Source organism: Megalobrama amblycephala, linkage group LG4 (genome assembly GCF_018812025.1).
Source record: "Megalobrama amblycephala isolate DHTTF-2021 linkage group LG4, ASM1881202v1, whole genome shotgun sequence".
Taxonomy (NCBI): Eukaryota; Metazoa; Chordata; class Actinopteri; order Cypriniformes; family Xenocyprididae; genus Megalobrama; species Megalobrama amblycephala.
Window position 1 is genome coordinate 55,824,995 of NC_063047.1, and position 72,089 is coordinate 55,897,083.

General features: G+C 38.7%; 2 protein-coding genes across 13 annotated transcripts; one reads left to right on the forward strand and one right to left on the reverse strand.

Moving 5' to 3' along the window:
• The first annotated feature begins 16,865 nt into the window (after positions 1-16,865).
• LOC125268002 (transmembrane protein 272-like) lies at positions 16,866-33,091 on the forward strand. Of its 2 annotated transcripts, XM_048190146.1 has the most exons (5): positions 16,866-17,010; positions 29,764-29,847; positions 30,114-30,164; positions 30,252-30,458; positions 32,559-33,091. In XM_048190146.1, the coding sequence occupies exons 2-5, from the start codon at positions 29,784-29,786 to the stop codon at positions 32,750-32,752; spliced, it is 516 nt and encodes a 171-aa protein (XP_048046103.1). In that variant the 5' UTR covers positions 16,866-17,010; positions 29,764-29,783; the 3' UTR covers positions 32,753-33,091. The 2 variants fall into 2 exon arrangements, with proteins under 2 accessions (XP_048046103.1, XP_048046102.1); XM_048190145.1 differs by lacking the exon at positions 16,866-17,010 and having other exon boundaries at positions 29,589-29,847.
• Positions 33,092-36,938: 3,847 nt separating this feature from the next.
• LOC125267987 (putative nuclease HARBI1) lies at positions 36,939-53,984 on the reverse strand. 11 transcript variants are annotated; one of them, XM_048190107.1, is made up of 5 exons: positions 53,501-53,984; positions 53,332-53,402; positions 43,381-43,983; positions 37,168-41,984; positions 36,939-37,074 (listed from the first exon to the last, which is right to left on the reverse strand). In XM_048190107.1, the coding sequence occupies exons 4-5, from the start codon at positions 38,049-38,051 to the stop codon at positions 36,939-36,941; spliced, it is 1,020 nt and encodes a 339-aa protein (XP_048046064.1). In that variant the 5' UTR covers positions 38,052-41,984; positions 43,381-43,983; positions 53,332-53,402; positions 53,501-53,984. The 11 variants fall into 11 exon arrangements, 8 of the variants coding, with proteins under 8 accessions (XP_048046064.1, XP_048046066.1, XP_048046067.1 ...); XM_048190109.1 differs by lacking the exon at positions 53,332-53,402 and having other exon boundaries at positions 53,469-53,533; XM_048190110.1 differs by lacking the exons at positions 53,332-53,402; positions 53,501-53,984 and adding an exon at positions 48,099-51,901.
• Positions 53,985-72,089: the final 18,105 nt, after the last annotated feature.

Consider the following 72,089-nt stretch of genomic DNA (forward strand, 5'->3'; position numbering starts at 1 on the left):
ACAATAGCCGAATCATAATCTTCATCATTATCATTGGCAGCACAGTAATTTTCATAAGCTGCACGGAAACGTTCAACATATTCTAAGGGGTTTTCGCCAGGTTTTTGTTTAACTTGCGTTACACTTGTCCAGGGAAATGATCCCCGACCCAGGATTTCTTTTACTTGTCTTTTATAGTCACTGTAAGCCATGCAAAATTGTTGCCAAGTTACTGGGACCCTAGGGCTAAACCCAATTCCCTGAATTTTTCGTAATTTGCTAGAGGGAACCAGACTTTCTACCAGAAGCTGTACATCGGCTATCCCCAAATTTTGTTGCCTAGCAATGGATTCTATTTTATTCCATAGGAGTTTGTTTGGGTTAAACAATTTGAAAGTTTCCAACCCTGCAAGCAAACTGTTTTTCTCAGAGGCTGCAAGTCTGGTCCATTTCCCAAACTCATAAGAAGCCCCCATCTCTGTGTTTCTCACAGCATCATCAGAACATTTGATAGGAGCCACTGATGTCATTCCTCTGGGAGTGACCATGTTAATTTCCATTGGGGTCAGTTTAAGATTTCTGACCTCTGGATCTAAATTAACATAAGGATGAGGAGTGCTTGCAGCAGCAATATTCAACAATCTGTGCGCGTCACCGTAAGTGCCCTCAGTCTGGTTCTCAGTCTGTGAGGCAGTGCCTAAAGCAGCAGCTGCTTGGACAGTCTGAGAAGAGAGGGCAGGAGTGGAGGGGACAGATAAACCTAGCAATGGATCCCAATTAATGGCACTATCTGCTTTTTCAAAAACTATTTTAAGCCCTTTACTCAAACTACTCAGATCACATTCTATCTCAATCCCACTGATTTTAGCCATTTTCTCACGTTTGGCAATCAGACTGTACCATCCCTCAGTTACTTCTGGGATTTTCCTTTCAGGAGTTAAGGGTACCCCACCCATTTTACAAATCCACGAATAAGCACAAACAGTAAGAAATTTGGATTTTTCAGGATCTTTCTTTGTTTTTAGCCAGTCAAGTTGTTGAACAACATTCCAATCAAAATCAAAGCCCTGACTAACCATTTTCTTGATTAGTTCAACAAATTTCTTTGAAGTGAGAGCTTCAGAGCAGAGCTGCTTACAGCGTTTACTCTCTTCTGTCTCATTACCTGTATCTGGACTGATCAAGTTTATCAATTTGTCAGCCATATTTTAGTCAAAGTTAATACTCACCTGAAAGAGATGGAGGCGGCGATCTTTAAACAACACAGCTTTGGCTTCTGCTTGATGAAACTGCAGAGTATACTCCATAATCACAGTTACATATACTGGTCCAATCAAATTAGGGTCACAATTTTATTTTCGTTGGGATCGTTCCTGATGCATCCTTGACCAACCAACCCTATCTCTATTTCATCGTATTTAACTAAAAGCTTAGTCTGTAACCTGAATCACTAAATTCGGGGCGCCCCTGTCTGAATGGAAGAGTCAGAGAACTTTGGTTCATGAGACACTAGTAGCAAACTGGCTTACTAGTGACCTCCTACCCTTCACTAGGAAGGAGTTATTTCAACACCTTCTGCCTCTGGCTTTCAGTGTTCCTCCAACCCCTCAATGGAGTGGAGTCCTCCAACCCCTCAATGGAGTGGAGTTATCACCCACCATCTCCCTCAGATGGCGTGACACCAGTCTGTACCCAATGATCTGGTGCATCACACTCACGTCTGAGTGTGTACGTAAACTCACCGTCTCACTTCCCAGTTCTCTCAACCCTTCCAACCAGACAGCCCTAACAAAATAATAAAACAGCTTCCTACCTTGTTTTTTGTTTAGCCAGGGATGTCACCAAAGAATGATTGCTCGCAATTCCTCCACCATAAACTGTTGGGGATAAACAGTTTAGGACCCTTGAAACCAGATATGTTGAATAAAGACCCGGAGTCAAAGTTTAAAAAAATTAATAAATTGAAGAAAAATTTAATGAAGAATAGTTTGCAGTTTCATCAGCAGAAGCCAGCTTCAAGTCTCCCAAGGAGTTCGTAGGCCGCTCTGCGTACATTCACATTTCCACAACAATTATACTGGAACAGAGTCAACTAACTACGTCATTACTTCAGGTTGGATGATTCTGATTGGCTAAGAAAAATAGACAAGATTAGAAATTTTCCACACGTGGACAGATAGTAAGAAGCATATCTCCCTTCGTCACGGTGATGATGAGGGGGACCCTGGATTTAGGTACCGATGTCCTTTTGGGGTCATGATGTGGCGTCTGCTGGTCTCAAGCAGAATGCCAGTTGTCCAGGACAAAGGGACCTGCACAAAACACTTAGCGCACATACACAGATACACATGATTCACAGCTTCTTCAAGGCTGAAGTTGATCTGAGCTCTGCTCTGAGCAGGAAACTTTCCCCAAAACATACTGATAACATGTTCTTTTCTCTTAGTGAGAGGTACAGAGGAAAATAGATGCTTTAACATATATTGTTAAGTCATTCAAATAATTTAACAGAAATATAAATGTTGATTAATAACTTAAAAGATATATATTGAAGCGGCAGTGGATTCCAGAATCCACCCCTTCAACACTGAATAGTCACTGTTAATACATTAAATAGGTAAATCCATACGAATCTGATTAATTTAAAGTTACAAACGTTATTTAGTGACAGACAGCAGCATGTATTTTTGGCTACTACACATGCGATGATACTATTAAACTTTTTAAATTCACAGACAAAACCGACTGCGTTTATGTGAATACTCACTAAGACGGAATTTTTTTTTGACAATTTTGTGTGTATTTGACCGTTTAAGGTAAAACAACTCAATTTGGAATGCACAAGCTCTATACAGGCAGCTTGTGTGTGTGTGTGTGTGTGTGTGTGTGTGTGTGTGAGTGTGAGTGTGTGTGTGTTGTTTGTTGGTATAAGTGCAAAGACTACTGAATGATAAAATCGCTTGGATGTTCAAATTGGCAAGGTTTAAAAAGACGTGGGCAAGTGATTTCCGTCAGCTATCTGAAACGCGCACGAGAGTGTTGTATCGCAGTGCGCATATGTACTTAAAGTGCTCTCTTTTCACACACTAATTTTGTACTTAATATACTAAAGATTCTTCTTTAGTACTTCTTAAGATAATCTTGAGAACATGTAAGTGTATTCAACTCTGCTATTTTGAAACACCATGAAATATGAACTAAAATGTGCTTTTAATATACTATCTCTGTATTTAAAAAATGTACTTAGTTACCACTTGTTGTACACTATGGGTTCAAGTGTACTATAAGTGGTAACCAATTACTGATTTGATGAGATAATCTGTGTTGATTCATTTGCTAATAAACATTTGCGGTAATTTCCCGCTTTGTAAATGCGAAACCTGCGAGAATGAGTAAAATTATGCGCAATACTCGAGCCAAAATTTAGACCCTGTATGGTATCGATTTAATACCGATATACCGGTATTAGATTGTGGTACCGTACCGAAGCCAAAATTGTAGTATCGGCCCATCCCTAGCCCCTGCCCCCCAAAATGTCTGTGCACATCCTTGAGTACAGTCCAGGAATCATGCGTATACACTTAATGAGAGAGTATGAGGTCTCTGCGGAACAAAAGTGGGTGTTTCTGTATTTGGGGGTGTTTTCAAACTTGAGTGTTTTCTATATCATGCAATGAAAGTGATCCCTTTCACCCGCCCCCACCCCTAAACCCCACCCACACTCTGACATGGACAAATCAGGTAATGCTCTCAAAAACGCCCCTCTGTTTATGGCCTCGCCCATTGATCATTACTGTCCTGCAGAGACCTGTACTTGCACTTAGATCGCACTAAGATAGTACTTCAGCGGCGAACCATTGAACAAGTTTTTATAGTTTTTACCTGATCTCGGAACAGTTTTATAAATGTGTATTTTAATGAGACATTTGTATAATCATTTATGTATGGAGCCATGTATAGAACAAACAAAACAAGCCCTGCAAATTAATAAAAGAACACATATTATACAGACACTATTTATTAGATGATTAATTGCATTTGATAGATTATACTTTCAGTAAAACATGTTTGGCCTGATTTTTTTTTTTTTCTTCTTTTTTTTGGCATTTCACCATTCTGACCGTTCTGAAGGGTCACCAGCGTGAGTTTGGAGCACTTTGAAAGTTTTCTCCCATCAGTAGCTGAGAGTGCTGTAAGCAGTTTGTATGTTACTGGGATACGGGTGTGTCTATGAGTGATTCTGCCTGTTGATTCTTTTCGAGGTCAAGTGGAGATTTTAAATGTGGTGCCATGACATAGTACTTTGGAGTAGCATGTAAATGCCATAAAACATTAATATAAATATTACTCTTTGATAGATCACTGACACTAATTGTTTATTACTTTGATACTGTTGGTGAATCCATAATGAGTCCGCATGAAGTGAAAATTGACCCTATTAGTTAGCACACATTACTGTTCTTGTGGTGAAAATTAATCTGTGCAAGTTAACCCTCAGAAAAAAAATGTTTTCATAATCTTAAATTAAAAATCTGAAATTGATTTAAATAAAAAAAGCCTTACCCGCTGGAATATGCTTCTTCTCATTTCATGTGATAATAGAGTAGCCTACCTCAGGGATGATGTGTTTTTGTAGGCAAAACCTTCTGGGTGGACATTTGGACAGCATTTCTCATGAAAAAGTGGATAAGTATTCATACACTGTGCAGATCATAATCAGTGAGCATGTTTTTAAATAAATTTTGTTTTCTAAATAAAGTTTGAGGAAGCTTGTGGTGATGACGTTGAACCGCAACCATGGTGTGCTGTAGTCCGTTTATAGCCTACTGTTAGCTTTATACATCTGACTACTTTATTTAGGCTTCAAAATGTATAAATGTTGTGTTAACTTGTAAAGATTATCTTGATTGACAAAACGTTTAAGTGTCATAACCCTTTGTTAAACACTAGTGTTGTCAAAAATACCGGTACTTCGGTACCAAGTCGGTACTGAAATTTTGAAAATGTGACGATACCAGCATTTCTGTAGTACCGGTAGTACCGAGAATCCGGGTATATTCGGTACCCACTGATAGGATTGTGGCAGTATTTACGTGAATATGACACGAGTGAAGCACAAAGCTTTGTTTACAGAAGAAATAATAGGTTAGCAATTAAATGTGACATCGCAGCCATGGAAACATTTTGGTTAATGCCGAATAAGAGAGGTGCGTGAGTCCATACATTTAGGCTTTGTATTCTGTTTTCCGAATCGCGATCTGGTCACCTGATTAGCAGAGAATTTAACAATATTCCATTAGTTATTCCACTGAACATGGAATCTGTTTCTTTTCCCAAATCTTCACTCACGCAGGGGATGATAACGTTTCTTCCTTTCGTTCGCATTTAGGCCTATTATATTCGCATTCTTTTACAGTGGTAAAGTAGAAAAAACACCGTAGGACAGAAACCTTTTTGCTTGCACGTCAATTTTTATTTAACAGAGTTTGTGCTTGTTATTAGACTTTATAAGGCGCGTCAAGTTTATTTGTAGGCTATATAGCGCGTTTCACAGACGCCGGTGATTTTTACTTTCGTTTTCTCTGGCAACGCAAAATCAAACAGCCTGAATGGCTCTTCAGACCTTTTACAACAAGTGTCAGTTGTTTGTAACATTAGGAGATAACGAAGATATTATTAAAGAGAAATGGTCTCTTTCCTGCTCGTGTCTCACATCCCTCTCAAAGCGCAGAGGCTATATCAAAGACTAAATATAGCTGCGAGCAGCGATGGCGGGCCCAAGCCCGGTGGCACCGCCACCCCGGTGGCTTCAGGGCAACTGTGCACAGCGGGCAATAGGCACTTAAAACGGTTAAACATCAAAGGACTATTTCAAATTCACTCCACATTTACTGCACTACAAGGTGCCACTATAGAGCCCCTCCTCCCTGCCCATTTTCAAAGGATTACATGTGCCAAGTTTTAACATTATTCTGATGAATTTTGAAGCAAATCAGGTAAAAATAAGAGGGTCATCTCAATGTATGCTGAAAGTGACACATTTTCTGCTTCCAGTTGGTGGCGCTATGACTTTGAATCACAATAGTCACATCCATGTGATCAGCCTTGTACAACGAAGACTAAGCCGAAGTTTCATCAAAATCAATTAATGTATGCAGAAGTTATAACACTTTGTTTCCCTTTTCTTGCCATAAATTCGTTGCCTCGCCACGGCCAAACCGTTTGAGATATCCAAAATCCGTTTGCAATTAAACAACTTCAATGTGTTAGCAACAAGTTAAAAAAAGCTTGGTGTAAATTGGATAAACCCTGTAGGAGTAGTAGTATAAAATTCATAGCCTGTTTTTTCAAAAAATTAACATTCAAACCAAAATAGCTGACTTCCTGTTGGTCGGAGCTAATGAATGTAAATTAGAAAATTGTCCGGCTTGATGAGAACAATATGTGTACCAAGTTTGGTGACTGTAGGAAAAACAAACCCCCCCACTTTTGTCAAAAGGTGGCGCTACTGAGCCCCTCCACCACGCCCATTTCTATGGCTTTGTCCATGTCTACTGGTTGACAATATTGATGTGTGTGTCGAGTTTCATGCAATTTGAAGCATGTTAAGAGCCTCAAAAACACTCAAGAATATTATTACAGTTTGACCTGTTGCCATGGCAACAATATTTCAAATATCAAAAATCCTGTCATAGGTCTACATCTGCTGTGTATTGACATTACACTGATGAAGTTTGAAGCAAATCAGGTAAAAATAAGAGGGTGATCTCAAAACATTTCAAAAAGTGATACACTTCCTGCTGCCAGTTGGTGGCGCTATAACTTTGACTCACAATAGTCACATACATGTGATCAGACTCCTATAACGAACACACTTGTGAAGTTTCATAAAGATCAATATATGTATGCAGACGTTATAACACATTTCCTGTTTCCTTTTTCTCGCCATAAATTCGTTGCCTCGCCACGGACAAACCGTTCGAGATATCAAAAATCCCCTGGCAATTTTTAATCATCAGTGTCTTGACTTCATGCTGACCGAGTTTGGTGGCGATCGGATTAATCGTCTAGGAGGAGTATATCAAATTCCAGAGCATGCGTTTTTCAAACAACCCTTAATAGCTGACTTCCTGTTGGCGTGACGTTTAACTTAGAGCACGAAAGTTGTTCGGCCCGATGAGGTCTATATGTGTACCGAGTTTCAGACTAATACGTGCAAGCGTGTTTAATATATGGACCAAATTTTCAGACCTTTTTCAAGGGGGCGCTGTTGAGCCCCCTGCCACGCCCGGGTACCAGCTTCTGCCCGGCCCTGTTGGCCGCGGATTCCAATGTGTGTGCCAATTTTCAAGAGTTTTTGAGCATGTTAAGGCCCCCAAAAAGCCCCGGAAGACGGAAAAAAAATAAAAAAAAAATAAATAAAAAAAAAATAAAAAATAATAATAAATATAGCTGCGAGCAGCGATGGCGGGCCCAAGCCCGGTGGCACCGCCACCCCGGTGGCTTCAGGGCAACTGTGCACAGCGGGCAATAGGCACTTAAAACGGTTAAACATCAAAGGACTATGTCAAATTCACTCCACATTTACTGCACTACAAGGTGCCGCTATAGAGCCCCTCCTCCCTGCCCATTTTCAAAGGATTACATGTGCCAAGTTTTAACATTATTCTGATGAATTTTGAAGCAAATCAGGTAAAAATAAGAGGGTGATCTCAATGTATGCTGAAAGTGACACATTTTCTGCTTCCAGTTGGTGGCGCTATTGACTTTGAATCACAATAGTCACATCCATGTGATCAGCCTTGTACAACGAAGACTAAGCCGAAGTTTCATCAAAATCAATTAATGTATGCAGAAGTTATAACACTTTGTTTCCCTTTTCTTGCCATAAATTCGTTGCCTCGCCACGGCCAAACCGTTTGAGATATCCAAAATCCGTTTGCAATTAAACAACTTCAATGTGTTAGCAACAAGTTAAAAAAAGCTTGGTGTAAATTGGATAAACCCTGTAGGAGCAGTAGTATAAAATTCATAGCCTGTTTTTTCAAAAAATTAACATTCAAACCAAAATAGCTGACTTCCTGTTGGTCGGAGCTAATGAATGTAAATTAGAAAATTGTCCGGCTTGATGAGAACAATATGTGTACCGAGTTTGGTGACTGTAGGAAAAACTAACCCCCCCACTTTTGTCAAAAGGTGGCGCTACTGAGCCCCTCCACCAGACCCATTTCTATGGCTTTGTCCATGTCTACTGGTTGACAATATTGATGTGTGTGTCGAGTTTCATGCAATTTGAAGCATGTTAAGAGCCTAAAAAACACTCAAGAATATTATTACAGTTTGACCTGTTGCCATGGCAACAATATTTCAAATATCAAAAATCCTGTCATATGTCTACATCTGCTGTGTATTGACATTACACTGATGAAGTTTGAAGCAAATCAGGTAAAAATAAGAGGGTGATCTCAAAAGCAATTCAAAAAGTGATACACTTCCTGCTGCCAGTTGGTGGCGCTATAACTTTGACTCACAATAGTCACATCCATGTGATCGGACTACTACAAGCAACACACTCGTGAAGTTTCATAAAGATCAATATATGTATGCAGACGTTATAACACATTTCCTGTTTCCTTTTTCTCGCCATAAATTCGTTGCCTCGCCACGGCCAAACCGTTCGAGATATCAAAAATCCCCTGGCAATTTTTAATCATCAATGTCTTGACTTCATGCTGACCGAGTTTGGTGGCGATCGGATTAATCGTCTAGGAGGAGTATATCAAATTCCAGAGCATGCGTTTTTCAAACAACCCTTAATAGCTGACTTCCTGTTTGCGTGGCGTTTAACTTAGAGCACGAAAGTTGTTCGGCCCGATGAGGTCTATATGTGTACCGAGTTTCATACTAATACGTGCAAGTTTGTTCAATATATGGACCAAATTTTCTGACTTTTTTCAAGGGGGCGCTGTCGAGCCCCCCTGCCACGCCCGGGTACCAGCCTCTCCGGCGTCCTAATGGCCGCGGATTCCAATGTGTGTGCCAATTTTCAAGAGTTTTTGAGCATGTTAAGGCCCCCAAAAAGCCCCGGAAGACGAAAAAAAAAAAAAAAAATAAAAAATAAATATAGCTGCGAGCAGCGATGGCGGGCCAAGCCCGGTGGCACCGCCACCCCGGTGGCTTCAGGGCAACTGTGCACAGCGGGCAATAGGCACTTAAAACGGTTAAACATCAAAGGACTATGTCAAATTCACTCCACATTTACTGCACTACAAGGTGCCACTATAGAGCCCCTCCTCCCTGCCCATTTTCAAAAGGATTACATGTGCCAAGTTTTAACATTATTCTGATGAATTTTGAAGCAAATCAGGTAAAAATAAGAGGGTGATCTCAATGTATGCTGAAAGTGACACATTTTCTGCTTCCAGTTGGTGGCGCTATTACTTTGAATCACAATAGTCACATCCATGTGATCAGCCTTGTACAACGAAGACTAAGCCGAAGTTTCATCAAAATCAATTAATGTATGCAGAAGTTATAACACTTTGTTTCCCTTTTCTTGCCATAAATTCGTTGCCTCGCCACGGCCAAACCGTTTGAGATATCCAAAATCCGTTTGCAATTAAACAACTTCAATGTGTTAGCAACAAGTTAAAAAAAGTTTGGTGTAAATTGGATAAACCCTGTAGGAGCAGTAGTATAAAATTCATAGCCTGTTTTTTTCAAAAAATTAACATTCAAACCAAAATAGCTGACTTCCTGTTGGTCGGAGCTAATGAATGTAAATTAGAAAATTGTCCGGCTTGATGAGAACAATATGTGTACCGAGTTTGGTGATTGTAGGAAAAACTAACCCCCCACTTTTGTCAAAAGGTGGCGCTACTGAGCCCCTCCACCACGCCCATTTCTATGGCTTTGTCCATGTCTACTGGTTGACAATATTGATGTGTGTGTCGAGTTTCATGCAATTTGAAGCATGTTAAGAGCCTCAAAAACACTCAAGAATATTATTACAGTTTGACCTGTTGCCATGGCAACAATATTTCAAATATCAAAAATCCTGTCATAGGTCTACATCTGCTGTGTATTGACATTACACTGATGAAGTTTGAAGCAAATCAGGTAAAAATAAGAGGGTGATCTCAAAACATTTCAAAAAGTGATACACTTCCTGCTGCCAGTTGGTGGCGCTATAACTTTGACTCACAATAGTCACATCCATGTGATCAGACTCCTATAACGAACACACTCGTGAAGTTTCATAAAGATCAATATATGTATGCAGACGTTATAACACATTTCCTGTTTCCTTTTTCTCGCCATAAATTCGTTGCCTCGCCACGGCCAAACCGTTCGAGATATCAAAAATCCCCTGGCAATTTTTAATCATCAGTGTCTTGACTTCATGCTGACCGAGTTTGGTGGCGATCGGATTAATCGTCTAGGAGGAGTATATCAAATTCCAGAGCATGCGTTTTTCAAACAACCCTTAATAGCTGACTTCCTGTTGGCGTGGTGTTTAACTTAGAGCACGAAAGTTGTTCGGCCCGATGAGGTCTATATGTGTACTGAGTTTCATACTAATACGTGCAAGCGTGTTTAATATATGGACCAAATTTTCAGACTTTTTTCAAGGGGGCGCTGTCGAGCCCCCCTGCCACGCCCGGGTACCAGCCTCTCCGGCGTCCTAATGGCCGCGGATTCCAATGTGTGTGCCAATTTTCAAGAGTTTTTGAGCATGTTAAGGCCCCAAAAAGCCCCGGAAGACGGAAAAAAAATAAAAAAAAAAAAAAAAAAAAAAATAATAATAATCCTTAGAAGAACAAGAGGGCCCTGCGCGAATTTTCGCTTGGGCCCTAAATATAGCTGCGAGCAGCGATGGCGGGCCCAAGCCCGGTGGCACCGCCACCCCGGTGGCTTCAGGGCAACTGTGCACAGCGGCAATAGGCACTTAAAACGGTTAAACATCAAAGGACTATGTCAAATTCACTCCACATTTACTGCACTACAAGGTGCCACTATAGAGCCCCTCCTCCCTGCCCATTTTCAAAGGATTACATGTGCCAAGTTTTAACATTATTCTGATGAATTTTGAAGCAAATCAGGTAAAAATAAGAGGGTGATCTCAATGTATGCTGAAAGTGACACATTTTCTGCTTCCAGTTGGTGGCGCTATTACTTTGAATCACAATAGTCACATCCATGTGATCAGCCTTGTACAACGAAGACTAAGCCGAAGTTTCATCAAAATCAATTAATGTATGCAGAAGTTATAACACTTTGTTTCCCTTTTCTTGCCATAAATTCGTTGCCTCGCCACGGCCAAACCGTTTGAGATATCCAAAATCCGTTTGCAATTAAACAACTTCAATGTGTTAGCAACAAGTTAAAAAAAGTTTGGTGTAAATTGGATAAACCCTGTAGGAGCAGTAGTATAAAATTCATAGCCTGTTTTTTCAAAAAATTAACATTCAAACCAAAATAGCTGACTTCCTGTTGGTCGGAGCTAATGAATGTAAATTAGAAAATTGTCCGGCTTGATGAGAACAATATGTGTACCGAGTTTGGTGATTGTAGGAAAAACTAACCCCCCCACTTTTGTCAAAAGGTGGCGCTACTGAGCCCCTCCACCACGCCCATTTCTATGGCTTTGTCCATGTCTACTGGTTGACAATATTGATGTGTGTGTCGAGTTTCATGCAATTTGAAGCATGTTAAGAGCCTCAAAAACACTCAAGAATATTATTACAGTTTGACCTGTTGCCATGGCAACAATATTTCAAATATCAAAAATCCTGTCATAGGTCTACATCTGCTGTGTATTGACATTACACTGATGAAGTTTGAAGCAAATCAGGTAAAAATAAGAGGGTGATCTCAAAACATTTCAAAAAGTGATACACTTCCTGCTGCCAGTTGGTGGCGCTATAACTTTGACTCACAATAGTCACATCCATGTGATCAGACTCCTATAACGAACACACTCGTGAAGTTTCATAAAGATCAATATATGTATGCAGACGTTATAACACATTTCCTGTTTCCTTTTTCTCGCCATAAATTCGTTGCCTCGCCACGGCCAAACCGTTCGAGATATCAAAAATCCCCTGGCAATTTTTAATCATCAGTGTCTTGACTTCATGCTGACCGAGTTTGGTGGCGATCGGATTAATCGTCTAGGAGGAGTATATCAAATTCCAGAGCATGCGTTTTTCAAACAACCCTTAATAGCTGACTTCCTGTTGGCGTGGTGTTTAACTTAGAGCACGAAAGTTGTTCGGCCCGATGAGGTCTATATGTGTACTGAGTTTCATACTAATACGTGCAAGCGTGTTTAATATATGGACCAAATTTTCAGACTTTTTTCAAGGGGGCGCTGTCGAGCCCCCTGCCACGCCCGGGTACCAGCCTCTCCGGCGTCCTAATGGCCGCGGATTCCAATGTGTGTGCCAATTTTCAAGAGTTTTTGAGCATGTTAAGGCCCCCAAAAAGCCCCGGAAGACGGAAAAAAAAAAAAAAAAAAAAAAAAAAAAAAATAATAATAAATATAGCTGCGAGCAGCGATGGCGGGCCCAAGCCCGGTGGCACCGCCACCCCGGTGGCTTCAGGGCAACTGTGCACAGCGGGCAATAGGCACTTAAAACGGTTAAACATCAAAGGACTATGTCAAATTCACTCCACATTTACTGCACTACAAGGTGCCACTATAGAGCCCCTCCTCCCTGCCCATTTTCAAAGGATTACATGTGCCAAGTTTTAACATTATTCTGATGAATTTTGAAGCAAATCAGGTAAAAATAAGAGGGTGATCTCAATGTATGCTGAAAGTGACACATTTTCTGCTTCCAGTTGGTGGCGCTATTACTTTGAATCACAATAGTCACATCCATGTGATCAGCCTTGTACAACGAAGACTAAGCCGAAGTTTCATCAAAATCAATTAATGTATGCAGAAGTTATAACACTTTGTTTCCCTTTTCTTGCCATAAATTCGTTGCCTCGCCACGGCCAAACCGTTTGAGATATCCAAAATCCGTTTGCAATTAAACAACTTCAATGTGTTAGCAACAAGTTAAAAAAAGTTTGGTGTAAATTGGATAAACCCTGTAGGAGCAGTAGTATAAAATTCATAGCCTGTTTTTTCAAAAAATTAACATTCAAACCAAAATAGCTGACTTCCTGTTGGTCGGAGCTAATGAATGTAAATTAGAAAATTGTCCGGCTTGATGAGAACAATATGTGTACCGAGTTTGGTGATTGTAGGAAAAACTAACCCCCCCACTTTTGTCAAAAGGTGGCGCTACTGAGCCCCTCCACCACGCCCATTTCTATGGCTTTGTCCATGTCTACTGGTTGACAATATTGATGTGTGTGTCGAGTTTCATGCAATTTGAAGCATGTTAAGAGCCTCAAAAACACTCAAGAATATTATTACAGTTTGACCTGTTGCCATGGCAACAATATTTCAAATATCAAAAATCCTGTCATAGGTCTACATCTGCTGTGTATTGACATTACACTGATGAAGTTTGAAGCAAATCAGGTAAAAATAAGAGGGTGATCTCAAAACATTTCAAAAAGTGATACACTTCCTGCTGCCAGTTGGTGGCGCTATAACTTTGACTCACAATAGTCACATCCATGTGATCAGACTCCTATAACGAACACACTCGTGAAGTTTCATAAAGATCAATATATGTATGCAGACGTTATAACACATTTCCTGTTTCCTTTTTCTCGCCATAAATTCGTTGCCTCGCCACGGCCAAACCGTTCGAGATATCAAAAATCCCCTGGCAATTTTTAATCATCAGTGTCTTGACTTCATGCTGACCGAGTTTGGTGGCGATCGGATTAATCGTCTAGGAGGAGTATATCAAATTCCAGAGCATGCGTTTTTCAAACAACCCTTAATAGCTGACTTCCTGTTGGCGTGGTGTTTAACTTAGAGCACGAAAGTTGTTCGGCCCGATGAGGTCTATATGTGTACTGAGTTTCATACTAATACGTGCAAGCGTGTTTAATATATGGACCAAATTTTCAGACTTTTTTCAAGGGGGCGCTGTCGAGCCCCCCTGCCACGCCCGGGTACCAGCCTCTCCGGCGTCCTAATGGCCGCGGATTCCAATGTGTGTGCCAATTTTCAAGAGTTTTTGAGCATGTTAAGGCCCCCAAAAAGCCCCGGAAGACGGAAAAAAAATAAAAAAAAAAAAAAAAAAAAAAAATAATAATAATCCTTAGAAGAACAAGAGGGCCCTGCGCGAATTTTCGCTTGGGCCCTAATAATCCTTAGAAGAACAAGAGGGCCCTGCGCGAATTTTCGCTTGGGCCCTAATAATCCTTAGAAAAACAAGAGGGCCCTGCGCGAATTTTCGCTTGGGCCCTAATAACGGGACTTTGGATATATGACGCGTCTTTGTGTGGAAATAAAAAAAATGAATGCTTTTTGAAATAATATTTAACTTTTCTTATTATTTAGGTTACTATTATTTACCGATATTTATTTCATAGTATTACAGGCTGTAGTGTGTCGTTTCACTGACGGAATAGCTAAAATAAACACGCACATCCGTTACCTCTGTTGAAAAGGCCAGCATATGCTGGTAAAGTAGGTTTTGATGCTGGTATGCTGGTTTGAGCTGGTTTATGCTGGTCCAGGACCAGCTTAGGACTAGCATGGACCAGCAGGACCAGTTTAGGACCAGCATTTGACCAGCAGGACCAGTTTAGGACCAGCATTTGACCAGCATACAGCTTCAAAACCTACCTTACCAGCATATGCTGGTTTTTTCAACAGTACACAATGGATGTTTGAGCATTTATTTATTATTATTTTTTTATATTTCAAAATGTATTTAATTGAGGTAGCCTATATATACACACACAAACACACACAATGCAAATCATATTTAATGTTTTTAAAATAGGCTATATAAAATAGTAAAATAGTTCCAATAGATTTTGCTGTGGTACCGAAATTGGTACCGAGAACCGTAAAATTTTCATGGTATCGTTACCGACTACTGGAATTTTGGTACTGTGACAACACTATTAAACACAGAGCTTATTTTTGTGATTTTCCAAAAGTCTGTGGGAAAAATGCATTGGCTTTCGATCGAGGGAATCCGTGCACCACTAACTTCCGGGTTGGCCTACAAAAACACGTCATCCCTGAGGTACTCTCTACGAGAGTCATTTATGAGCATTTTTTATTCATGTCACTGAGCAGTGTATTTACAATATGTATTTAAAGGTGCAGTGTGTAAATTTTAGCGGAATCTAGCGGTGAGATTGCGAATTGCAATACAGAGAAGCTAAAGCCGAGTTCAGACTGCACGATTTTCAAAGCAGTCGGGTCACTGTTCTTTTCACACTGCATGACTATCTTGGCCAGCATTCAGTCGCTGCTGTGTTCAAACTGCACGATGGATCGGTGACAGAAGGTTTCACACTGCATGATAGGAAGAATCGCCGACAACTCTGTCTGGCACGCAAACTACGTTTCACAACCAAAAACACGCGAGATATGTGACAAGGAAACAACGCGATATCACGCGTATTTTCCAGTCAGAACCTCAGAACACTTTTCACACTGCAGGATTTTGAATCGCCAAATATCTCACGGGTGTCGGCGACTCGTCGGCGATTCTCTCAGATCGCGTCTTTGCTCATTCACACTGCGTGATTGTCACTCACGTGAACGAGCACCGATTTGCCTGTGATTTCGGGCATTTGTCGGCGATTTCTCAAAACCTGTCGGCGAGCCAAAATCGGGGCTAAAATCGTGCAGTCTGAACTCGGCTTAAGGTGGCAAACATAGAACAAAGATGTTGTCGTCTGAGATTAGCCAGTCAAGCAAACAAGCTCTGTAGAGCAGTTTGTCCATTTAGGGCTTGTCTGATTTATTTAATCATTTTAATTTATGCCACATAATAACATCGATATAGTGCATTTATGTCAAAAGAATCACTAGTTTCGACATACTTCAGACAGGAAAGAGACGCATTTTTGCACATGTACAGAACAAATTGTGTTTCTGGTGTTGTGTAATATTCAGTTTCTGTGAAAAACTGTTCCAATGGGTGGAGCATAAGTGCATATTCATGAATATTCGCTCCGCTGTGGGAATACGAACAAACGAATGGAAAGGAATGGAAGTTGTTGTTTTATCTTCGGATCACAACATGGTTGATAGATTGTTTCGATAAGGTAATACAGCCGTATGGACATGCGCCCCATTTACATGTTCAACTGTTTATAATCTTTACATAATAGGCTAAAATGATCAGCTTTGCACATGCTTTTATTAGAAAGCTTTTATCATGGTTTTATGTCATTGTTTTTGTTGTCTAGTAATTGTTTATTTTGCAGCATCGTGATTTTTCACAAGAATGACTGAAATAAAATTCAGTTTTAATAAAGATTTTTAAATGTTCTCTGATGTTGTTTTTGTCTTCACTCTTCTCAGTTTTCAACCACTTGGGTCATGCTGACACAACACATTTAGGCTACTTTGGCTGTTAGGCTATCTAAGTGACATATTTACTTATTGTTAATATTGTTGTTGTTTTTGTTTTTCATAATTACTTAAGACAGGATTCATTCTATGAATGTAGTGCTGTAAAAGTAAGAAACATATTTAATTTGTGTATTTACACAAATACAAGAACTACAAAAGTTGAATACATTGTTCTGAGCAGTTGAGTGATTTTCTTTACAGGTATTTTCCTATGTGTTAAAATGCAAATCAAGAGAGACCAGAAAAGAGTACCACTGCCTTAAACAGACATTTAATTTTTTTTTTTTTTTTTTTTTTCAGATCCCTCATTTTATTCATTGGATAATCCAAAACAATAATGCATTTCACACTATAAGCTTTATCAGAGTGTGTGTTCTCTGAAGATGGACATGCAAGACATAAATCAACAACAAGTACCTTGGCATCCATGACAAACAAAATATTCTTTTATATTGGTCTGTTAACACATTCAGAGTGATACCATCAATTGCAGCAGTCACATGTTTTAAAGCAAGGTGAAAATTCAAAGAACAATTTGCTGATTAACAGACCCAAGAGTCCTCTGTCTCTTCTGTGTGGGGATATTTGTCCCCACATCAGAGAGGTCCTCTGTGGAAATAAATATATCAACACACACACACACACACACACACACACATACATTCAGCAAGTATGTGTTATATAAGCACTTGTTGCTTGTAGCAGGCACAGGCCTCTGTCTTGGCGAATCAGATCTATGTCGTCAAACATAAAACTACCCCCTGTTAGAACAGCTTCTGCAAACTACAAAATGAAGTCATGAAAAAATGGCATAAATTCACATTTTAAATATTAGTGAATGTGCATAATGACATAAATAACTAAAAAAAAATTACATTTAAAAAAAAAAAAAAACTTTCAGTAGTTTATTTCAGTACATTTATTTTTGAATGCTTGAATATACACATATAATTTGAATATAATACAGATAGTTTCAAATCAGCTTTACAATGATCAGGAAAATAATGATTGAATGATACAAAAAGAGAACAATTCTGCTTTACGCAGCCCTAAAAAGACAATAGTGCTGTTCAACTGAAGTCAGTTCAGTGATGATGCAGTTCCATTGTTAAATTAGTTGACTATAAAGCAGCTCTGCAGAAAACAGTTTTTCATTGTCCAGCTTAGTTCAGTTCGGAAAAAAATATAATTTTTGTGTGGTGTAAATATAAATTTATTTTGAAGCAATATTCTTCCTTTCATTCATATTGCAGCTTTGGCATATTTAAATCTGCATTTTTGTGATATTTATCCAAAAAAATGTTTTACCTTTTATAAGTGGCAATCCCCCCCCCCCACCCCCCCCCCAATCTTATTAAATGAGAAGCACAGCATTCATTTTAAATTCTTAAATTTGATCAATACATTTAATTAGAATAATGACACACTATAGGGCTGTTACCAATCAAATTAAATCATTTACAATAAAAAAACACAATATATACATAATACAACTGCATTAAATAATGATATGAGATTGTTTTAAATATTTTTTTGAAAATACAAATAAACCACCAATAGGTGGCGTAAAGTAACCGTCTTAATAAGTGAGTCATTCATTCAAATGATTTGTTCAAATGGCTGAATTCATTCAAGAATGAGGCAGCTGTTTATGGGTGCTTCTCATTTCTTATTTGTGCATCCTCGTTTCCTTTCCTCGCGTCTCAGCTCCACCCCCGTAGGATGTGAGGGGAGGATGCAAGGAAAGAAAATGTGGACGGAGGAATCAAAGGAAATGTTATTTATATTTTGGAATGTTCTTGTTCACCCGAGCATCACTTCAAAGCATCATCAGCTGCGCTCAAGGGATCTGCCCTCATGTTGTTAACCCTTAAATGCATGACTGTTTCGCCAATCATTCTTACATATTCGGGTCTTTATCGACCCGGATCTATATCTATTTCTCTTATTATTTCGTTTTCTGTCTAAATGAGTCGTCACTTCAGCATTGTGTATCAGACATTGCCACCTTCATTGCAAACTCTCTAATTCTGGTTTGGAGGACTCATACAATTTGTCTCATGTAGCCAAACCTTCATTCTGACGGCAGTAGGTCTGGACTCCATAGGAGCTTTCATCAGCCAAGGACTGTCTGATTGACATGTAAAGCAACCAATCAGCGTCAGTCTATGCTTTGGACTTCGCATACTTCACATACTTTTGAAAATACAGCATTTAGTTCATCCAAGTGCTCGTTAGTGTATTTTTTTAAGTGAGTGTATTTGTTTTAGCTACGTTTCCATCCAGTTGCAAATGTAACTTTGCAAAATTGGAATATCGCATAAATCATTTGTGAATAAAGTGTATAAGAGAACAAAATTCTCAAAAATATGTAGATGGAAGCTAGTGTCACAGTTGTAAACATGACAGCTTTCTTCTTCCATGAGGGGGTTTGGGGTCACAGCAGGTTTGTTTTTCAGGTGGTTTGTTAAAGAAAGCAACACGCACCATATATACCATATATGTACCGTATGCATAAGACGTTCAGTCAGCAGTCCGTGGGCATGACGTCTGAGCCTGAGACAACCTACAATACGATTACATGCATCCAAGGTCAAAAAATACTTAAAACTTTCTCATAATATACATTGCACATCACCACCTCTTTTCTCACAGTGTCTAAAACGACTCGATAAAGAATTCAATCTCTCTAAACCCCTCCTTTCCGAGAGCCTGCTCTGCTCTGATTGGCCAGTTAGCCCAGTTTGTTGTGATTGGTTTACCGCTTACAGCGTGTGTCGGAAACAAAAAGGCCATTACCATATCTGAATTTCAGCTCAGGCTGACGACTTGTTTCAGCTGTTCAGAATCTATTCTTTCTTTTAGGAGACAATAACTTTATTTGTTATTCTCTTTGATATGTAAAACTTTGCAGACCTTGTATATTCACAAACAGCTGTATTACACACTGCATGAACATTAGGGCTAGGACAATAAATCATTGAATCGCGAATCAAGAAATGATTCTGGATCGATTTTGAGATTTTCCGAATCCATCGCTATTCTCTCTCAAATCGATTCTGAGCTTAGTTTTCAACAGCAGATGCACACACACAGACATAGATTCTCTCTCTCTGTCCAACCCCCCCACCACCTCCCTCCTCCTCTCCCCCTCACTCCTTCAGTCTGTGTGTGTGTGTGTGTGTGTGTGTGTGTGTGTGTGTGTGTGTGTGTGTGTGTGTGTGTGTGTAAGTGAGTGAGAGAGAGAGAGTTTTACACCCTTGATCAGTTCTTTAACCCTTTTCTTGCAGACTCACTGTGCTTCAGAGTTAGTGCCAACCCTAATCTTCACACCTGAAGCAGCTAATCATGCCAGTGTATTTGTAGGCACTGACAACATAGTATTACATTATTATGCTGTGTTCACGCCAGCTCGTATTTACCGAAATCTTGAGATGACAACACGTGACGTTATATTCGGAGCTGTTCACGTCCGAGGACGTGAACGCTTTTTACAAGCTAGATTCTCATAACTACAGGAATTATGAGGCCATGTGAACGCACCTTTAGTTTGATAATTAGGTTAATTAAAATATAAAAACACACTGCAAATGATAACTTCACACTCATTTGAAATTGAATTATATCACTATTAGTACAGGACTAGTTTTCTAAATGTCGTTTGAGTTACAATTATTATTTTTACAATTAAAATTATTTTTAAATATTGATATAATTCAAATTTATATAAAAAAAACACTCTTTAAGTAAATTTCACATGATCATAAAAGTGGCTGTTTAAAATAAACTTGCATAAGTGCGCAGAAAAATCTAGACATGTACCTTACTGTTACCTGACACTGATATTAAAATTGTCTTTGCAGGATCTGTGATTTGGCTCTATTTTTTTTTAATTTTATCATTTTATTTTTTATACCACACATATTGAAATTAAATGAAAGCATGCTTTTGGTGCATGAGATTGGTGCACAAATGATAGCTCAGGGAGGTCAAAACACATGAAGAGAAGTGTTAGGATAATACAGCATCAGCAATCACAGACATTTGCATTAAGACTGGATTACATTTCTCAGAGTACTGTTGAATTTGTGCAAATAACAGTATGTAATTTGCTCTGGAATTTTATAGAGGTTGTCTGAGAAAAACACGGACATGGAAGATTAGGATGATATTCTGCACTCATTTGAAAATGACCTATGATATTCTATGACAAAATTCTAAATTTAAATTTAAACAGTCTCATGGATGTGGCTGTTGTGGTTTGTGATCATAGAGGCACCAGCTGCTGCAGTAAATGTGGTGTGAATTTGACATAGACATTTTATGTTTAACCGTTTTAAATGCCCATTACCTGCCGTGCACAGTTGCTCTGAAGCCACCGAGGTTGCGGTGCCATCGGGCTTTGGCCCATCATCGCTGCTTGCAGCTATATTTAAAAGTTGTTAATTCTTTGGGTTTAGTTGCCGTGCTTCAGCAACAGTTGAGTTGATTAACCTAGCAAAGCACCACGCAGCTCAAACAGCAATGATGTTATTTAAAAAAATTAAGGATGTTTAATATTACTGTAATATTAAAAATGTTCAAAAACATTGATGTGTTATTATTAATAACTAGCACTTTTATTGTTCTCGTATTATTTTCAGCAACAACATGGTTTGATTATTAAAATAATTTTGTTGTCTGTGCAGAGGCTATTTCATTTTATTTATCCATGGCACATGTTTTTTTTTTTTTTTTTTTTTAGGCAATTTTTTTTTTGCATCACTTTACAACAAGGTCTTACTTGCTAATGCATGAACTAACAGAGAGCAATAACCTTTGTGAATGTTAATAAAATATTTGTGTTCATGTTAATTTACAGTTCATTTAACAAATGTTAACAGATACAACTCTGGATCTTAAAAATGTTTTTGAAAATGTTTAATTAACTAAGATTAATAAAACCTCTAGAAGTATTGTTCATTCATTGTTCATGTTAACTAATGCTAATGAAATGAAACCTTATTGTAAAGTGTTACCATTTTTAAAGAAATTTTACCATTTTACCATTTTTTTTACCATAGGAGTGTAAAATTAAAAGTTAAGAAATCTTAAACTGGTTCAAACTAGGCAACTGTATTGTATGTTTGATTGATGTTGAAGTGTTTGGGACATGGTTTTTAATGGTGAGCCCTTTGTTTTTGTAATCAGGCTCTCAAAATATATCAAAATTTGGATTTAGATTTATCTGCCAATATATCAGTTAGGCTTTAAAATATAAAGAATTATCAGTTATAGGTATAGGCCAAAATTTCCATATCAGTGCATCCCTACTTCTGTGCTTAAGATGCCATGTTTATACTGCCTCTCCTCTAGATGCAACCGGGAGTTCCTCCTCCCAGTGTTTCCCAACTTTTTCTTGCCACGGCAGTTTTGATAAGTGAAAAATCCCATGGCAAACCAGCACTAAAAGAACAAAATTACACAAACATGCATTCCTTCAAATAGCATAGCCTATAGACCAATTTGGTGTCTGCAAACAGCGATGACGTTTTTTTTATGGGCGGAGCCTACCTGGTTGCAGAAAATGACAATAGGGGTTATGCGCAATCTAACTTCCATATTCTGTAAAACATATCAGATCGCTTCCGGTATAGGTCTTTTGTATGTGCTTCATGAAAATATTAGCTGTTTTATTCAAGATAACTTAAAAGGAGCGAGCAAAGATGAGCATAACTGATGTCCCTCATATGCAGATTGATATTTAAAAACTTTTTTCATTTTTCTTCTTCACACTAACGTTTAGATATTTAATAGAATAAAACACTTATAACAATGTGAACTAGGTATTTTTGCTGATTACCTTAAAAATCCATAGATATGCCGTCAGTTCATACTGCTGATAAACATCAATTTGATGTTTATCTGCTTACCCCCAGGGCATCCAAGATGTAGGTGACTTTGTTTCTTCAGTAGAACACAAATGATGATTTTTAACTGCAACCGCTGCCGGCAGTCAGTCAAATAATGGGAGGAAATGGTCACACAATCTTTAAGAGTCAATTGTCACAGAAAAATACAAATTAAACCCTGCAGCTCGTGATGGCACATTGATGTCCTAAGACACGAAACGATCGCTTTGTACGAGAAAACGAACAGTATTTATATCATTTTTTACCTCTAAAACACTATGTCCAACTGCGTTCAGCATTCGCTTGGTGATGTCTGATCACGCTCTGACAACGGCAGTGATGTCTCGCACTCATTGAAGTATATGCGCGAGACATCACTGCTGCTGTCAGAGCGCGATCAGACATCACCAAGCGAATGCTGAACGCAGTTGGACATAGTGTTTTAGAGGTAAAAAATGATATAAATACTGTTCGTTTTCTCGTACAAAGCGATCGTTTCGTGTCTTAGGACATCAATGTGCCATCACGAGCTGCAGGGTTTAATTTGGATTTGTCTGTGCATGTTTATTGACTCTTATAAATTGTGTGACCATTGACTCGCATTATTTGACTGACAGACATCAACGGTTGGAGTTAAAAATCATCATTTGTGTTCTACTGAAGAAACAAAGTCACCTACTGGGGGTAAGCAGATAAACATCAAATTTTCATTTTTGGGTGAACTATCCCTTTAACACTTTACCTGACAAGCAAATGCAATAGACCAGGGGCACGTTCAAGCTCAAACCGGTGCGCAACGTTTTGCTACGGTTTCCAGGTTGAACGACATGTTTCCTGGAAACGGTGTGCAACGGTGTGCAACAGGTTTGAGATATGTTTTCTCTTGTTTGGTGGGTGTGTCAGAAATGTCAGCCCAATCAGCGGCAACATGTATATAAACCACGCGGTATTAAAGAGACAGCTCACACAAGGATATTAATGTAACATAAAAATACTATACTTATATAGTTTGATATTGTATTGTGAAGTGACACTTTAATCAACTTTTCTATACTCCTCTGATTATATAATGGTAAATATTACAATACCATAGCACAACAATAGTGACCAGCAATAATGATAAGCCTAATACTCACAATAAAATAATATAGATCATAACACAGTGATAAAGAATATATAGATAAAGAAGTGGATTATCCTTGACCTGAAATGTTTGTCTTTTCATCCTGAAATGCGAGGCAAATGTTGTATCACAATAATTAGAAGTTTCCATAAATCCCTTCACTCGATTGGGATGTTCTCTTTTATTCTGGACGGCAAGGGCAGTGACTGTAATATTGAGCGTATTTTGCAGTATTAAGCACGTATTTATACCGACTTCATCAGGCTCCGAAAATTCTTCAAAAAGAACACAAAGAATGGCCTTCTCAGCTGCCATAGTGTCAACACTTGCGTCATCAGAACGGGGTGTTCAACGCACCACCATTTCCATTTAAAAAAACGTTTTGCAACGTTTTGTCGGGGCTGAACACAGCCCAGTTTTCCGGTTTGGTCATGTGACGTTCAACACATACCCTATTCTATGAAAGCCACGGAATATAAGAGAATAAAAAGTTAATTTTAAGTTTATATCTCACCATTCTGACTTTTATTTCTCGCAAATCTGAGTTTATATCTCACATTTCTTAGAAGGAAAAACAGAATTGTGAGATATGTCTTTTTCCCTCAGAATTGCATGTTTATATCCCACAATTCTGTCTTTTTTCCCCTTTAGAATTGTGAAATAAACTCAAAATTGCAAGTTATACAGTCCGAACTGGGAGATAACACGCAAATGCAAGAAAATTCTGAATTGTGAAATAAAAATGTTATAGGCTATGTTTAAAAGTTATCTATGTAAAATGTTATAGGTTTAAATATTAATTCTTGCTGTAACTGCGATGTATGTTCTCTATGAACTGCAAATGTGAATATTATGTAGACTTACTGTTTACATCAAATTCCTGCTTTAATAGTAGACTAATCATTGCAGGTTTCATCAGTCCAATCTTGCAACATAAACTTCTCAGTTTAGCATCAAAGGGCGTTTTCAACGACGGTATTCAATAAAAAAAAATGTAGACTATATTTTTTGCATTCCGATTCCGACATCTAGAGGCACAACAAAACATTTTTCTCTTATTCTCTGGATTTTGCATTTTCCTCCACTTGCTACCGCTATTTTTTCTGCAACCATATGCGCTCGCAGCTGCAAGTGACGTAACTGTGATGTCTGCTCCAAACGGGTCAAACTGGACGTTATATTAAAATAATTACTCCCATTTAACGTGAAACTTGAGCTTAAGTCGGGTATGGTGATGATAAAACAACAAATTTACCCATAGTCTCTGTCGGGCGGAAACTTAATATTTTTTTTAATAATTAAACATTGTGTCATATAAAAACATTGTGTGATATAAAAGATAAAGTGCTATGCACAGGATACCTATATAAAACAGTATTGGCTAAGACGGCAAATACCAGACTAAGACTCTTCTACGCTCTTTAATTACAAAAAACATTAGCCTTTATAAACATAGTGTTTCTTGAGTAAAGAAAACGCTCTACTTATTCAAACATCAGTTCTTTATTGCATTGCAAATGAGCAGAGATCTCTAAACTGTGTGCAACACATCTTTCACTATAGAGGAGGGGTGGAGACGTGGAGTTATGAGCTTTGACTGATCGTTTGAGGATCCAATGGAGTTACAAGGTTTATTCACAAGTTCTTTTAAATCCTTTTCATTGGTTAAATATTTGTAAAAACCCAAATACAGGCGTGATGGATGACCAATAGCATTGTTTTTTTTTTTTTAATAAAATAAAAATAGCCTAATAATAATAAAACAAAAATGAAGAACTATAGAGACACGTTGTTTCCACCTGACAGCGACGATATTCTTATTAATAGGATTTATTTTATTTGTTTAATTTTTCAGGGGGTATTTTATAATTTCCCATGGCACACCTGACAACCTGTCACGGCACACGCTGGTTGGAAAACACTGTCCAAGACCGCACATAAATGCATCACCAGCAGCTCCTGCATTTGCGTGTATCCGTCAGCTCCGGTGTGCATGTGCTTCTGCGAGTATGCTGTTATTAGAAAAATTTTGCAGTCGTTCAGATTATTTAACAGAGTACACAAAGTGTATGATACCTTGTTTTTAAATCTAATATGATTTTTTTTTTCAGTCATGTAGTGTAATCCAGTTTTAAGTCACTTATTGTGAATCGCTCATCTTATATCAATAATCAATAATCCCGACCGGTAAAGATCCCACAATGCATCTGTAAAATTGTTTTATATATGTGATCCAAAGGTTCAATAAACCAAGGAGTGTCCCCAGAATATATTGCTGTCACGCAAGTAATGTAATTTATTATTGATATGCAGCCATCTTACTGTAAAACCATGCTGTACTTTTTACAGCACTTAATTACAGTGTACCCATTAGGGCTTTTCACACTTGAACAAGTTAACCCTGGGATATTCTAAACCGTGTATAAATGGAATCCAGAGTTATCTTGCTTCATGTTTCACACTGGTCATAATCTACCTGGGGTTAACAATTACTTCTAGGTATTCATAAACTGTTGCTTCAAACTATGTTCCTAAACCCTGCTAACATCGTTATTTGTTTACTTGCTGTGTCGTTGTCATTGATTGGACAAGTGCAGCTTGCAGCCATGTTTAAATAAAAGCTTTAGTGTTGCGTCCTCATATTACAGTATACAGTGGGTACAGAAAGTATTCATGCCCCCTTACATTTTTCACTCTTTGTTATATTGCAGCCATTTTCTAAAATCATTTAAGTTATTTTTTTTCCTCATTAATGTACACACAGCACTCCATATTGACAGAAAAACACATAATTGTTGACATTTTTGCAGATTTATTAAAAAAGAAAAACTGAAATATCACATGGTCCTAAGTATTCAGACCCTTTGCTGTGACACTCATATATTTAACTCAGGTGCTGTCCATTTCTTCTGATCATCCTTGAGATGGTTCTACACCTTCATTTGAGTCCAGCTGTGTTTGATTATACTGACTGGACTTGATTAGGAAAGCCACACACCTGTCTAGGGCTGGGCGATATATCGCATGCGATTCTCACGCGCATTTCGTCAGTAAAGCCGGTTCCCTGATTACCGCTAAATCGCCATCACCTGCTTTCAAATGAAGCGCCATTTAACAGACAGAGCCGTAGTTCACTGATAAGCCACGCAAATATCGCGTTCATTATCGAAGGCGATTCATCTGCGATATGAACGTGATATTGCGTGGCTTATCAGTGAACTACGGCTCTGTCAGTTAAATGGCGCTCCATTTGAAAGCAGGTGATGGAGATTTACCGGTAATCAGGGAACCGGCTTTACTGACGAAATGCGCTTGAGAATCGCATGCGATATATCGCCCAGCCCTACACCTGTCTATATAAGACCTTACAGCTCACAGTGCATGTCAGAGCAAATGAGAATTATTGAGGTCAAAGGAACTGCCTGAAGAGTTCAGAGACAGAATTGTGGCAAGGCACAGATCTGGCCAAGGTTATAAAAAAATTTCTAATGTACTTAAGGTTCCTAAGAGCACAGTGGCCTCCATAATCCTTAAATGGAAGACGTTTGGGACGACCAGAACCCTTCCTAGAGCTGGCCGTCCGGCCAAACTGAGCTATCGGGGGAGAAGAGCCTTGGTGAGAGAGGTAAAGAAGAACCCAAAGATCACTGTGGCTGAGCTCCAGAGATGCAATCGGGAGATGGGAGAAAGTTGTAGAAAGTCAACCATCACTGCAGCCCTCCACCAGTCGGGGCTTTATTGCAGAGTGGCCTGACGGAAGCCTCTCCTCAGTGCAAGACACATGAAAGCCCGCATGGAGTTTGCTAAAAAAACACCTGAAGGACTCCAAGATGGTGAGAAATAAGATTCTCTTTTCTGATGAGACCAAGATAGAACTTTAATTCTAAAGCGGTATGTGTGGAGAAAACCAGGCACTGCTCATCACCTGTCCAATACAGTCCCAACAGTGAAGCATGGTGGTGGCAGCATCATGCTGTGGGGGTGTTTTTCAGCTGCAGGGACAGGACGACTGGTTGCAATCGAGGGAAAGATGAATGCGGCCAAGTACAGGGATATCCTGGACGAAAACCTTCTCCAGAGTGCTCAGGACCTCAGACTGGGCCAAAGGTTTACCTTCCAACAAGACAATGACCCTAAGCACACAGCTAAAATAACGAAGGAGTGGCTTCACAACAACTCCGTGACTGTTCTTGAATGGCCCAGCCAGAGCCCTGACTTAAACCCAATTGAGCATCTCTGGAAAGACCTAAAAATGGCTGTCCACCAACGTTTACCATCCAACCTGACAGAACTGGAGAGGATCTGCAAGGAGGAATGGCAGAGGATCCCCAAATCCAGGTGTGAAAAACTTGTTGCATCTTTCCCAAAAAGACTCATGGCTATATTAGATCAAAAGGGTGCTTCTACTAAATACTGAGCAAAGGGTCTAAATACTTAGGACCATGTGATATTTCAGTTTTTCTTTTTTAATAAATCTGCAAAATGTTAACAATTCTGTGTTTTTCTGTCAATATGAGGTGCTGTGTGTACATTAATGAGGAAAAAAAATTAACTTAAATGATTTTAGCAAATGGCTGCAATATAACAAAGAGTGAAAAATTTAAGGGGGTCTGAATACTTTCCGTACCCACTGTATATAGGCCTATTGCTGACTGTCCTATCAAGTTTATCCTGAGCGGATTTTTCGGACTATAAAGGTAAGAATGAAATGGTTTCTTCACTCCAATTGACATGTTTTCATTACCATTTGACATTTTTCCCCTCAAACACTGAAACTACTGTTTATACAACACGCAGTGTTTCTGTGACTGTCCAAAGCGTGTTAACATGAAGCTTGAGATTGGTTGTCGGTTGCTAAGCATCTAGTCGTAACATTCTGACTAACACCGCATCAATTCACACTTTACAACTTTGGCACCACTGCAAAAGTGCTGCTAACCCTACTCCTGATCAGGGTTTCTAAATTGCTAATGTGATTTTTTTTTATTTTTTTTTTTACCCGGGGTTAGAATGTGTGTGTGTGTGTGTGTGTGTGTGTGTGTGTGTGTGTGTGTGTGTGTTCAAAACTTGCTGCTCCTAATGTTTGTGCACTAACTTGGATGAGTTAAATGCAGAGGACAAATTCAGAGTATGGGTTACCATACTTGGCCTTCACGTCACGTCACTTTCTGTCACTTTTACTTTCAATAATAAGTGTGAAAATTTGGCAGAGCCAGGCCAGCAGGCATTTTTGTTTTTGACTAGACGGTTTTGACTAATTCGTTTTGACTACTTATTTCATGAAAAAGATTAAATATTTTGCTGCACAACATTAAAAATGATTTAGGATAAATATAGTAAGACATTGAAATAGATACAAACATTTGGGGAGAACATTCATTTTGATAAAATTCACCTCCTTAAAGAGGAAGAAAGACATTTCCAGGACAGGAAAAGAGAATATGGGAATATATATATATATATATATATATATATATATATATATATATATATATATATATATATATATATATATATATATATATTCCCATATTCTCTTGCAGTATATATATATATTCACATATATATTCATATTCATATATATATTCACATCCCAGCATATGGAGTGTCATGAAAGACCTCTTACAATACTTAACATTTTAATCCTCCTATTGCATTTGCATCCATTTTAACCCAGAAGAGGTACAGAATCATTTGTACATTAATTTTGGAAATATATTAAAACTGTTTGCAGCTTTCTTATCCCTAATGTTAACAATTATTCCATACTAGTTTTGGTTTTCATTTTTTATGAATCATTACTTGAGTAAAAACATTATAATATACAGAGAATATTATAAAAATACATTTTGCAGTTGAGTGAAAAAAAAAAAAGGATTATATTGATCATAATTGTGGTCTAAAATCAGAATATATACAATATATTATAGATAATAAGCTTGCAATTCTGAGAAAAGAAAGTCAGAATTGAGAGATAAATTGCAATTCTGATTTTTTTTTTTTTTTTTTCTCAGAAGTGCTCATTTATATCACAATTCTGACTTTTTAAAGGGGTAGTTTTTTTCTCTGAATAGTCGCAATTTTTACATCAAACATGCAAAAGTTCTCATATGATTTATCCTTGTTCCATTTTTTACATCACAAAAACCAGAGTAGTGCATAGACTTTTTACATCCACTGTCACTTGCGTCAATCTACCCACAGTTTCCTCCACAAAATATTAATATTTCTGTTTTTTTTTTTTTTCCTGTCAGGCCAGAGTGAAGTAAAGACGATGGAAGACAGAAGCTTATTGCAGAATATTCGCAGGCCACCCAAACTCAGCACACCCGTTCTAAGTATTCACAATTACTTTGTTCTCTGTGTGTGAAATGTTAATGTGATGCTTCATTAAATTATGTTATTAATGGTGATTGTCCTTTGAAAATGCTTTGAAATTTATAGAGAGCCACATAGCTAGAGTGTTAGAGCATTCATGGTAGGATATACAAACACATATTATGCGTAAACCTTGTCCAAGTATAAGATAAAACTAGAGCATCTATTACAAAACTGAGAAAAGCGTGAAAAAACTGCTTAATTGTCTCTAACAAATGCTTCACAGTAATCTCCAAACTCATTGTGACTGCCCTGCCCATCGCTCAGGTCTCAATTGGTACGTCTTTATTATTTCAGGTCTTTATAAACATTAGTTCATTTTTGGGCATATAAACAAGCCTATCATCTCCCTTCTTTTTCACAGGTGCAATATATCTGCATGACTGTCCAAAGCAGCCCTATATTCCCATCTATCTGCTGGTGTCAGGTGTGTTTGCATTGGTGCTCGGTCTGTTGTCCTGCCTTCCATGCACTCAGGAGCCAGAAGATGGCACTCAAACTCCTCTGAGTAGTCTCTGCACTGCCTGGAATTCACTTGTGTCCCTTTTTCTCTTCTGCTGGTTCATTGCTGGTAAGATATAATGTGTTATATTAACTTGATGTGAAATTCAGATTATGTAGCTATTACGATGCTAGTTTTTTCTTATTCTTATTCTTATTCTTATTATTATTATTATTATTATTATTATTATTATATTCTAATGTGAACAAATTAATTCAAAGCATAAAACCTGAAAATTGCACATATATTTACAATTAAATTTAACTGCTCACACATATAAAAAAAATCTTAATCTTATGGTGCATTATGTATTGTTTTGTTTGATTTTGTGGACGAAATGACACAATGTTTTTAACATTATACTAAATGCTTATATTACATTTAGTATGAAACTTAAAAATACATATTATGCAGTACCTGTCAAAAGTTTGGAAACATTATAATTTTTTAATGTTTTTGATAGAAGTCTCTTATGTTCACCAAGGCTGCATTTTTATCATCAAAATACAGTAAAAACAGTAATATTGAGAAATAATATTACAGTTTAAAATAATTGTTTTCTATTTGAATATATTTGAAAGTGCTGTTTATTCCTGTGATGATAAATCTGAATCAGCAGTCATTACTCCAAGTCTTGGGTGTCACTTGATCCTTCAGAAATCTTTCTAATATGCTGATGTGCTCCTCAAGAAACAATTATTATTATCAATGTTGAAAACAGTTTTTGCTGCTTAACATTTTTGTGAAAACAATGATACTATTCAAACATTTGTGGTAATATTTTTAAAAAAGAGAGAGAAATTTAAACTTTGGTAACACTATACAATAAGAAATGTTATCTGAGCACCAAATCAGCATATTAGAATGATTTCTAAAGGATCATGTGACACTGAAGACTGGAGTAATGACTGCTGAAAATTCAGCTTTACCATCACAGGAATAGATGGGAAATGGAGTCCAGGACAGGAGGGAACTGTGACATACTGTTGTTACTGTATTTTTGATGAAATAAATGCAGCATTGGTGAGCATAAGAGACTTCTTTCAGAAACATTAACAATCTGTAATGTTTCCAAACTTTTGACAGGTACTGTAATAAAAGAAATAATAATAATAATAATAGAATATATTAATAATAATTAGAGAGAAAATGTATGTAGGGTGAATTCAGGGTGATTGGGGCACTTTTTGCCTTTGAGGTGACTTGGAAAAAGTGTCCCAATCAACCTGAAATCCCCCTACTGAATGCAATATGGAATCTATATTTAGAGGCAAACGTTAAAAATATGAATCACTTTCACTCCAGATAACTGTGAGATTTGTTTAACATTTGCCTTTTATTTTTGTCTCCTATTTGCTTGTTTAGAGACTGTTAATCACATTGAATCTTTTAAGGATATACAAGAATTTGTTTGTGGCACTAAATAAACAAACTAAAAATAAATAAATTAAATATTTAAGAATTAGTCATCCCATCCATATTTAAGAATCAGCTTCATCCCAACTTTGAGCATTGGCATTTTAGAAATATCCTATTCACAGGCATATCCTATTCATAGCCACCTATAATTAATTTGTTCTGGAATTAGAAGTGTTGGGTATAGTAATATTCTGCTGGTCATGCAATCTCAACAAGCCGACCACCACTGGAGGAACCACCCTTATGTATAATAAAGCTGCTTTCTTGGCCACAAGGGTATTTCAACATGGAATGTGTAGAAAAGCGCAGACTAAAGGTGATGATACACGGGACTTTTTGAGCAATGTTGCCGGGCAATTTTGCCAAGCGATGTTGCTTGGGTACTTTCCCATTGAGAATGGGCAACAAATTTCTGCCGAGCGATGTTGCTTGGGTACTTTCCCATTGAGAATGGGCAACAAATTTCTATCTGGATACATTAGATTGAAATTTGTTGCCCATTCTCAATGGGAAAGTGCAAAATCAACATTGCCCTGCAAAATTGCCTGTCAACATTGCTCAAAAAGTTGCCCTGTGTATCATCAACTCAAGGATGCATAGGTCAAAGACCATGTATATCTTTATACATCACATGATGGTCTTAATTAAAAAGATTTGTCAAAAGTACTATATGCAGATCCAGTTTTTCAATAAATTATTTACCCTGTGAAGTGCTTCATAATGACCTCTTCACCCTTGTCTCCCCTACAGGTAATGTATGGATCTACTCTATTTACCAGCCTAATTACAATGGCAACGATTATTGCAATAAGACACTTTACCTGTTTGCTTTCTGGACCACCACATTGGTCTATATATTGCTAGGTATTGTCTTCTTAGGAGGTTGCTGTATGTTATTCTGCCTGTGTTTGTGTGGAAGGAGTGGAAATGTGGAAGACGTATGATGGACAGGGCCAGCAGTCAGCAGTAATATTACTAATAATAAAAACACTCTTGTGGACTTTTTTTTTTTGGCCTTTATTTGATGTTGTGCCACTTGCTGGGTCAGTTATGAGCTTTTGCACAATTGAAAACCTTATTATGTTATGTAACTCTCTATAATTCATGTGTATAAATGCATTTGTATTGTTGGGCACCAGAACTTTTTGACGAGAGAAGATGCAAGTTAATTAACTGGACTGGTATACTGTCTTTATAATGGGATGTGCCAGATTTTGCATTTGAGAATATTGTGGAATGCTGCATAAAAACAAAAAAGATTAATAAATTGATACAAAAGATTATATTACCTATTATCACTTTTTTTATTTATGTATTGTTAATTATTACACTGTTCTCTGGAATACTTTATTTTGATTGGTCAATTGTGGCATTTTGCACAAATTTTTGTATACTGACACTAAACTGTATAATTGACATTGTCCCTGGCACCTTATTTTTTCTTCCTAACTGTTCTGGTTTCGTCTTTTTTCACTTAATGCATCTAGAAATGATGATAATGCAGCCCTGTCAATTAAACTATCCCCTGCGAAGGCCTCCTTCCCTTTCCTTTGTATAGATAAAACGTTATCAAAATTATTCCAGTTCACATAGATCCGCGGACACAACTAATTTTTCTGTATTATGCGGACCAGACAGGTAATTTGGTAAATATCACTTTTTTTAAAAAGACCAAGCTTATGTGGACATACACACTCAAACACGTAAACCTATAGACTAAACATGTAATGAATGGCAAGAATGCATTAAAGGTATTCGGTTTTCAGTAGGAAAGTTGTCATTTAAGTGGCCCCTAAAGAAATAATGAACAATTTTTACAACAGAAGTGATTCAATCAAACTCCAACTTTAGCTTGATGATAATTTTCCTATTGTCACTGTCAGTGTTGGGCACGTTACTTTAAAAAAGTAATTAGTTATAGCTAGCCTACTAGTTACTTCTCACAAATAACGGAGTTAGTAACTGAGTTACATCATTATAAAAGTAACTAATTACCAGGGAAAGTAACTTATTGCGTTACTTTAAAAAAATTTTTAAAATATGTCAAATAACTTAAATGCCCCCAATATTAAATATAAGTCTAAGAAAAAACAATTCTTGATCCGACTCGTGACTCTTGCTTATGAAATTTCTCTGTACTGTCATTAAAGAAAATGTAGTTGCATATATATGTTTAAATAGTCCTATGTTATGTTTTAAATTCATTTACTTGATATATATCGGGAGTCATGGAGTGGGTCAGACATGATTTTGACCACTTCTTTAAGTTTTGTTTTATAGAAAGTCTCTCTTTAAAGTGAATTTCGTTTTGTAAAAATTGTATCTTAATTTCAATCAATGTTTCATCAACCAATTGCCTGGATTTAATAAATAAGAAGCAAATATAGCAGACAATATAATCATGGATGCTCGGGCGCGATCACTGGCGCGTGAACTGGAGCGCAACTTATAGGCTAAATGAGCCGAAACTCAGCGGCTGCTTGCCTCGCAGACATGAGAAATGTATCTATAGAAAGCTTGAAATATCTACTTTAAAACGAAATAATTAAAAACGAAAAGAGTCTACTCTGATTATGTAATCCGAATGAAATGTGCATTTTCTCTCTAGGCGCGTCCAGTATGCGGAGATGATAAGAGTCAGCAATGTCAGCTTCATCTTTGCAGCCGACACTGATTCAGAAAACATTACTTTATTAATAAACAATTAAAATGTCTCCTTGCTGTTTTTTGTCATATTCATAATCATTACTTTTGCCGGTTCTTTATGAAAAGCGTTATGCGTGCGCTTCAGTGCATATCCTATATTACATAAACGCTCATTATTAGTTTATTCTCTCCAGTATTTAAGAAATTAAATTAATATAAATGTGATTAGTCAACTAATGGCTTAAATGAACAACTACCAGTCGACTAGAAAAACGTATTTCACATATTTTCGATCCAGCATGTCACGTTTATCGCAGTATATGGACCTTTAAACCAGAAAGACACAGCTTACATTTTACTAAAAGGTTTTTGTCTTTATGCTCAACTAAAGTGAAATAATGAGGATATTTCCACTTTGAGAAACTTGTCTTGCTCTCGCCTTGACTCGCCATGACTGCCGCACATACTTGAATAAACGGAAACACGCCCACAGTGCGTCTTCATGTTTACAGTGGTTGGCATCCACCAATCCTACAATGCGTCGTTGCTGTAAAGCCGGTTGCATAAACATAGACACAGTCTTAAGATAATGGCTTAGAAATAGTCTGACTAACTAAAGTCACTGACGAAAGATCGTTGCATAAAATAAGCACACAGCAGTCTTAAGTAAGACTGTCTATATTGCATTGCTTTGTGGGAAAAATAAGACGCTGAACAACTTAAACAAAATGGCCGACAGTGGGCGCTCGTCACAATTTTCCTTCGCTGAAAATATTTGTATTTTGGAGGAATACAATGCTTCCAAATCCACTTTAATGAATAAATTTAGCGACTACAATGCCAATAGCAAAAAAAACAAGGCGTGGACAACAATAACTGAAAAAGTTAACAGCGTAAACCCGTCTGTCTCGCGATCCGTCAAAGACGTTCAGAAACGTTTTAAAAATATGGTCCAAGAGGCAAAAAAAAGGAAATATTCAAGCGAAAAAACCCTGCAACAGGTGGGGGACCAAATCCTAAATTGAAAAGGACAACGGAAATGATAATTTAAATATATGGAGAGGAATCTCCGATGTTTTGGGGAATCCCCGGGGGGAGGGAGAGCGGAGTATCCGGGCGGACGTTACCTGCAGCGGGGGAGGATACCGCTGTCGCATCAGTCCCGCTTCAACAGTCTCGTGAGTAACAATGTTTCGATAGTTATTGTTTTTGCTTGATTTAAAAAAAAACAACAAAAAAAACCAGTACTGTTGTTTTGGGTTGAGTACCAATTTTTACCGTCTAGTAGACTGCGAGGTGATTTTAACATTGGTCCCTGAAAACAATGAAGCGCCTGTGACGAGCCAGGACCAAACAACACAAAGCGAAGGTAAAGTTATGCTTACAGTCTTTAAACCGCGAGTTATAAGTTACCAAGTTAGTTCATCCTCTATTATTCCTTACAATGATGTAGTTTTTAAGTTAAAAACAGATTAACAGTGTTTAAAATAATAAGTGGACACAGATCAGGGAAAGTAGCTTGTAATGCCATTGTAACGTTAGTGCTTATGCAATCACTATTTGCTGAGGACAGTGTTTTCAGATTATAGGTTATATAATCAAAAACTACTTTTGTCAATATATTATTTTTTTGTCAATATAGGCTATAAAAAAATGTAATTTGTAAAAATGCAGAACATTTTCTGTGATGGGTAGATTTAGGGTGTGGGTTATATAGTTATAACATGTTTAACTATCTATTTCTAAAAACAAAAGAAGTTTATGCAGTGTCTCCATTTAGATAGCTAAGTAAACGTGTGTGTAAAAAGTTTTTTTCTAAAATTAGTGAACTACAAGTAAACTTTAGTATGTAGTAAGTAGTATGCAGTATGTAGTGCATTTTTGCAGAAGAAAAAAAGTACAACAAAACTTTCTAATTTTGCTAATGCTGTTGTTTTTGTTTGTTTGTTTGTTTTTTTGTAAAGAAGATGATTTGGACAGCACCCAAATGGCACCTGTGGGACATGGCTCAGACACAGACACACAGAAAGACACTACAAGCAAGATAACCATGAACAATATACTTGAAAAGCAATATGAAATATTAACACTGGAAGAGACTAAACTAAAATTAGAAATAGAAAAACTAGAATTAGAAAAAACTAAGCTAAAGTTGGAGCTACAAAAACTTGGACATGAACTATAGATCTCAACGACCATTGTCCAAGAACTAGTCAAATAATTGTATTTAATAATTCCAGTTATTTAATTTTGAATTTACTTCTTATGTAATGTTTACATACAGAATCTTTAGATATATTTAAGAGATTTTAAGTATTTTAGTGAAAGTTAATGTAGTTGTAATTTAAAGATTATATAGTATTTTTACTGATTTACTGAGTTTTTACTGATACTATGCATCAAATATTGTGTATTGATTCTCGATGAATAAATTATAATATGTCCAATTCATTTAAAAGTTATCAATTCTTCCATTTTTCTCAGTCAAACTGAGAAAATGTTTTCTGCAATCATTTGTCGAATGTAACGCCCAGTTCCATCTTCATCTCCTGCCTCTGCGATCTCCAAAGTGGGTTCTTCAAAAATTTGGTCATCCTCCATGTCTGGGAGTGCAAGATTTCTATTAAAAGGAAAGTGATCTTTTACTCATGTAATTTATAATCATTGGGGAATATGTAGCTAGGTGTTTTAATTACAGTTAAAAACTTATTACCTTGCTATGTTGTGCAAAACAACACATGCACAGATAATGTTGCAGACTCTTTCTGGTTTCATTTTGAGCTCTGCATGCAGACAATGAAATCTTCGTTTCAGGACTCCAAAACACCTTTCAATAACATTTCTTGTTTTGGCATGGGCTGTGTTGTACCGAGTTTGAGGCACACTGACTGGGTTCAAGAAGGGTGTTAGAAGCCAGGGTTTTAGTGGATAACCAGAGTCACCCAAGAGCACACCCTGCAATTCTCCTCTCTCAAATGCATCATGAATTTGGGAATTCACTAAAATTCTTGAGTCATGGGTTGATCCTGGCCAACGAGCGACACAGTTGAGCACTCTCAGTTTGGCATCACAAATTGCCTGCACATTAATACTGTGGTAGCCTTTCCTATTAACAAACAATGGCTCATGAGTTGAAGGTGCTTGAATCCTAATGTGTGTTCCATCAATGGCTCCTACAACATTTGGAAATCCAGCAATGTTGAAAAAATCTGCCTTCACCTTGTTCAAGGTAGAGACATCAGTTGGATAAAGTGGAAGTCTGCCTGACAGTGCATGAGCAACCCGATGAATAATTCTTGATGCTGTAGACTTATGTACCCCAATTAAGTCTGCAGCTGCATTTATAAAACATCCTGTGGCAAATAAACGTAGAGCTAGACATACTTGTAGCAGTGGAGGGATGCTAAAATTTCTTGAAGTTTCAGGCCTCAGATGCTCTGCCAAGTCAATTGCTAGTTCTTGTATTGTATGTCTTGGAAATCTTAGCTTCTCCAGCAGTTCCTTTTCACAAAGTACTTCCAATGGGTTTGAACGGTCTTTGAAAACTCTTTCTCTTCTTATTGCCCTTTCATAAAACCAAAGATTAAAATTTGCCATATCGCAAGACAAAGTTGGGCCACTTTTGTGAATCTAGAGCATATTTTTCTTTTGACAGTTTGTTTCTATGGCAACATAGATTGTAAGAGAAAGTTAGCCAAGGGGGAACCAGTCTTACTTTTTTGTCTCAAATTAGACCAATCTAAAATTTTATGCAACCGACTTAAAAAGTAAATACCAGTCTTAAAGAAAAAAAAATAGACGACTAACTTGTAAGACTAGTCTTAAATAGATTTATGCAACCAGCCCCAGGTTAGGCTGTAGGCTACACTTCAGCCAAAATTAATTCATTTAAAAAAGTAACGTACAACGCACCATATGGTAACGGTAACGGAGTTAATTTATTTAAAAAGTAATGCGTTACAGTTACTGTCAAAAGTAACTGCTTTACAGTAATGTGTTACTGCCCAACACTGGTCACTGTAAAGCCGCTTTGAAACAATATGTATTGTGAAAAGCGTTATATAAATGAAGATGACTTGACTTAATAATAATAATAATAAATCAATTTAAATCGATATTTCGCGTCCTTTCTGTGGTAAATACTTGTAAAAAGTCAGCTGGTTAATCTCAGAATAACCCTCAACAGGGTGACCTGGGCCCTAACAATAAGGGAATGTACATACCTACTCATAAAATGAATTGTGGTTTCTATAGAGCAGCAGGCACAATTATTATTATTTATATAAAATATTATTTATTGAACAATAATATTTAATAAACAACGATAGCCATCATAAAAGTTGCTCAACAATTTCGTCAAAAGTACATAGGCAGCGCTCTGATACAGCATTAAAGTTATATAAAAAATATAGTTATAGTTTGCCCTTAGCCAAAACTATTTGCTCTGGAACAAACTGAGATCAAAGATTGATCTCAGATACTATACAGCACCCACCTATCTTTTATATTTCAGATATTCCTTATCATGGTGAACTCAGGTTATAACAAATTGTAATTTTAAAAACTCATAATTGTGAGCTGTATCTTCATTATTGACACATAGACTCAAGCATTTTTACTTGTTCTTTTAGAAAGAAATTTTTCGATGTGTTCCACCTGGTGATTGGAATACTTTACAAAATGATTTGAAGATGCAAATCTAGTGTCAAATCTCTTATTTGTGAGTTGGTAAAGGAAAAATTGATCTGCAAATGTTAAGTATATTTGTATTTGTGTTGATGTTTTGTTAAGCAACATTGTGTGAACATCTGTGGCTGCTTGTCTTGGCCAGAAGTCTAAAAGAGATTCTTAATCTCATTTTCCTGGTTAAATAAATGACAAATAAAAAAAAAAAAGTTTAAATCAGTTAGTAACAGGTTAGTGCTAAGCATTTTACCTTGAATGTCCAATAGAATAACAATTGTCAGTAATATGTCACTGAGAGTCAGATGGGATACCAGCAGTGCAAACAGTTCCAACAACTACCCTTCATTAAACCCTAGAAGCTAACTGAAACCTATCTTGGCAACAACTAATGGATGTTGATGGAAATCATCTTTGTTTTAACCATCTTCAAAGATGCTGTATGTCATTTTTTGATCGTACTAAAGGTACCATTAAGTACCTTAAAGTACCATAATATGTTTGCAGAAATTTAGGACAAAGTTCAAATACAAAATCAATGCCGCAGTCAGTTATTCTACTTTGAAAATGAAATGTGCGTTCCACGTAGGAATGTCTGTTTCTGTTTTGGCCTGTGTGATCCTGCCACTGCCAATTTACCCAATAGTATTTCAACAAAATGACTTAGAATAGTGGTATGAATTTATTTGCAATAAATACTAAAGTTATTAGTGGACATTTGGAAATTATATATATATGTGCGTCATGTGGGAATACGCTGATACCATGTGCGCAAACACATCTAAATATATAAACTATATATAACAGTTAGGTCCGGTCAAACGACTTATTAATTAAATTCTGATTGTATTATGATGTAATATGCACATTAGTTTTGTGCCTCTGACAATTGCTTCGATCTTCTTTTTGCTCCGAATGGTATGGAAAATACTTGAGGATTGCCACAGACTTGTCCCACCACCTAGAACACAAATGAATGTTTCTTCAAGTGCTTCCATTCTTGAAAAATGCGCAGAAAACTACTTTTAAACAGGAAATGACGGAATTTTACCGTAAATATTTACAGCGGGTCTATTCGAACGGGATTAGTATTACCTGAGGTAATTTTTCCGGACCTTTTTACAGAAGGTAAAAGTCGCCGTAATCTTTACTGACATTGTCCGTAATGATTACTGATTTGGCACATTCGGGCGGGACTAAGATCACTGAGAAGCTCTGGTAATAATTACTTTATCCCCACCTCCCCATGTAAAACTAATCCCATCCGAATAGGGCTTAAGACAACCACACCCAAAGTTATAAGCGTCTGAATATTTGATATTACCACTAGATGGCGCTGGCTTGAAACTTCTCAGGCTCCTTCAGGGCATTGTTCTGGTGACCCATAGGCTATACATAGTTTTGTGAAGATATGCTAATGCATTCATAAAATAGAGCATTTTATGACCAAATTCAAAATGGCTGATGCCCAAAATGGCCGATATGGAAAAATTTGATATTATTCAGCTCAGCATGATGCCCCGAATCTGCCGAGACCACTTTCATGATTTTTGGACAAACCCTTCAGAAGTTATGAGCAAAAACAGCCATTTTTCTTATCTCCTGACCAGTAGGAGGCATGGTGCCGAAACGCAGCATGTAGCCTCTGGTCATGCTTGGGATGACATGTACCAAGTTTGGTCTGAATATGAAAAAGCATTGTGGAGATATAGCCTTGAGTCCAATTTGGGGTGATCTACGTTAAATTAATTTGCTTGTTATTCAAGAACGGTTGGGTTGATCAAAAAGCTTTTAATAACTTTGGCAGCATGGTCTGAAGATGATCTGATTTGATTTTCATGAAAATCGAATGAAGCAGCTAGGACAAGTTCGATAAAGTTGGTTTTTTGCAAAATTCAACATGACAGACAAATTATCATGATGCAAAATTAATTTACAGGGTGCAACCGGCAATCGGCATGAGCCAAGGAATCAGAGGAGAAAAGAATTTTGTTTCTAGCCATTACAGTTCAAAAGTTATTAGCACAAATGTAAGTGAAACTTTGAACAGGTGGTGGTGCTAGAGGGATTGAGTTAGAGACTCCAAATTTGCTATGGACGCATTTCAGACTGTCTTCGGTCAGTTAGCCAAATTTCACAACTTTCCTGCAAGCGGTTCTATGAGCTGCCATAGACTTCCAGAGCGGAAGAAACGGAACAATAATAATAAGAACATCAACGTATACAATAGGTGCCTACGCACCTTTGGTGCTTGGCCCCTAATTATTATTCAAGGTGGCTCTACTATTATTCAAGGTGGCTCTTATAAGTACAATGCTTATACAGACCCCAGTGAACCTGGTTTAATTTTAAGAAAAGTAGTCAATTACAAGCATAAAGGTGAATAATTCTTTTTTTTTTTTTTAAATGTGTAAAAATTTTCTGTGTGCTAGATCCTGGAGGACCCCCAACACTGCAGGTTTTGTCTTTCTCCCCAATTAAACACACCTGATTCAACTCATTAGCTAATTAGAAGAAACTCCACTACCTGAAATGAGTGTGTCAGACAGAGGAGACTTTAGGTCCTCCAGTACAGGGTTGAGAAACACTGTGCTAGAAGACCTAGTACAAAAATATTTTCAGCAAATATATTTTAACTAGAAACTGCATGGTCTATTGGGCAACAAGAGTAAAGCTGGCTTTATTTGAAAGCTCATGTTGCAATGTTTGCCACTTTCCTAATGCAACTGATTTTAGGTACAAGAAACCTCCTGACTGCATTTAATAACTTGTAATACTCCCATATAACACGGTCTCATATGTCAGTCACTGATACTGGCTCTCCTCATCAAATCCTCTGCCACTGCCCTACAATCAAAGACAACAAAAATCACACAACTTCATGTAAAAGCACGTCAATAAATTGTCACATAAGCAGCAAATTTTATGACAAGCATCTTGCTAGTGTTCAGAGGTCTAGAGATGAAACCTTCACTGGGGGCAAACGGAATTCATTTGTACAGTTTTAGTCAGTTTACATATTTTGACAAAAATATCCTTTAAATTTAGTTAATATTTTGTCATATCTAGTCATTTTCATCAATATTACTGACTAAAATGGAACCTAATTGTAGTAAGAAAAAAAAACATTTTCGTTGACAAAGTGCAAATTTAAACATTTTACATATTAATATAAATGTGTGTAAATGTGAAAATGCCTTTGTTGTTGTTAATATTTTCTCGCCATATTTTCATCAACAGAATGTTTAAATTAAAATTGCTTTATTATTATTATAATGAAGCACATTTTTTTCATCTCATCTTTATAGTTATCGCTGATAACAAAAAAAAAAAAATTGTTAATGAGCCTTTTCATCAGTAATTCCATTGAGATTAAAATGTGACTCCACCAATTTTCAACCCGCTACAGAAGATTATGCTTTCACATTTTTGTATCCCCACTCACAGACAGTAAACAGGTCTGAAAACTAAGATGAAAACCTTTGTTTTGTTTGCTCTTTCGGAATACAAACACATAAAAATGCAGTATTTTGCACAGATAATGCCGAACTATCATAATATAGAGGCTGGATAGTACTGTGCGCAGTTTTGCACCACTGAGTTTATTGAGAGAAACAAAGAGAAGTTCTAATAAACAATATATAAACTATTTCACTATGGTTGATGCGCTGAGCAGATATATTAGATTGTGAAGTCAGAGTTTCCCAGTCGCAACTCCGACTTGAGGGGGTACTCCAGTTAAAAGTTCCTACTGGGAACTAGAAATTTCCACTTCCGAAGACAAATGGAACACACCATAACTCATTCATGGTAAAACGTATACTCTTTAAAATATAGCACCCAGGAAAAATACAGGTGACGCCATTATGACTAAAGCAAGGCGGTATTTGACTCTGGCCAAGTGTATTCATAGCAGACTGGGAGTGGCACTGAGGGCATTGAGGTTTTCCTACTTATTTGACGAAAGGGAAGACAATAGCCCCTTTTCTCTAGTCAGGTAGCACTGATTTTTTTTTTTTTTTACCCCTTTCTACTGCAAAGGCATCAAAGTTTTATTGAAAGTCCATTTTGCCAGCAGTGAAGTACTCATTTAATACCAAGGGTAAATTCAACTGCATTTTTAGCGAACTGCCCAGAGTGTAAAAGTTTTACAAATACATGTAAAACTTTATCTACACAACAAATTATTTAAGTGTGCAAGTTCCACATTCCTAGAATCAACATCACAGCATCACTCCCTCACCTTTTCTCAAGTCTGCTGTTAGTGTGGAGTTCTTGCTATGTCCCATTGCTGCAATTGGCTTTCCATCCTTCTCACGATCTTCTCCTTTAGTGTGACTGGTCTCCTCTTGCAATTCGTTCAGAGCCTTCTGAAAAGATCTAGCTAAGCATGCGGTCATATCTTTTGCCCGGTCAGGTCTGTTACACCAGAACATTCTGCACTGCAGCTGCTGGCCTCGCTGCTTAAAGATATAGAGGAAAAGATTGGGCCTACTTGCATCAGCTGCACAATATGCAATGTCTTTTAGATAGGTCTTAGTGAGCTGTCTGCCCGTGCTGATCTCCTTCACCTCTATGTAGCGAGGTCGGACAACGAGAGCGTGCTCCTTGCCAAGTTTGCCTAGGGTGGCCATGTCTGGCGATTTCTCAAGTAAACGACCTATGGCCTCCTCAGCTTGCTCTACATCCAGGGAATAGATCTTTTCTGTACCAAGGTAGTGCACTTTGAAAAGCGGGTCACCATGTGAGAGGGTCTGGGTGCGGTCCTGCCGGAAACAGCGGCGGAAAACAGATGGAGATTTCCTTAAAGTCTGCATGAGCTGGAATGAGCTGCCCCGAGACATAACTGAGGTAGAAAGATCAGAAAGAATGGATAGAAGTAGTTATTGTGGCATTTTCACATTAAATACACTGTGAAATGGAACTGGAGCTATTGGCTAATTACATTAAGTAATATTGTGCAAATATTGTTTCATTGGTCCCTTCTGTTATTGTTGTTCACTTCACATGAGAACCTTCAGTTCAATAAGCATGTCTATTCTGCCCTCGCATGTACGACGTCTGCTTTGTACAGCTAGACAGATAGTTAACAGCAATGAAGAAGAGAAACTCCAGATGTCTTGTTGAGGATTGATGTTTTATCTTTCGTTCTCTTTTCTTCCTCAGTTTTATTTCTTAATCTTTTCTCCATTTAAGTCTGTAAGACTGGAAAAATAAACATAAAAGAACAAATAAACATTACAAAAGTGTAACGTGTGTTGTGTCTATTTCACAATAAAATGTAAAGTTACCCAGTAACTCTGTAAAATTAAACAATATTCTCTAGGTCCTATAACTAAACGGTAGAGGGCAGCACACTCCTCGCCTGGTATATTATTATACCACTACCAACATCTTTTAATTACTCAAAGACTAATCAACCAAATGAATATGCAATCTATCAGTAGTTACATTTATGAACATCATCGTAATTTATCAGAATGCCCTTCACCCTTAGACATAAGAAAAACAAGTTCCGAGATGGGTCTGATGTAAGTTTTTGTTGATCCTTGCCTCACAACTTTAACTTCAACCTTGCGGACTTTGTTGTCTTTGCTAGGCAACGTCTTTACCACAAGTCCAATTGGCCAGTCGTTACGTTTAGCCTGACTGTCTTTCATCAGAACTACATCATCCACTTGCAAGGTAGGCTTGTCATCAGTCCACTTGTGACGTTCTGCAGAGTCACCAGATACTCCTGTCTCCAACGTTTCCAGAATCTCTCAGCCAGACACTGCACTTGTTTCCACTGATTTTTGTGAAGATCCTTATGATCGAAGTCACCTGGAGGCGTTGTCACTGGAATCATCTTTTGCGTGAGAATCATCGCAGGCGTCAATATAGACGGATTGTCAGGGTCAGTTGATACTGGAATCAATGGCCTGGCATTTAGAATGGTGTTTCCCCCACAAACCTCTGTGCATTTTGATGTTATTGCAGGGAGAGTTTCAGGAGGAGTCTCATGAGTCTCCTCCTCCTCGCCTTGATCTGCTGGAACTTCTGAGAACCAGGGTGCTGGACCAGAATGTAAAGCTGATGTGTGAGTCTTGCTGCCACATTCTCTACATACTATTTCTTTATCACAGTCTTTCGCCCTATGTTTGGTCGAACTACAGCACCTGAAGCAGATGTTCTTCTCCCTGAGGTAGGTCTTACGTTCCTCTATCGGCTTGCTACGGAAGGTACGGCATTTTCTGAGAGCGTGGGGTTTGTTATGCAAAGGGCATATGCGGTCTGGATCTATAGCACCTTTTTCGACACAGCCTGTAGGAGCTGCTTTAGCCTCAGAAAACACGCCAGTCTTCCTTACAGACACTGATGATTTGTTGTTGTATTTTGTGGGTCTCTCGGACTTGGTTGGACCTGAGTGTTGAGCTTGAGATATCATAAAACTAGGGTCGTTTCTGATTTTGGCTTCAGAACGAATAAATTGTGAAAAGAAGGTGAAAGGTGGATAGGAAACATGGTTGTGTTCCTTGTACTTAGACCCTTGTGAAATCCACTTTTCTTGGAGACTAAATGGGAGCTTTTCTAATATAGGGTTCACTCCACGTGACGTATCAAGATATGCTAGACCAGGGAGGTATCCTCCTTCTTTTGCATATTCGAGTTCAAGCAAAAGGTCTCCAAGCTCTCTTAATCTCACATTGTCTCTGTTTGAGATTCTGGGGAATTCCTCTATCCTTTTCAGAAGTGAATGCTCAACTGCCTCTGGGGTTCCATAGGTCTCTTCTAGTCTTTGCCAAACCATGTTTAGCCCTGCAGCTGAGTTGTGGCTGTGTATGGCTCGTATTCTTTTTGCTTGTTCCTTAGACGCTGGCCCGAGCCATTTAATCAAGAGGTCTAACTCTTCTCTTGGAGTTAAGGTGAGTTCCTCAATGACACTTTGAAAGGAACTTTTCCATGCCCAAAAGCTTTCCGGGTGGTCATCGAACTCCGTTAAACCAGATGTAACCACTTCTCTTCGCATTAGGTATTTTGCAACATCTGGCGTAGCTGCTGTATGCTTCACAGAGCTGACAGGGTCCCACCTCTGCTGTGCAGGCTGTCTCAGGTCCGTTGCATCTACATGTGGATCTAAATATCTCTTTTTCTGTGTCTGCACAGAAGGAACGTTTCCAGAAATATGTTGAGTTGTGCCCACTGCTAGTTGAGGTTTCATATTTTTAGGCGCTATTTGTTGATGAGAATCTTCATTGTCGATTCTGAGGTTACTCATTTCTTGTTTGACTGATTCCACGGCAGGTTGTGAAGATGTGTGCATAGATATGGGTTCTGATGCACTACAGCTGTGTTGCCAAACATACTCACTTGTCCGTTGTGCAGCGTTGGATGGCGAGAGTGGTAAGTCAATGTCATGGCGAAACACTGCTTCTTCTGCAGTGGCTGTAGCTGCCTCCTTTTCTTTCTTTAGAATGTGCATTTTTGCCTTTAATGTTGCTTCTTCGACCATCATCTCTGCTTCTTTCTGAGCGAATGAAACCTGCATGCGGGCAGCTTCGGCTCTGGCTCGAGCTCTGAGTGCAGCAGAGCTTGTTGTTGATGATTTAACTTCAGTAAAGTTGGTTTTATATTCGCACATTCGGACTTCTGATAAATTCAGGCTTTCCAATAAATGTGCAATAAATTAATGTTTGCGAATTTTAAGCAGCGACGTGATATTGACAACCAACGATTGTCAACTTACAACATTTTTCACAGTCGATCAAAATAGGCAAGTATTGTTTTAATGGCATATTTACTTGTGAATGTCCACTGAATGTCCAATGTAGTGTGATTAACAAGACTATTGAATACGGATGGCCGAATGTGCGAATATAAAACCAACTTTACCGAAGTGATGATTTACTACTTGCTTGGGCGATGGATCTAGTCACCAAGGACTGATGCATCTCTTCTGTGTTACTCCGTTCATCCATCCTGGTTGCTTGGATGACAATGGGTCTGCAACGCTGAAACTTCGGTAAAGTTGGTTTTATATTCGCACATTCGGACTTCTGATAAATTCAGGCTTTCCAATAAACGTGCGATAAATTAATGTTTGCGAATTTTAAGCAGCGACGTGATATTGACAACCAACGATTGTCAACTTACAACATTTTTCACAGTCGATCAAAATAGGCAAGTATTGTTTTAATGGCATATTTACTTGTGAATGTCCACTGAATGTAGTGTGATTAACAAGACTATTGAATACGGATGGCCGAATGTGCGAATATAAAACCAACTTTACCGAAGTAACGCTGAATCAGTGTAGAGAGTTGAACTGCTTTGTGATGAACTTAGTGCATTCGTGTCTTCTTACTATTCTGCCCTTGCATGTACGACGTCTGCTTTGTACAGCTAGACAGATAGTTAACAGCAATGAAGAAGAGAAACTCCAGATGTCTTGTTGAGGATTGATGTTTTATCTTTCGTTCTCTTTTCTTCCTCAGTTTTATTTCTTAATCTTTTCTCCATTTAAGTCTGTAAGACTGGAAAAATAAACATAAAAGAACAAATAAACATTACAAAAGTGTAACGTCTGTTGTGTCTATTTCACAATAAAATGTAAAGTTACCCAGTAACTCTGTAAAATTAAACAATATTCTCTATATCACACTTTTACATAATGAACTACAGATGTTCTTAATGTATAGAAATCAAACAAACATCCTCAGTTTCACCAAACTAACTGCTACACTGTTACGTGCATAATCTATGCAAATCAGCAGATGAAAATAAACCAACTAAGTTAAATAATCTGAGGCGAAGTGTCGATGCTCGTTGCTGAACAGATAAATCAGAGCGTCAAAAAAACAAAGGCTTAGATCTAGAGCATACGCGAGAAAACGAAAACAGCCACGAGCGTAGTAAAATACATTATAGAATGTAAACATATACATCATACAAGAACTACAATTCTGACGTATAATTACTTACAGAAACATATTTGACCAAGCTGTGTAATGAAGCAGACTCGTGAATGATTTCTGCGTTGTTGCTCTAACAGGTCCGTAACTGAAACGAGTCCGACTAGGTACGTCACTGAAACGAGTACGACTAGGTCCTATAACTAAACGCAGCACAATGTCCAAACAGAATCTGCAGAACTCTGCCATACTTTTATTGGTAGTTGAAAAAGCATTATTAAATTAGCCCAAATTTTATAAAAATGTACGGATTTGCAGGATGTTGTAAATGACAGAGGTTTGAATTCTGTGGAATTCTGCATATGGGCACACATTCTGTGTGGACATGTCAATGAGCGATATGACTTGCTATTAATAAATGTCCAGTATGATGTATCCTTTCTCTTTTCTTAGCCCATTTATCAGCTCTCTGGTGGTGCTTTAGATAGTAAGCTGAGGACTCTGTCTCAGGAAGTACCTGCCATGTTCCACCCCAAATATTTCTGCTCTAAACAATGGATGTGTACATATGTGTGTCTGAAGGACAGAGTGAGCGGCAACAGATGCACATAATTAGGTCATATTTCAACTCAAATTTAAATAAATAAAGTATGAACATGTAAGAAAATTAACCATACTGGACATGCTCTTAAGAGGTCTCATGAGATTCTCCTATGTATACATCTCTATACATGTCTATATTAAAGTGCCCCTATTATGGATTTTTGCAAATTACCTTTCATGTAGTGTGTAACATAGCTTTCAAGTGAATGAAAACATCCTGCAAAGTTTTAAATCTGAAAGTGTACCTTATATAAAGTTATTGTCTCTCAAAAGTAAGAGTGGTCTTTGTGAAAACGAATCCCAAGCCATTTCGTTGTGCATATTGCCTGCCCACTTATTGTGCACAAGGACACAAAGGAAAATGTGAAACCCCTCAAACACTGCCAATATGTGAAGAATCAGTGGTTAAATTTCATCTTTACAATGATACCACAGCAATATAGCCTGAACCTGCTGCGTTTCCGTCATTTTACTGACGACTGCTTCTTCAACCTAAATGCGTTCAACAAGTGATTCGCAAGCCGGTTGTTACTGAAGGATGGGTCAGTACCCAGTTTATTTGGACCAGCTTGTTCCTCCCCTGAATCAATACGTTTCTGCTTTGGGCTAACGCATATACCATGACTGTTTGGGTGTTTGCCACCGAGCTGTGGGCTAGGTTCACTAACATAAACACAAAACAACTTATTTCCTCTCTGAGTCTTTATTTTTTAGAACAGAGCGGAGCACCATCATTATTATAATACAATGTAAGTTTTGCAAGCACTGTATACAACTGACTGGGTCATCTGACTAATCACCGCAGATTAGCATCAAGCAAACGAGGGGTCTGGAAAAATGAATCGTTGAGCAAATCATTTGGGAGTCCTTGAGCAAATAAGGTAAAAATAAATGCATAGTATAAGACCATAAAAATGTGAAAGTTTTTTGACCTTGCATGCTTGTAAACCTGTTGCTGGGGACTCCCAAAACAAAAATAGGAAACTTTCAAATGCCATAATAGGGGCACTTTAAGTAATCATGCAGAGTTTAACAGAATTTCACACAAGATCATTTACTCCGTATGTAAACATACTGTATCCTTGTTTGTGAATGTTCTTTTTTTTTTGCAGAACACAAAAGAAGATACTTTGAAAAACAATTGGAAATATAGCTGCAAGCAGTGATGATGGGCCCAAGCCCAGTGGCACCGCCACCACGGTGGCTTCAGTGCAACTGTGTACGGCGGACAATGGGCATTTAAAACGATTAAACATAAAAGGTCTATGTCAAATTCAGACCACATTTACTGCAGCAACTGGTGCCCATATGATCACAAACCACAACAGCCACATCCACGAGACTGTTTAAATTTAGTTGAATTTCATGTCATAGAATGTCATAGGTCAATTTCAAATGATTGTAGAATATCATCCTAATCTGCCATGTGTTTTTCTCAGACAACCTCTATAAAAATTCCAGAGTAAATTACATACTGTTATTTGCGCAAATTCAACAGTGCTCTTAGAAGTCTAATCCAATCTAATGCGCATGTCTGTGATTGCTGGTGTTGTATTATCCAAACACTTCTCTTCATGTGTTTTTTTACCTCCCTAAGCTATCGTTTGTGCACCAATCTTATGCACCAAAAATATGCTTTCATTTAATTTCAATATGTGTGGTATACAATGAAAAAATAAAATTATAAAATGTATTAATAGAGCTAAATCACAGAACCTGCAAAGACGATTTTAATATCAGTCTCAGGTAATAGTAAGGTACATGTCTAGATTTTTTCCTTCGCCTTCAGCTTGGGCCCTAATCAGAAGAGCAATATCACATTCAGATCTGCGATGGCACTGCTGCTGACACAGGGAAAGCAGTTGGCCTGTATGAAACAGCTTCACAAACAGTCTTTTCAACCACACAGTATCGTTATTTCTGTATAATAATTAAAAAAGAATAAATAAGAAGTTTATAGTTCGGATATAAGCACTGATGTCTACAGTATAAAACAAAATAGAGTAAATTACCTTTTAAAACTGCAATAACTACGTTATTTTTTTATTTTTTTTAAATTGATTTTCAATTTATCCAGAATCGTGCAGCTCTACAATATGTCTTTTTCCCTGGTCTGTTGTATAAATATTGAAAAACCTATAGCTAGAGGTACCTTTTGGCCCATACTGGGAGTAAAACGCTCCAAGGGGGGCAATGGTGGTTCATGATCATATAGTGGTTTGTTGCTATTTTGTGTTTGGGCCTTTTACACCAGTGGGAATTTTTAAAATGACATACTGTACATAAACAAATATGCTGACACAAATCCACATTACAAACAGTAAGAAATAAACAGTATACAAAATCATATAAACAAAAAGCAACAAAAAAGGTTTGTACCCTTAACTGAAATAAGAGCAGTTTTCTATCATTGCAGCTAATAGTGTTTCATCATAATCCCGCAGAGATATGGGAGGAGCTGAGTTAATCAATGTTATATTTGCCCACATACAATATATGTGGAACTAGGGCTGCACGATTAATCGTATTTTAATCACGATATCGATATCTGCTTCTCTCAATTGATTACAAATAATTGTCACGATATTGGGCCGCTCATTATTTATCCTTAAAACATGTTTTTTTCTTTGGGATTTACGTTATCTTGCATTGGTAACAAGCCTCCAATGTCATAGCAGTCATGCTTGTGGTTGCCAGATGCAAAATCCCCAAAATAGAGCTTTTCCCTTAAAAGGATATACTTTCTTCTGTGTGTTTTACTTAATCTGTGCACACGCTCCCTCTAAATGAGGAAGAAGTGCTGATGATCTGATGTGCGCTGGAGTTTAGCGATCTCCTCAGCGAAATTCTGCTTCAATGAAAGTGTCATACAGCCAGTCTTTGTTTCTTCACAAGCCACTTGTACTATTTGTGTGACTAAATCTGCCATGATCAAACCTTCAGTGATGAATTTCAACAAATGCAACATGGATCTCCACCTTACTGTTGCAGAATGCACTTTTGCAACCTATGTGACAATTAATTTGGGAAAATGAACATAATTTGGAATTATTGGAAATAATATTAGGAGTTTCGCCATTTTATCTTTTGAAGTTCCTAAAGGTTTTACCAGTTTTAATAATGTTAATCAGTTGAAAATGATATAGCCACTGGGACGTTCTAAACCCTTAACATGAAAATGTGAAAAAGCTTAAAGGAACACTCCACTTTTTTTGAAAATAGGCTCATTTTCCAACTCCCCTAGAGATAAACAGTTGAGTTTTACCATTTTCAAATCCATTCAGCCAATCTCCGGGTCTGGCGGTACCACTTTTAGCACAGCTTAGCATAGTTCATTGAATCTGATTAGACCATTAGCATCTCGCTTAAAAATGACCAAAGATTTTCGATATTTTTCCTATTTAAAACTTGACTCTTCTGCAGTTACATTGTGTACTAAGACCGCCGGAAAATGAAAAGTTGCGATTTTCTAGGCCGATATGGCAAGGAACTATACTCTCATTCCGGCATAATAATAACCATACCATGGGTGCAGCAGGCGCAATGATATTCCGCAGCAGCTGTGAGCCCATTTGCACAGGGAGCGTGGCTTGCAACCATGGAGACATTTGTGAGAGGCACTGCATAATATCATTGCGCATGCTGCACCCATGGTACAGCAGCAAAGTTCCTTGATTATTACGCCGGAATGAGAGTATAGTTCCTAGCCATATCGGCCTAGAAAATCGCAACTTCACTAATTAACTAAGACAGTGTTATTAACAAACCAAACTTAGTGAACACCATACTAATAAAGCATTCTATGTACAGAAAAGCAGATGAGCCCAGAATATGAATGCAATGGGGTAAATGAAAGCTCCATGTAGACCAATGTATTCTCAATAACATTAGAGTAAGCCTGACTTTCTCTGATGGCAAAATGTTCCACATTCTCAAAGGCAAATACATGGGAAAGGGAAGAGGAAATAAAGATTTGGGAAGTTTGTATTATATTGACACAGGAAACACTATATATAATTTTTTTTTTTTCCAAAACCTGAGTCATATGCGATTTTGTCATTACATGCACAAACCCAGTGCACAAGAACTGCTGTAGGCCTACTGCCCCTATAGGACAGATTAAACTGATAACCAACGAGGACCCAAAAGACTGGGCACACTGAAAATCTTTGCTGTTGTTCGCCTGTAAATAATGTTTAAAAAGAAACACGATGACGTTTTTTTTGTTTTTTGTTTTTTTTTTTAAGATTCTGCACTACAACATATATATTTGTCATATTTATTTCTTCGTTTATGAAACTCTAACGTTAATTTATTCGGTTTGCAAAATATTTTGATGTTAAACAGCCTGTTTGGAAACAGCCCTATTAATCACATAAAGGTTTATTTTACGGGCGTCCTGTGGAGAGAGGAATGTAGACAAACTCAGTTTAAAAAATGCACTTCACTGCAGCGTCGCGTTTATTAATACGTTTAAGATTCGCATCTGTGCTTGTGCGATTGTACAGACAGACCTGGATCTATTCTGAAACCAATATGACGAATTAATACTGTAGAAAAACTAAATTGAGCCACGAGCTCTCCGATTAAACCATGCTCTTGGTTTTATGTATTACAGATGTTGAATATTTGATATTAACGATATGTCAAATTGATGAGGAAACAAAACGCTATAAAGTGAGCAATTATTAAACACTTACCGCCGACCGTGCGTGTTCAACCTATTTCTTCTCCAGCGCAGGATTTGAACCAAGGATGAAAAACGATTAATCTGAATAAAGCGTTACATATAATCAATTATACTCAAAACAACACTAATGAAAAGTTAACTAGACACCTGTTTTATTAAATGTATTAATCAAAGCATACCATCCCGTCACTTCAGAACTTAGTCATCTCTGGATTCAGTTGCCCAGGGTCAGCACATGTGTAGTACGAGGGTATGCTTTGTACTGAATGGGGCGGGTCTGTCTATGAACTGAGAGGTGGGCGTGATGCTAAGTTAAGCACACAATAACCTAGCCTAAAAGCCTAAATTAAGGAAGGAAATATGATAAACCTTGTCATGAAAAAGTCTTGTTCTTTGAATTGTCAGGTCAAGTCATCTTTATTTAGATAGTGCTACAGATTGTTTCAAAACAGCCTTACAGTGATAAACAAGAAAATAATGATCATTGCAAACAGAATTCAGTCCTGATGTAAAGAACTAAACAAGACATATAGTGTCATTATTCAGCTGACATCAGCTGAATTACATTCTCTGAATTGCCTACTAAGTTAGATTAAAAAGTTGTAGTCTGTGACAGGAAATATCAAAGTAATAGTTCACCCATCAGTGAAGTTTCTGTCATATTTAATGTTCCTTCAAACTCTAAATGATTTTATCTCTTTCATGGAAAGCAAAATATGTTATTAAAAAGCTATTAGTAGCTATACAAATTGTGCGCTATATACATTTTTTTCCAAATCCGTAAGATAGTGGGAAGCAGACTTAAATGTAGTCATTACAAAAACATAATATTTCACTTTAGCGTAAAAGCAGAAGTAAATAGATTGTGTGCCTACACTGACACACAGGTCCTTTACAGATGACTTCACTGTCATATGACACAGTTATGCCACAAATCAAATGGCTAAATAAGGTAAAAGTAAATAAACAGTTCCTTTAATGAGTCAACATACATCCCCTGGGAAGGATTCAGAAAAGAGGCTAAAAATCAGAAGTTATGTCATATTAAATTATGTCATTGCCATGATGACAATATGTCTGACTTCCTCTGTTGCTACTTAAACTTAAAGCTTAACCCTTTCACACATAGAGGTCACCAGTGGACAGCTATTCAAAAAGCATTTTCTTTTGATGGCATGGTTCAAAAACCATGTATTTTGATGGCATGGTTGCACATCAACCTCTGTGGACCCTTGTGCATCAACCTTATACATTGCCACCAAGTGGCAAGCTGTTGTTTATTTTTTTTCCTCTTAAAGGGATAGTTCACCCAAAAATGAAAATTTGATATTTATCTGCTTACCCCCAGCGCATCCAAGATGTAGGTGACTTTGTTTCTTCAGTAGAACACAAATGATGATTTTTAACTCCAACCGTTGACAACGGCAGTGATGTCTGGCACTCATTGAAGTATATGCGCGAGACATCACTGCCATTGTCAGAGCTCGATCAGACCTCACTAAGCGAGTGCTGAATGCAGCTGGACATAGTGGTGTTTTAGAGGTAAAAAATTATATAAATACTGTTCGGTTTCTCGCACAAACCGATCGTTTCGTGTCTTAGGACATCAATGTGTCGTCACGAGCTGCAGGGTTTAATTTGGATTTGTCTATGCAAGGTTTTTCGACTCTTATTGATCCAAGTTCCCATTCACTCCCATTATTTGACTGACAGACGGCAACGGTTGGAGTTAAAAATCATCATTTGTGTTCTACTGAAGAAACAAAGTCACCTACATCTTGGATGCGCTGGGGGTAAGCAGATAAACATCAAATTTTCATTTTTGGGTGAACTATCCCTTTAAAGGATTAGTCCACTTTCAGATAAAAATTTCCTGATAATTTACTCACCCCCATGTCATCCAAGATGTCTGTTTCCTTCTTTCTTCAGTCGAAAAGAAATTAAGGTTTTTGATGAAAACATTTCAGGATTATTCTCCTTATAGACCTTATTTTCCAGAGAAACAAGAGCGCCGCCATCTTTAGAATATTGTCTTTGAACTTCCGTTTTTCGGTAGCCCTGTATATTTCTATGGCAACGCTGTCAAAGATTAATTAGCTGGTGAAGTGGATTTACCTGTTGTAGTGTTAATGAAAGTTATCATGAGCATTGTTATGTTTAAAGCAGATGTCTTAACAAATGTCAATAGACCGGGAAGATTTTAAAATGAGCAGTTCATTCATAAATACATAAGATCGCTGTGGAAATACAAACCGGAAGTCAAAAGACAACAAGCGCAGTGCTGAAAAGGGGCGGAGCTACATAAGGTCTATAGTGGACTTCAATAGAGTGCCTCAGGGATGACGCATTTTTGTAGGCAAAACCCGGAAGCAAGTTAGCATTTTAGGACTTCTGGTTCCAACGCCGTAAAGTCTGTTATATTTGGTAAGGATCACACCAACACAAGCAGTTGCGTTAACTTATCTCTTTTTACTTTTTCTCTCTATTCTCAGACCCCACTAAACAAACCCATACATAGTCAGGCATAACAGAATGCTTCCTGCACAATCAAACTATATGCGTCACTGAACACTAACTCCATGCATTACCAAAACAACACTTGTGAGAGAACATAACATTCCCCCCCCCCCCCTTCCTACAGGTTTTCAAACATGAAATGTTGACACAAAGTCCTGTAAGTGCCCCGGGCGTGAACGAGTACGAACAGGCCGTGGAGAAACATGGGAATGGGGCAGGGCAGCCTGTGGTGGGCAAGCACAAATTTCAGCCGGTAGGTTGATAGGCATGTCTGGAGCCCGTGCAGGAGCTATCTGAGGTGTCAGCTGAAGAGCTGGGGTGTCCTGCCAAGCTGGGGGTGTGTCTGGAGGTGTCACACCTGTTGTATGTGCCGGAGGTGGCACTTTGCGGAGACGACTTGCATGCCACCGTGTGCTGTCACTGAGCAAAAAGGTAACTGGTCCCAGCTGGTGAGTAACTTGGAGAGGGGAGGACCAATACGAAGCAAGTTTGTGGTCTCTGTGGGGCCTGCGAACCCTGACCCAATCTGCAGCCTGTATGTCAGGGACCTTAGCGCGTGCTGAGAGATCGAAGTTCTACTTCATCCGCCTCTGCTGGCGAGCAACAGAGGCCCTGACCCCCGGTAGTGGTCCCTGAGGCAGTGTGGGGCTGAGCCTGTCAAGGGGAAGGTGGAGCTCACGGCCAAGCATGAGGAAAGCTGGAGAGACCCCCGTCGTAGAGTGTTGGGTGGCCCTGTAGTGCAGCAGTGTGTGACGAATGGCCTGTGAGAAGGTCCATCCCTGAAACAAGTGCGCCCTGAGACTGTTTTTCAGTGACTGGTGAAAGCGTTCAACGCCACCGTTAGCTTGGGGGTGATAGTATGCCGTGCGAATGTGGCGAATACCCTTGTTTTTGAGGTATGTGGTGAACTCAGCTGAGATCAACTGCGGGCCATTGTCAGTAGTGATAGTGTTTGGAAGACCCCAGCGGGAAAACAGAGAGTCCAGAAAGTCAATTATGACCTTAGAGGTCACAGAACCGGTGGCAATGAGCTCAGGCCATTTCGAGTGTAGGTCATAGACAACCACTAGGAAGCGTTGGTGATGAGGAACTCCCTGTATCTCACCACATATGTCCAGCTGCAGGTGGTCCCAGGGCTGCGATGGCCAAGCGAGAGGTTGTAAGGGTGGGGGGGCCTGGTGACCAGTCTTACCGCTTAAGAGACAGGCGGCACAGTCTTTCACCAGGGCCTCAATGTCTTTATCTATCCCTGGCCACCACACTCTGTCTCTGCAGCGCTGCTTCAATTTCACAATTCCCAGGTGGCCTTCGTGAGCCATTGCCAAGACACGTGCACGTAGGTTGCTGGGGATGACTGTGCAGAGGCCACGTGCCACACAGGTGTCGTTCCAGCAGGACAGCTCCTGCCTTATTCTTGAAAATGCTGTCAGCCCTTCTGGTACCTCCCGAGGCCAGCCGTTCAGAATATAGACACAGAGCTGAGAAAGGACTGGGTCCTGTTCTGACGCCTCCCTCAGTTCTTGTAGTGATACGGCGGCCTGGAGGGGTGTGTGTAACATCTGGACAATGTCCTGTTCCACACGGTCCGTGTCGGTGTGGGTATGTGTGGCAGGGGGGGTTGGAGCAGAGCGGGACAGTAAATCTGCCACAACATTGTCTCTGCCAGGGGTGAACTTTAGATCAAAGTTATATTGGCGAAGACGGTCAGACCAGCGATGTAGCCTCAGTGGTCTGTGGCCTGTCCCCGATGTGGAAAGCAGTGCAGTCAGGGCCTGGTGATCCGTCCTTAGGGTGAAGGCACGGCCATAGAGATACAAGTGCCACCTCTCGCAGGCCCAGATGCAGGCTAGTGCTTCGCGTTCCCCCACCGAGTACCGCTGCTCCGTCTGATTGAGGGCCCGTGACGCAAAGGCAACAGGCTTCTCCACGCCCCGCTGAGTCTGTGACAACACTGCTCCTATGGCTGTAGCCGACGCATCGCAGGTCACCAAGGTGGAGCTGGAGATATCAAAGTGAGCCAACACTGGAGCTGTGGTGAGCTGCACCTTGAGCGCATGCACGGCATCAGAGCACGCCTGTGACCACACCCATGGCTCATCCTTACGTAGAAGACGCCGTAGTGGAGCAGTGGTAGAAGAATAATGTGGGAGGAACTTCAGATAGTAGGCTGTCATGCCCAAGAATGATGCCACCTGTGCAGCTGAGCCAGGTTCGGGAATTGCCAGTATGGCATCTACATTTGACTGAAGTGGTGTGACGCCATCCGCCGACAGCTGGAAACCCACGTACTCAATGGTCGGTGCAGAGAAAACACATTTTCCAGCATTGACGGTTAGTTTGTGTTCAGCCAGGGCTGTAAAGACTCTGCTGAGGCGTTCATCGTGGCTCTCTGTGGTGGGCCCATGGATAACCACATCATCCAGGTAAATGGCCACCCCAGGTATACCAGCCAACACCGACACCATGATTTTTTGGAAACAGCTGGGGGCGGAGCTAAGTCCAAATGGCATACGTGTGTAACGAAACACACCTGCATGGGTCACGAAGGCCGTGAGGTTTCTGCTGCTGGGGTGCAGAGGCACTTGTAGGTAGCCCTGTCTGAGATCCAGTTTAGAGAACACGGTCGAGCCATGGAACTGAGCAATAAGCTCCTCTGAGGTAGGCAATGGGAACCTGTCCGGGATCACTGCCTTATTCACTGCTCGCAGGTCAACACACACCCGCAAGCCCCCTGATTTCTTCTGAGCCACCACCAGGTTCGAGACCCAGGGTGATGCATCCACTGGTTCGATAATGCCAGTGTCCAGCAGCTGCTTAAGTTCAGCTGAGACACCATCACGGAAAGCCAGGGGGATGCGGCGAAGTGGTTGGATGACTGGCTTAACGGCGGGGTCCAGGAGAGGTTGGTGGGCAAAAGCAGTAAGGCAACCCAAGCCTTCAAACAGGGATGGCCACTTTTGCTGCCAAGGTGTGGAGATTGTTAGTATTGCAGCTCCCTTCGTGTCCACTAGGGAGAATCCCAGAGCTGAGAACAAATCCAGACCCATCAGGTTGGCCCCACGACGGGCAACATGGAAGGTGAAGCTGGGTACCATCTTGTTGCCATACCCAACAGTCACTTGTAGGGAACCCACTAAGTCAATCTTTGAGTCGCCGTAGCCACAGAGTGAAGCAGAGGGTGCAGAGAGTGGCAACGCTTTAAAAAAAGTACTGTATGTGTGCATGTTCAACAGAGACACACTGGCACCAGTGTCCAAAAGCAGAGGGATACAAATGTCATTTAGGCGCACTGAACAGGTTTTAAATGAGACTGGTCCAGAGGAAACATTGTGAATGATAGTGGGTGCTTGGGCTGACTCAGCTGGAGCAGAGCGGCAGACTGAAGCAAAATGATTGCGTTTACCACAGTTGTGGCACGTTTGTCCACGGGCTGGGCAGTTCTGTGCTCTAGACGGATGAGCTGAGGATCCACAGTAATCACAGGGGCGTGATGCTTGTGTTTGTGGGCGTGGCCGAGACCGCTGCTGGCGCCTCAGTAGCATAACTGCAGAGGAGTCTGCTGCCGCCGATGTGTCGTTCTGGCTGGGCTGTAAAATCGACGGGGGCATCGGAGAGGGGGCTCGGGCAGTCCGTGAATGTTTGCTGTTTAGTCAGAGCCGACGCACATGCAGCTGCGCTCTCTATTTGTAATGCAATCGTGATTGCTCGAGACAGTGATAAATCATCCGGTTCTAATAGCAGAGTTTCACGCACTTTAGCGTTGTTTGTATGTTCAATTAACTGGTCGCGAATCATTTCTTCCTGCAACGCACCAAACTTGCATGTGCTGGCCAATCCCCGCAAGTTTGCTACGTATTGTTGCACAGACTCACCGGGCAGCTGGCGTCTTTGGCGGAACAGAAAGCTGGCGCAAAAGCGCACTCTGTGGGGCCGCAAAGTGTGCGGACAGTAGTTCTATGGCTGTGTCATAATTGCTTGTGGTGCCCGACTCGAGCGTACCCAGCACACGCTGACCCTCGGCTCCCAAACAATGCAGTAACAGCGCCTTTTTGCGGGCTGCAGACACGTCAGTCAGCCCCACTGCCAAGATGAAAGTTTCGAAGGACTGTAACCAGTGAGTCCAGGGAATTGGAGGCTCGCCAGGCAGAGCAAGGAAAGGAGCAGGAGGTGGTAGTACTATATCAGCCATCCTCGTCGTCAAATGTTATATTTGGTAAGGATCACACCAACACAAGCAGTTGCGTTAACTTATCTCTTTTTACTTTTTCTCTCTATTCTCAGACCCCACTAAACAAACCCATACATAGTCAGGCATAACAGAATGCTTCCAGCACAATCAAACTATTTGCGTCACTGAACACTAACTCCATGCATTACCAAAACAACACTTGTGAGAGAACATAACAAAGTCTATGGGTTTTTTGAATGGGTTTTTGCTAAATCGCCTGAAATAAGGTCTGTGGTTAACAAAGCTTCTAAATACTTTCACGTTTTGATCTATGACATACAACACACCATTTATAACCCACTTGTGATTTTTTAAACTTTTACTGTGTCTTAAAATCGGCGGTTGCTAACAAATTGCTAAAAGGGACTATTTCCTTTGGTGGGGACTTTAGACGTCATCATTAAAAACGGGACATTTGGACAGCATTTCTCATGAAAAAGTGGATAAGTATTCATAACAGCATAGATCATAATCAGCGAGCATGTTTATAAATAAAGTTGTTTTTAAATACAGTTTGAGGAAGCTTGGTGGTGACGGCGTTGATCCGCGACCATGGTGTGCTGTAGTCCGTTTATAGCCTACTGTTAGCCTTTTATATCTGACGACTTTATTTAGGCTTCAAAATCTATAAATGTTGTGTTAACTTGTAAAGATTATCTTGATAGACAAAACGTGTAAGTGTCATAACCCTTTGTTAAACACAGAGCTTATTTTCTGCGATTTTCCAAAAGTCTATGGGAAAAATGCATAGGCTTTCAACCGAGGGAACCCATGCGCCGCTAACTTCCAGGTTGGCCTACAAAAACGCGTCATCCCTGGGGCACTCTTTTTTTTATTTTTTTTTATTTTTATTGCAATATTAACAAACAGAGCAAGTTGGTACATGCAATAAATAAACAATATTTCAAAAATTAGAGAAGAGAAAAAGATAAGAAGAAAAAAAAAAAGAGGGCAAATAGATAAATATATTAAGGAAGAATATTAAACATGGCACAAATTCTGGATGTTTTCATTGCTTTCTTGTTAACAGAGGTTGAAATTGTATTTAAATACATCTTCAATTCTTGTTTGAAAAAGTTAAAGTGGGGTTTACTTTTCATGTATTTACACTTATGGATATAAAACGTTCCAATAAATAAAAGAAGGTTTATACAAAAACTTGCATTAAGTAGATTCTTGTCTACTAACATAAAACCCAAAAAGAATGTGTCTATATGATAAAGAAAAGTTACAAAAAACATTTTGGACAATCAGAGCATCAATATTATTCCAGAAAGACAAAGTAAAGGGACATTCCTAAAACAAATGATCAACAGTTTCAGTGGAGGCTTCACAAAAAGAGCAGGATGTATCAATGTCACTTCTAAATTTCTGTAAAAAGTACTTAACTGGATAAAATCTTTGAATAATTTTATAGGATATTTCTTTAACTTTATCTGTTAGAAAGAATTTCTGAGGGAGTGACCAAACATAAGACCACTTAATATCATCAAAAAGGTTATTCCAATAAGAAATGGAGGAAGGAATAGAAGTGACGATGTCCAAAAATAATGACCTGATTTTGTAATTAGATTTATGCCCTGAAAAACAAATAGACCCAACCACAGTGGATTCAGGGCTAGGGGGACAAACAGAAATCACTGTGGCACTATTGTTGTTTCTAAACAGCATACAGATTTCTAAAGAGATGGCTTTGAAAACTATATTAAATTCTTTACTAGATACTGGGAATTGATATCTTGAAATAAAATCAGAATAACTAAATAAATTACCATCACTATCAAACAGCTGGTTTACTAACATCACTCCATTAGTGAACCAATTTTCAAGAAACAAAGATTTCCTCTTATGTAGAATATTACAGTTGTTCCAAATAAAAAAAATTGTGTGGCGAGAAGTTATGCTTGTAAATAAGTCTCCAAGCCAGAAGCATTTGCTGATGATAATTGGAAAGTTTGATAGGAAGTTTACTAACAGAATAATTGCACATTAAAAGGAAATGTATACCTCCTAATTGATAAAAGACATATCTTGGGATTATACTCCAAATAGAAGACTGATTGTGAAGGAAACGTTTAAGCCAATTAATCTTTAAGGTATTGTTAAGAGAATCAAAATCAATGAAATTTAAGCCGCCTTTATTATAAGAGTTCAAAATGACTGATTTTCTAATATAATGAGTTTTATTTTTCCAAAGAAATTTTAGTAACATTACATCAATCAACTTGCAAGTAGATTTATCCACAAATAAAGACTGAGCAGCGTAGGATAACCGGGAGATCCCTTCTGCTTTAGTAAGCAGAGTTCTGCCTTTCAAAGATAGATCTCTTAACAACCAAACGTTAATTTTTTTTTTGCGTTTTCTCCACAACTGGACTAAAATTCATCTGACATCTTAGTTTAGTATCTTTTATTATTTTGATTCCTAAATATGTGACACTATCTTTGATGGGAATGTTACAGATAGAGGATGCAGCACATTTTTTAATCGGGAGTAACTCACATTTATTAATATTAAGCAAAAGGCCAGATGCATTAGAAAAAGACTGAAGAGAGGTTAAAGCAATGGGGATCTGAGAGATATCTCTTAGAAACAACGCTGTATCATCTGCCAGTTGGCTAATAATCAATTCCGTACCAGCAATAGAAATTCCCTTCACAGGACTCTCTTTAATATGTAAATTTAAAAATTGTGTAGCTATTAGAAAAAGATATGGGGAGATGGGGCAACCTTGCCTTACACCACGCTTTAAAGAAAATCTAGTAGAGGTGCCATTATTGAGTCGGATAGAGCTATTCCCATTACAGTAGAGCATTTTAATACATTTGCAAAAAAATTACCGAAACCCATTCTGTGTAGGGATTGTAACATAAATTCATGTTCTAAACAATCAAATGCTTTGTAATAGTCAAGAAAAAGGATGAAGCTATCAGTGGAAATAAGATCTGAATAATCCAATAAGTCAAAAATCAAGCGTATATTATTAGAAATATGTCTCTGATGTATAAAACCTGATTGGCACTCATCTATTATATTATTAAGAATAAATTTTAGTCTTTTTGCTAAGACTAAGGCAATAATTTTATAATCAGTATTCAATAAGGAAATTGGGCGCCAATTTTCTATTAAAAGTGGATCTCTATTGGGTTTGGGAATCAATGTTATTAGCCCCTGACATAAAGAGGGAGGAAGCGTTGTTTTCTCAATACTCTCTAAAAACATTTTATGTAAAAATGGTGCTATTTTTTTACTAAATTCTTTATACAGTTCTGCAGATAGCCCATCAGTACCTGGGGATTTGTTATTTTTTAAATTATTTATTGAATCAAGAATTTCTGAAAGACTAATTGGTGCATCACACAGACTACAATCTTCAGTATTAATTTGTTTTATGTGAGATAAGGAATAAAAAAAAACTGTGGCAGACTGCTGGCAAAATTTAGAAGAATATAAGTCATTATAAAATTTAGCACAAAAGTCTGCAATTATCTTAAAATCATCAGTTACATTCCCATCAATACATAGTTGCTGAATAGAATTTTTTACTCGCTGCCTTTCTAATCTAAAAAAATAGGCAGAATTCTGCTCACCCTCCTCTAGCCAATTCCGTCGAGATCTGATGAAGGCACCTTTGGCCTTCCGTTTATATATATCCTCTAAATTATGTTTCTGATCAACAAGCTCAATTTTTTCTGACTCTGTAAGATCATCTACATTTTACATAATAATGCCGAAATTCTGGCCATAATCTGGTTTTCATTATTATTTCTTAATTTTGCTAACGAACTACTATATTTCCAACAATACTTCCCAATTTCGTATTTAAGAAGTTCCCAATTATTGCAAAAAATATTCTCTTTATTAGCTTTATGCCAATAAAAGGAAATTAAGTTATCAATTTTTGTGAGAACCTCATTGTGTTGAAGAATTGAGGAGTTAAGTTTCCAATATGAGGATCTTTTTCTCAGTGAGGCAGAGGATACAAAAGGAACACAGATAGAAATGGCCTTATGATCAGAAAAAGGTGAGGGAAGTATATCAGTCTTTATATTTGATAACTCTGCTGAAGTCAACCAAAAATCAAGTCGGGATTGTCTAGAAAGGGAATTACTGCTCCATGTGAATACTTTTTGCAAGGGATGGGTTTCTCGCCACACATCAAAAACAGAAAAAGTTTGCATAAAGAATAATAAATAATCAGAATTAGTGTTAGTAGATTGGGGGGGGCCATCTGTCCAAGGTACAATTCAAAACAACATTAAAATCACCACCGAATATTAAGGAAGAATTTGGAAATTTAGATAACATATGACGTATACGTGTTTCTAATTTATTTAAAAGAACCTTATTATCCTTTGGTGAATTATATCCATAGACATTAGCAATAATACAAGTCATATTTGCAAACTGAAAAACAAGTATAATGTAGTGACCATTGATGTCACAATCAGTAGTCAGAATCTTTCCACTAAAATTATTTTTTAAAATACAAACTCCGGCAGAATATTCATTTCCATGAGACATCCACATTTCCCCCATTGTGACCTCCATAAATTGACATCTTGTAAAGTTGAATGAGATTCTTGTAAAAAGCAAAGATCTGTGTTGAAACTTTTAAGATACAGAAAGACTGCTTTACGCTTAAGAATATTTCGTAGCCCTCTACAATTTAAAGAAACAATAGACAAGGACATAGAAGAATAAAGAGAGAAAGAGAGAAAACAGAACAATAATAGAAGAACTAGTTCTAAGAACAAATATAAAGAATTAAGACACCGTGACAGAGAACCTAACCGGTCAGAACAAGCTTAATAGTAGGGCTGCACGATTAATCGCATGCTATTCTCACGCGCATTTCGTCAGTAAAGCCGGTTCCCTGATTACCGCTAAATCGCCATCACCTGCTTTCAAATGAAGCGGCATTTAATAGACAGAGCCGTAGGTCACTGAAAAGCCACGCAATATCGCGTTCATATCGCAGATGAATCGCCTGCGATAATGAACGCGATATTGCGTGGCTTGTCCGTGAACTACGGCTCCGTCTATTAAAAGGCGCTCCGTTTAAAAACAGGTGATGGCGATTTTGCGGTAATCAGGGTCAACCGGCTTTACTGACGAAATGCGCGTGAGAATAGCATGCGATTAATCGTGCAGCCCTACTATTAAGCTTGTTTAATAGTAATTTCCGTACCATCTACAAATGTTCGTTCGCCGACGAAAAAAGCCCTTTTGTTCTCTTTTCGGGCTTTTTCAACTATGGGCCAAAGTTTAATCCTCCTTGCTCTATCGGCCAGTGACAGGTCTTCCGTGATTTTCAGTCGGTTCTCAATCAGAAACTCAGCGTCCTTGGCGGCACGCCAGACTGCATCCCGGTAAAAACGCGAGGTGAATTGGAAGATGATTCCACGGGCTTTATTATTTGAATTAACACGGCCAAGCCGGTGTGCCACATCAACCACAGGGAATTTATCTTTAAACTGAGGTAGAAGGCGTTGGCACACGTTGATAACCTCCTGGCGAACGTTTTCTCTCTCTTTCTCTGGAATACCGTGGATTCTCAGGTTCCATCTGCGTGTGTAGGCTTCTAAATGAGCCAGGCGATTTTCTCGCTCAGCGGAGTTAACTTCTTCTTTCTTTGCGCGCGAGTCAATAGAATCAACTCTTTTTTTCAAACTTTTAACCTCGCTGCAGACAAACTCAATGGTTTCCATCATTCCAGAGATACTTCGGTAAAGTTGGTTTTATATTCGCACATTCGGCCATCCGTATTCAATAGTCTTGTTAATCACACTACATTGGACATTCAGTGGACATTCACAAGTAAATATGCCATTAAAACAATACTTGCCTATTTTGATCGACTGTGAAAAATGTTGTAAGTTGACAATCGTTGGTTGTCAATATCACGTCGCTGCTTAAAATTCGCAAACATTAATTTATTGCACATTTATTGGAAAGCCTGAATTTATCAGAAGTCCGAATGTGCGAATATAAAACCAACTTTACCGAAGTTCCAGAGATTCGTTCCGTATTCCTGCTAATCTCCTCTTTCATATCTTTAATCACCCGCGAGTTTTCGCCAATCAACTTTTCCAAACCGTCTGATCTGTTTTTCACCAGCTGCAAGAGCTCGGAGAGTTGTGTGGAAATAATCGCTGTATTTACGTTATCAGATCTCCGAAGTTTAAGGCCGGGGAATTGCACGGAGTGTCAGAAAGCGGCGGAATCACCTCCTCCACGAACATAATCTCAGTATCATCATTTTGCTCACAATAGTCATGCAGACTGTCCTTCAATACCCCGGTTGCAGGACTACTGTTATGTAGTTCGGCTGTTTGTTTGCCGTCACCTATGCTAGCAGAGCTAGCAAGAGCATCCGACACTGTTTTTCCTGACTTCTTCGCACCTGCCTCTTTTCAGATCCTCCCATTGTTGTTGTTCAAAGAAATTCAAGACATTAATAAACAGAAATTTTCAAAAATTCCTCTAAAGTTTCGTTATAACTACTATAAAACAGTTTGGGATTACCGAGCTCACAAATGTACGTGATCAGAGCGCCATCTTGCACGCCTCCCATCCCTGGGGCACTCTATTGGCCCCAAACGGTTGAAGGTCAAAATTTCAGTTTTAGTGCAGCTTCAAAGGGCTCTACGTGATCCCAGACAAGGAATAAGGGTCTTATCTAGTGAAACTATGGGTCATTCAAAATAATAATAATAATAATAATTATATACATTTTAACTTATATACGTCTTGAACTAAGGCTGCGTTCCAGCTCGTTTTTTTATGACCTTCCCTCCCTTCCCTCAGTCTCGTTGACTCAGATGTATGTCATTGCTTATGTTGCACGAGTGCCCACTTCTGGCGAAACCTTTGCAATGGGCTGAACTTGAAGGTCCTAAGCCCTTGATCACTTGGAATCCACAATGGAGCTAATTTATTATTTATTTTTTCCCCTTACAAAATTGTTTAATACAGCATTCTATATGTATATATGTGTGTTTTAAATGTTTAAAAAAATGATATATCATAGAAATGTTTGTGGTGGGGTAAATTAAACGCGATATGCGATGACGTCATAATCGTGTTGCATTGTGGGTTATGGAGCTGCCTGAAGTGTACATATGAAGCATAGACAGTAAAAGAAATGGACACAGCGACCCCATTGGAACTCAATTGAGACAAGTGAAGCCCATTTTTAGCGATTTTTAGCACTTCCGTTTCTGACGCGCAGACTCAAACTAAGCTTGATGACGTCAGCAACCTGTCTGACAGATGTAAATCTTCTAGTAGCTGTGCGTGCAAACTGCCATCATTAATCTTGCAGAGACGGCGAGCTTGAGCGGGGAGTTCTTTGGCGTGAGTGAGCAGGAGTAAGTATTCTGATTAATTATTTTGTATAGTATTTTAAAATGTAACGCCAGTACGCCATATTAAGTTAATGCATACTATTGCCTGCAAGCTTCTCCTCCTGTCTGTACGGTAATTTCTCTACTGTGCGACAGAGAGTCGAGTGGTTATGACGCAATCGTTTGCCTATTTTTACAAAAACTGTTTCTACGGGGCCATAATGTAACATAAAAGGTAATGGAGCCCTTTATACATTGTCGTGTATCTTTAGAAATAAATAATGGACAAATGGAGTCTTTAAACGCCTCAGATGTAAAGTTATTAGCTGTCAAAGTGACGCCAAAATGAATGGGAGTCAATGGGATGCTAACGCAAATGAAGTTCTGCTACAAGATGGCGGCACGCGGCCGACTTCAACTTCCGGTCGACTTCCTTGGGCACTGATATGAAGTAGAAATCGAATCGGTCAAAATCGAGGGAGCGAGGGTCTGTCCATATCGGGTGTGTCTCATACGTCCTGAAAAGTGAAGCTGCGGGCTCTTTGATCGCCCCCTGGAGGCTGGATGCAGTACAGGTCATAAACCCCGCCCTCTCAATGCAGTCGAATGAGACTTCAGTGAAAACTTAAAAATAAATTCTGCTTCAAATAAAACTTTCTGAAAGATGGTTTTGGTCATTTAGGTGGTTATCACGCTGATATATATTCAATTGTTCGTTTTTGTGATGATTTAGATTTTAGCTAGCAATTTGATGCTATAAAAACGGGGCGTGTCGTCATGATTCGAAGTTGATTGACAGCTTGTCTGAGGACTGTCGGAGCTTCGAGGGGAGACTGAAGATGTATTAACTAACTGTTAATTTTCGATTTCTTTGTTATTTAACACCAATAAAATTAGTTGTTCAGCAGTAAACTGTACTAACCGACCTACAGGATCTGATGGATCACTGAACTTTCTGAACTTTTTTTCTGTACCATTAAATGTGGGCGTTATAGAGAATACGAATCTGACGTCACGCCGCATTGAGTTCTGGGTAACTTCTTATTCGCCATCTTGACAGGATCGCGCAGCCTTTCCATTATTGAGTTTAGTGCAGTAATTTGTTTTCTGTCATGATTGTGAAAAATGTCACCATTGTATGTCATTAATGCTGCATCGATAATTGTGATAGTAACTCAGATCATCGTTCTGAGAGAAAACAAGACAGTGAAAAACTTTTTTTCGCCTTTTCTACGTGTAAAAACACCAAGGGAACACCAAGTCGAGGAGATGACGAGAAGACGCCGGATGGCAAATCTATTCATAATTGCACTGATTAAACCCACTGCTTATCACTCAATAAAAGAATCACATTGCTAAGTGTTTTTGAACGTTTTGATTTCGTTTGGTTTAATAATTAACATTACCTTTGCAAGTCTAACTCTCACTGCGCTCGTGAATTAGCAGAACTTGACGGGGACATTTAAATGCTTAACAAGAAAAACGCTTCATGTGACAAACAAACAATTCTGTATATTTATTAAAGCATACTGCGTGGAGATACGCAAATGAGCCCAAAATATGAACGCAACACGTTTATAAAAAGGGTTTCCTAGTGTCCTCTCAAGAAAAGGCTTAATGCACTTAGACTGATATTAAAGAGACCAAATTCTATTTACAAATAAAGCACATGCTGAAAAACGGATGAGACCAAAATATAAACTTTCAGTATCACTTAAAATGCAAGCATTTTATAAATTTTCTTCATAACGGTTTTTATAAAGGTATGAAACTGCTTAGTGTGGTTGTCATTTGTTAAAATAAATATAAAAATACATTGTGTTCGTGTCCGTCTGTCCGCTGAATTTGACCCATAATCTCTGATTCTCCTAATCTGTGATCGTGGAAAAGGGGGATTACAATGACAACAGTTGTAGGCATACTCAGTATGCTCGTTTAAGCACCATTTAAACGTTTCCAACATATAAATGAATCGACTTTTCTCAGTGTGTTGATCACATAGATTTATTTGGATATTCATACGATGGCTGAAGCAGTGGTGAGCGTCCAGCGTGCGACACGGTAAACAGATCAACATTGTAAACTAAATTCTACAAAACTTCAGTGAAAAAATAAATAAATAAATCAAATGATCATGCGACGCGATAAAATAGCTTCTATTCCCTGCAAACGATACCATTAAAAATGTTAACGTTCCACTTAATGGCAGAAACAAAACAAAAGGTAAGCAAGAATCCGTATTAATTTCAGTAGGAGTAATAGAGGGCGATCCTGTCAAAATGGCGGCGCCGCCCCGGCATGCAACGAGGCGTGACGTCGGTTCGTATTCTCTATAAGCTAATTAATAAATTTATGTTATTAGTTAAGATAACACACCTAATGTTAACCATGTCGGGAAAAAGCAGGTGATCGTTATCTGGCAGTTACTTATTATTTTTATGGGTATAAAATAATAATTAGCAGGACAAAACTAATGATAGCTTACTCTAATTACAGCAATCGATCTCATGTAACGTTAGTTGAACTTGATTTAAAATGGCAGGACCGTCTCTGACGATTTAGTGTCACGGGAAATAAAGATGCAATAGCAAGTGGTAATATCTCATTTATTGAGCTTCACTCCAGAGAGTCAGAGAAACATGTGACACAAGCAGGAGAGCGGTGACACAGGGACTTAGATGAGCCGTGACGTGGAGATGATGAAAATCGAGCTGTAGTCCGGGTGAGAGGTGATCGTGTCGGAGTCCAGGTGATCTGTAGTCGTGAAACATCCAACGAGGAACACAAGATCGGGAACACTGAGACGAAGAACTCCAACGAATGCACACACGAGGAACGAGGAACAAAACAGGGAACTCCAACAATGCACACACGAGGAACGAGGAACAAAACAGGGAACTCCAACAATGCACACACGAGGAACGAGGAACAAAACAGGGAACTCCAACAACGATCTGACAAACATGAAACGAAAGACAAGGCATTAAATAGGCTGGTAGAGATTAGAAACAGCTGCCGCTGATCAGACAATCAGCGGCGACGCCCACATGAAACAATTAACGTGACAGCACAACGTAAACACAGACAACAGAGTGAGACAGCGGATCCACAACCGTGACATTTAGAGTTGTTTCTATAGTGGCATATTATATTGATTTTATCTACTGAATTTGCTGTTTCAAAAATATTATTGCTCTAGAAACAGAATAGCCTATTATTTTATAGGTAGACTATTAAATTGTGTATAATTTTTATAGTCTATTTAAAATACATGAATGATGACGCAGTCGTCTGGGCGGAAGTTTGATATCGCGACTCCGCCTCCAGCTCCACTGACGATTCCTTCTGCGCATGCCCAGGCTCCAAACTTTTTTTTTTTTTTTTTTTGACGTATTGCGTAACGTGTCAGCGCCCATTCATCAGCCCATTTTGGCTTCAGTTCAATACAATGGAAGGAAGCGGCGTCGCGTCGTCCATCTTTTTTTACAGTCTATGGTCCATATAAACTTCCCTCGTCCACTTCACGAAGTGGAACGCACTTAAAAATGGCGGCAGGGATTCCCCCGAGGGGAATTGTTTAGGGAAGTTCGCGAGTGCGTCTAAAACTGGAGTGGAATGCAGCCAATCTCTCTTCTTCTTCTTCTCTATTAGAATTCCGGCAGTGTAGACGCTGCTAAGTGTATTACTGCCATCCACAGGTCAAAGTTTGATCTAAATTGTCATATGCAATATTTCTTTTCGACTGAAGAAGCAGCTGCCACTGAGACCTGTCACTCGACCTGTCACCTGTCACCGCTATATGCGCCTGTCACTCGACCTGCCACGGCTATACGCGCCTGCCCCGCGACCTGCCACAGATATACGCGCCTGTCACTCGACCTGCCACGGATAAACGCGGCTGCCCCGCGACCTGTCACGGATAAACGCGGCTGTCACTCGACCTGCCACGGATAAACGCGGCTGCCCCGCGACCTGCCACGGATAAACGCGCCTGTCACTCGACCTGCCACAGATATACGCGCCTGTCATTCGACCTGCCACGGATAAACGCGGCTGTCACTCGACCTGCCACGGACAAACGTATGGCAAGCCAAAGTATTCATAAACGCCTGGTCGGACGTCTGATTGCACACTGACGCGTCAAAAGCGCGCGTTTTTACAGCAAAACGCGCATCCTCGACGTGTGATTTACCATAAAAACGCGCGTTCTTAACGCGCGCTTTTGTATCATGGAAACCGCACGTCGAGGATGCGCGTTTTTGTGTACCAAAACGCGCGTCCTCGACGTGTGATTTGCTATTAAAACGCGCGTTCTTGACGTGCGCTTTGGAGTTACCAAAAACGCGCGTTTTTGACGTGCGTTTGTCATAACAAAAATGGGCGTCGAATACGTGCGTTTTGATTCAGACAAAATGCTCGTTATGAACGTGTAAACAGGTAAACCAAACAGGCAATGCAAACGTGTGTTTGAAGTGTCCAACAGGCGAAGAGAACGCGCTCTTTCCTTAGTGTTCTCAAAATTGCACGTCGAAAGCGTGTGCTCACTCTTTAGGGCTTTGAGTCTGTTATGTTTTTGTCCGCTATAGGTTTAGGACAGCATTATCATTAAACTCAACCAAAACAACATGGAATTATCGAGGATAAATTTGGTAGATGATTATAATTGTTGAGTT

What these genes read in the sequence shown, in the direction of transcription:
- LOC125268002 (XM_048190146.1), top strand. Translation starts at nt 29,784, where the DNA reads ATGGAAGACAGAAGCTTATTGCAGAATATTCGCAGGCCACCCAAACTC. An exon ending in ACTCAGCACACCCGTTCTAA is followed by an intron (nt 29,848 to 30,113) that starts GTATTCACAATT and finishes AATGCTTCACAG; the next exon opens with TAATCTCCAAACTCATTGTG. An exon ending in CATCGCTCAGGTCTCAATTG is followed by an intron (nt 30,165 to 30,251) that starts GTACGTCTTTAT and finishes TCTTTTTCACAG; the next exon opens with GTGCAATATATCTGCATGAC.
- LOC125267987 (XM_048190107.1), bottom strand. Translation starts at nt 38,051, where the DNA reads ATGGCAAATTTTAATCTTTGGTTTTATGAAAGGGCAATAAGAAGAGAA. An exon ending in GTTTTGCACAACATAGCAAG is followed by an intron (nt 37,075 to 37,167) that starts GTAATAAGTTTT and finishes TCCTTTTAATAG; the next exon opens with AAATCTTGCACTCCCAGACA.